A 72,089-nucleotide genomic window follows, 5' to 3' on the forward strand; every position below is an offset into this window, starting at 1 on the left:
ATACCAAATCCCCCTCCAAAGAACCTCGATTATTTCCTAAGATGCGCTTATTGTTCTGATGCTCCAGGGCATGACATAGAGAAATGATGGCATTTGAAAAGGGCAATCCAGGAGATCATTGATACAAACCAAATTATAGTCCGAAGCCCAGACACGCCGAATATCAACCAAAACCCTTTGCCAGCCCATGCAGAGACGCATATGATTGAAATAGTTCACAAGGATGGGGAGCCCAAGAAGTCTTCTAAGTCCATCATGATGATTCGGGCCAATGAAAGTAATTTGGTTAAAGCTCCAGACTCTACCAAAGCAAAGCCCTTGACAGTTGAAGGGGCGACAGAAAAGCCGAGCTCGCTCAATTTGAAGCCACCGGTGTTGGTCGTGAAAGGGCCTTCAAAAGATATTGGGGCAAGTCCGGAAAGCTCAAAAGTGGTAGTGCCAGGGATTCCAAGTAAGTCTGTCATAGTTGTGAAGGGGGCTCCTATTACCCTCATCATCATTAAACCAGTAACCCAGCTGCCAATGGTTGATGCCAAGGTTGTTCCGTGGAATTACAAACAAGTGATAGTGACATACAAAGGAAAAGAAATAGAGGAAGAAGTTAATGAAACTGGAAGATTAACTCGTTCTGGGAGATGTTTCACCCCAGAAGAATTAAGGAAAGCCAAGCCATTCAAAGATAGCCAAATGCCAGGAAAAAAAAATCGGTCACCAAGGAAGAAGCTGAGGAGTTCTTGAAAAAGATGAAAGTGTAGGATTATTCCATTGTAGAGAAGTTAAGGAAATCACAAGCTCAGATTTCTCTTTTGTCTTTGCTGATACATTTAGAAGAACATCGCAGGGTCTTGATGAAAATTTTGAATGAGGCATATGTTCCTGATAAGATCACAGTGAATCACTTAGAAAAGATAGCTAGCAATATCTTCGGAATAAACAAGATCACTTTCTCAGATGATGAACTCCCTATGGAGGGTACAGAACACAACCAAGCTCTTTATCTCACAGTGAAGTGCGAAGATTCTGTTGTCTCAAGGGTTTTGGTTGACAATGGTTCTAGTGCAAATATTTGTCCCCTGTCTACTCTGCAAAAATTGAAGATTGGCACCGAAAGAATCCACTTGAATAGTGTGTGTGTTCGATAGGGCCGGTTGAGTTCACCATGGAATTCCAAGTATTAGATGTGGCTGTCTCCTACAATTTGTTATTGGTCAGGCCCTGGATACATGCTGCTAAGGGGGTCCCATCTTCTCTCCTCAAAATGGTGAAGTTCGAATGGGACAGGCAGGAAAAAGTCGTGCACGGTGATGAGGACCTGTCAGCTTATAATGACACAATTGTTCCGTTTATCGAAGCTGAAGATGATAAGGGACCTTGGGTCTATCAAACTTTCGAAATAGTATCTGTTGAGAAGATTCCTAAAGGAAAATGAATTCCGGGTCCTAAGCTATCCTCTGCGCCTATCATGGTAGCGAATGAAATGTTGAAGAATGGTTTTGTATCGGGCAAGGGCCTGGGCTCATCTTTGCAGGGTATTGTGCATCCGGTGCACCCCAGTGGGAATTCGGGTACATTTAGTCTAGGATTCATGCCCATAGAGAAGGACGCGAAAAGAGATAAAAATCTAAAACAGAAGGTATGGTCACTCCCCAAGCCTGTCCCGCACATCTCTAAGGCTTTTGTCAAGCCAGGGGCCAAAAAATCTCCAAACTCCTCAATCCCAAAACCTGTGGTCGATGTTGATGAAGAGCTGATCAAGAGGTTCCAAAGTCTGTTCGATGAGGTCAATATGGTAAAAGTTGGTGAAGGCTATAGTAAAGCAGATGTGCAGCTTGTTGGCCCAAACGTGAAGTTTAGCAATTGAGAAACTACTCCTCACCCCACCAGGAAGGAGTTTTGGTAGTTTGCTTTGTTTTCCTTTCTGTTATCTGGGTTATTCTAGGGTTGTAATCTAGATTTTTAGTGTTTGCTTGTTTTGATGTTCAAACCCTTCTATCTTTTTATTTTCAATGAAATGCAATTTCCCGTTTTCCGTTATTCTTAATAGTGTTTTGTTTTGTTCTTTTCTTTTGTACAGTTCTTTTTATGCTGGTTGCAATGACATGACATGCATGAAGAATTTTCAGTCGAGTCTTAAAAGCCAATCTAATTCGAAATAATAATCCAAGAAGTAGAATATGATGAAGAAGCAGTATTTGAGGAAATCAGTAAAGAGCTAAAACAATTTGAAGAAAAACCAAAGCCTAATCTGAGTGAAACTAAAGCAATCAATTTAGGGGACCAGGATAATGTTAGGAAAACCAAGATAAGTGTGCATTTAGAGCCGCAAGTTAAGGAGTAAATAATCAAGACATTGTTTGAGTACAAAGATGTATTTGCATGGTCATATGACGATATGCCGAGCCTAAGCTCTGATCTGGTAGTTCTTAAATTGCCAACTGATCCAGCATTCCCTCCTGTCAAGCAAAAGTTGCGGAAGTTCAAGACTGATATGAGTGTGAAGATCAAAGAAGAAATCACAAAGCAGCTTACTGCAAAGGTCATTCGGGTCACGCGATTTCCCACTTGGTTAGCTAATGTTGTGCCAGTACCAAAGAAGGATGGTAAGACCAGAGTATGTGTTGATTATTGTGATCTTAACAAAGCGAGCCCAAAGGATGATTTCCATTGTCGAACATTCACATTCTGATCAATAATTGTGCCAAACATGAGATTGGGTCTTTTGTGGATTGTTATGCGGGATATCACCAGATCTTGATGGATGAGGAAGATGCAGAAAAGACAGCGTTCATCACGCCATAGGGAACATATTGCTACTAGTTAATGACATTTGGTCTGAAGAATGCTGGGGAAACTTACATGAGGGCAATGACCACCATATTTCATGACATGATACACAAGGAGATTGAGGTTTATGTAGATGTTATGATCATAAAGTCAAAGAAGCAGTCTGACCATGTCAAGGATTTGAGGAAGTTCTTCCAAAGGCTCCGTAGGTACAACCTAAAGCTCAATCCAGCGAAATGTACATTTGGTGTCCCCTCTAGGAAACGCATGGGATTCATGGTCAGTCGAAGCGGTATTGAGTTAGATCCGTTGAAGATCAAAGCCATCCAAGAGTTACCACCACCAAAGAACAAAACAAAGGTGATGAGCCTGCTTGGAAGGTTAAATTACATCAGCAGGTTCATTGCTCAGCTCACGACAACCTCTGAGACCATCTTTAAGCTGCTGAAGAAGAATGTTGCGGTCAAGTGGACTGACGAGTGTCAAGAAGCATTTGATAAGATTAAGAGGTACTTGTCAAACCCACTTGTTCTGGTCCCACCAAAGCCTGAGAGACCTTTAATTCTCTATTTGACAGTCTTGGATAATTCTTTTGGCTGTGTATTGGGTCAACATGACATCACGGGAAAGAAAGAGCAAGCAATCTATTATCTAAGTAAGAAGTTCACTCCCTATGAGGTTAAGTACACTCTGCTTGAGAGGACATGTTGTGCCCTAATTTGAGTGGCACAAAAGTTGAAGCATTATCTTTCGTCCTACACTACTTACCTCATTTCTCGCATGGATCCTCTAAAGTATATCTTTCAGAAGCCTATGCCCATAGAAAGACTTGCAAAGTGGCAAATTTTACTTACAGAGTTTGACATCATCTATGTGACTCGGACCACGATGAAAGCCCAATCCTTGGCCGACCAGTTGGTCGAGAATCCGGTGGATGAAGAATATGAGCCACTAAAGACTTATTTTCCTGATGAAGAGGTCATGTGTGTCGACGAGGTGGACCATGAAGAAATTCCAGGTTGGAAACTCTTCTTTGATGGAACTGCTAACATGAAAAGTGTTGGAATATGGGTTGTACTCATCTCTGAAATAGGGAAACACTCCCCTGTAATAGCCCAGCTTCGATTTTATTGCACCAACAACATGGCCGAGTACAAAGCATGCATTCTGGGTTTGAGGTTAGCTATAGACATGGGAGTACCAGAAATACTCATTCTGGGAGATTCATATCTGTTAGTTCACCAGATTCAAGGAGAATGGGAGACTCGAAATTTGAAGCTCATACCGTATCGACAGTGTCTGCACGATCTTTGTCAATGGTTTAGGTCGGTAGAATTCAGACATAATCCCAGGATTCATAATGAGATTGCTGATGCCTTGGCTACTCTGGCGTCAATGTTATATCATCCGGACAAGGCTTATATCGACCCTGTGCATATCTAAGCACGTGATCAACATGCTTATTGTAATGTGGTGGAAGAGGAAATCGATGGCGAACCTTGGTTCCATAATATCAAGGAATACATCAGGTCGGGGTATATCTAGTACATGCCACATGTGACCAAAAGAGAACCATTTGACATTTGGCTAGTGGATTTTTCTAAAGTGGGGGAATCTTGTACAAGAAGACTCCAGATTTGGGACTGCTGAGGTGCATAAATGCTAAAGAAGCTTCAACTATCATGGCCGAAGTGCATTCTGGAGTTTGCGGGCCGCATATGAATGGGTATGTCTTGGCAAAGAAGATACTTCGAGCAGGTTATTATTGGCTCACCATGGAACGAGATTGCATCAGCTTTGTTCACAAATGTCATCAATGCCAGGTACAAGGTGATTTGATTCATTCTCCCCCCTCTGAGTTACATACAATGTCTGCACCTTGGCCTTTTGTTCATTCAAATATTATTTGTTGGTTCGGAATTCCCAAGGTGATCATCACTGATAATGCTGTTAATCTCAGCAGTCATTTGATGAAATAGATATGCCAGCAGTTCAAGATCATGCATCGGAACTCCACTCCGTATCGCCCTAAGGCAAATGGAGCTGTTGAGGCTGCTAACAAGAACATAAAGAAGATACTTCGTAAGATGGTTCAAGGTTCTAGGCAGTTAGGGCTGTACATTTGGATCGGATATTCAAAATCTGATCCGATCCATTCTATTTCGGATTTTTGGATTTCAAATTTCAGATTTTCGGATTGGATACGGATTGTGTTTTATGAAATTTCGGATTTTCGGATTGGATTCGGATTGGTATGATTTTAATCCGATCTGATCCGATATCCGAAATTATATGTACCTATATAAATACACACTAAAATTTTAGGGTTATGCTTATTCATTTTTCATACACCCCCTCACTCACTTAGATTTTTCCGCCTCTCTTGCACCTCTCTTCTCTTCAGTGAATACTAAAAGAGTCTCAATGACTCAAACTTCCAATTTTACTTTGATTTTATGTCTCTTTCTTCCGCCTCTCTTCTCTTCTCTTCTGTCTTTTATGTCTATTTCATGTTCTATTCTTCAACTTTTGATTTTATTTTGATTTTTTGTTTGTTTTGGTAGATGGAAGATGAGATAGAGACACCGAATGAACTTTAAATTATTGAAAATTTTTGTGACAATCCGATCCGACAATCCGAAAAATTATCCGATCCAAAGTTTAAAATCCGATCCAATCCAATGTTAATTCGGATCGGATTCGGATTGCCCATTTCAGAATCCGAAATCCGAAATCCGAATCCGAAATATGCTAAATTCGATCCAATCCGATCCGTGCACAGCCCTATAGGCAGTGGCATGAAAAGTTACCTTTTGCGTTACTGGGTTATCGCACTACTGTTCACACTTCAGTAGGTGCAACTCCTTATTTGCTGGTATATGGAACTGAGGCAGTTATACCTGCAGAAGTTGAGATTCCATCCCTTCGGATCGTTGCAGAAGATGAAATTGATGATGATGAGTGGGTCAAAATCCGGCTCGAGCGGTTGAGTTTGATTGATGAGAAAAGATTAGCTGCAGTATGTCATGGTCAATTGTATCAGAAGAGAATGGCAAGAGCATACAACAAAAAGGTGCGTCTTCGAAAATTCAAAGTGGGTCAGATGGTATTGAAACACATCCTTCCTCATCAGGTGGAAGCTAAAGGCAAGTTCACCCCAAACTAGCAGGGGCCATTCGTTGTGACAAGAGTGTTTCCCCATGGTGCTTTGTATTTAACAGACATAGAAGGCAAATGTGTAGATATGACTATCAATTTTGATGCAGTTAAGATGTACTATGTATGATTTCTTTGTTTACTTTCAGTTGTATTTTGTACTTGACATGTTCAAAGTTGAAATGACGAAGGCATTTTGTTCCGCTACCTAAACACTTTCATCCTTTGCTATCCCTTTTGAGCCTTGTTTATTGTCTTTCACACCCCTCTTTTGGAATCAGTAACAGAAGTGGAGAATGAAAAAAGATGATGATGAATGAATGAAAATAAGAAAAATGGAAAAAGAAGGAAAAAAAAAGAAAAAAGAAGAAAAGAAAAGAAAAGCAACAAAAACAAACAACTTTCTTTTGAACTACGTTCGACCTGATTCCTTTTAAGGATACGTAGGCAGCCTTACTGTTCGGTCCTATCAAAATAAAAATAAAAATTCCCTAGACCCAAAGAAACTGGGGTAGAAGTTTGGTTTTGAAAAGATCTGATTCCAAAAGTTGTAATTTTGACCCCTTTTCATCTTAAATTATTTTGCGCCTTCATGCCACCCTTTCATTCTAACCCCGTCCAAAAGCCTACATTACGATCCACAGGACTTTCCGATCAATCTTTGAGGATGCCAAGTCAAGCAAAATAGAGGTATGATTTACATCATGGGTAACACTTTGTTCATGGGCACAAGAGAGAAAATTTAAAATAAGAGAGTCTTATTGGTGAAAACCCTCACGGGCACCGTAAGGCGACGGTGAGCTGAGAGAAAATTTAAAATGAGAGAGTCTTATTGGTGAAAACTCCCGCGGGCGCCGTAAGGCGATGGTGAGTTGAGAGATAAACAAATGAGAGAGGCTTGTTGGTAAAAACCCTTCGGGGCACTACAAGTCGAATGAGACTCATGACTTTATAGAGAAATTGGATCAATGAAAGCCCGTATTTTGAAGTATGACGATATGAAATAAACTGAAAATATGATTGGTTGGACGGATTAGGTTGATCAATCCGAAATGCATGTCATGATCATTAGAGCTGGCCGCTTCCCTCAGATAAGTCTTCTTTTTCCCATTCTTCTTCACATAGTCATCTGTGTTCAAAATTTTCCTTTGTTCCTTCTGCCAAAAATCATTTCATTGTGCTCTTCGAGTCTATCTTTATGAGTCTTTTTCGAGTTAGCCCTCGTTGAACAAGCGGGAAGGGATTCCAAAGCCTACTACCAGCTTCTAAATTGCACAAAGCAGAGTTCGGCCAGGTACATCACAATTGACATGATTTAGAATAAGCAGTATGGTGATAACCGAGGTTCAGACAATCAAGTGAATCTTGAATTATGAGAAAATACAAGGATGCGGCAACCTTCAGAATGAAAACACAATGCAACAAGTGAGCGTGAGAGATTCAGGTCATTCAGAGATTTGGTGGTCCAGTTTCGATCAAAAGGTCAAACAATTCCTTGTTGGCCCGAAGCAGCTTATCAGAATGAAGCATGTCAGTGGCGGAAGTAGACACTCAGCAATGATGCGACAAGCTAACCACCACATTTTTAAACTAACAAATTTTATTTGTCTGAAACAGCGACAAGAAAATTTCTTAGTCCACACGGACCCTTCCACGAAGAAGGCACGGTTTAGGGGCAAGAAATTCTGTTCAAAATCCTCCAAGAAGAGAGCATGGCTCAGGTAAGTTCATTCTAGACTTTTCAGGACCCTCCTGGATAATGAGATTTAATTTAAAGTTCTCAGGACCCTCTTGGATAATGAGATTTAATTTTAAATTTTTAGGACCCTCCTAGATAATATTTAATTTTAAATTTTTAGGACCCTCTTGGATAATATTTAATTTTAAATTTTCAGGACCCTCCTGGATAATGAGATTTAATTTTAAAAGTTCTCAAGACCCTCCTGAACAATGGGATTTAGTTTTAAAATTTTCAGGATCCTTCTGGATAATGAGATTTAGTTTTAAGTTTTAGTGTAAGTTCTCCCTTTAGAAAATATAATTTAGCTTTAAAGTTATCACTCTTAAGATGAAATTTAATTTGAAGTTTTCAGAGCCCTCCTGGATAATGGGATTTAGCTTTTAAATTCTTAGAGCTCTGTAGGTAACATGATCCGATTAACACTTACAAATATGCCCAGATCCCAAACTGGGGCAGAAAAATTACTTTTATTTTATCTGTTTTGTTGAAATGGCAGGTGCCCACCTAGATAACAAGGGAATACAGTTCAAGTTTTGGCAGTCAGGCGCCTACCTGGATAAAGGGAATACATTTCAAGTTTTGGCAATCAGGCACCCACCTGGATAACAAGGGAATTCAATTCAAGTTTTGGAAATCAGGCGCCCACCTGGATAACAAGGGAATACAATTCAAGTTTCTGGTAATCAGGCGCCCACTTGGATAACAAGGGAATATAATTCAAGTTTCTGGCAATCAGGCACCCACCTAGATAACGAGGGAATACAATTCAAGTTTTTGGTAATCAGGCACCCACCTGGATATATTCAAGTTTTTGGTAATCAGGCGCCCACCTAAATAACGAGGGAATACAATTCAAGTTTTTGGTAATCAGGCACCCACCTGGATAACGAGGGAATACAGTTCAAGTTTTGGTAATCAGGCACCCACCTGGATAACGAGGGAATACAATTCAAGTTTTTGGTAATTAGGTGCCCACCTGGATAACGAGGAATACAATTCATGTTTTGGAAATCAGGCACCCACCTGGATAATGAGGGAATACAGTTCAAGTTTTTGGCAATCAGGCACCCACATGGATAACAAGGGAATATAGTTCAAGTTTTGGTAATCAGGCACCCACCTAGATAATGAGGGAATAGAATTCAAGTTTTGGAAATCAGGCGCCCACCTGGATAACGAGGGAATACAATTCAAGTTTTTGGCAATCATGTACCCACATGGATAACGAGGGGATATAGTTCAAGTTTTGATAATCAAGCACCCACCTGGATAACGAGGGAATACAATTCAAGTTTCTGGTAATGAGGCACCCACCTGGATAACGAGGGAATAAAATTTAAGTTTCTAGCAATCAGGCGCCCACCTAGATAACGAGGGAATATAATTCAAGTTTTTGGTACCCACCTGGATAACAAGGGAATACAGTTCAAGTTTTGGTAATCAGGCGCCCACCTAGATAACGATGGAATACATTCCAGTTTTTGGTAATCAGGCACCCACCAGGATAACGAGGGAATATAGTTCAAGTTTTGGTAATCAGGCACCCACTTGGATAATGAGGGAATACAATTCAAGTTTTTGGTAATCAGGCGCCCACCTGTATAATGAGAGAATACAATTCAAGTTTTAGAAATCAGGTTCCCACCTGGATAACGAGGGAATACAGTTCAAGTTTTTGGCAATCAGGCACCTACCTGGATAATGAGGAAATACAGTTCAAGTTTTGGTAATCAGGCACCCACCTAGATAACGAGGGAATAAAATAGGCACCCACTTGGATAACGAGGGAATACAGTTCAAGTTTTTGGCAATCAGACGCCCACCTGGATAACGAGGGAATACAATTTAAGTTTTTGGTAATCAGGCACTCACCTGGATAACGAGGGAATATAGTTCAAGTTTTGGTAATCAGGCACCCACCTGGATAATGAGGGAATACAATTCAAGTTTTTAGTAATCAGGCGCCCACCTGGATAACGAGGGAATACAATTAAAGTTTTGGAAATTAGGCACCCACATGGATAACGAGGGAATACAATTCAAGTTTTTGGTAATCAGGCGTCCACCTGGATAACGATGGAATACAATTCAAGTTTTGGAAATCAGGCGCCCACCTGGATAACAAGGGAATATAGTTCAAGTTTTTGGCAATCAGGCACCCGCCTAGATAACGATGGAATACTGTTCAAGTTTTTGGCAACCAGGCGCCCACATGGAGAACGAGGGAATGCAATTGATGTTTTTGGCAATCACCCACCTGGATAATGAGGGAATACATTTCAAGTTAAGTCATTGTCAGACGCCCACCTGGAGAATGAGGGAATTTATTTCGAGTTCAAGTCGTCGGCAGACACCCACCTAGAGAATGAGGGAATTCATTTCAAGTTTTAAGTCACTGGCAGTCGCCTACCCGGAGAACGAGGGAATTCATTTCAAGTTAAGTCATTAGTAGGCACCCACCTGGAGAATGAGGGAAATTATTTCGAGTTCAATTTGTCGGCAGGCACCCACCTGGAGAATGAGGGGATTCATTTCAAGTTTCAAGTTGTCCGCAGGCGCCCACCTGGAGAACGAGGGAATTCATTTCAAGTTAAGTCATTGGCAGGCACCCACCTGGAGAATGACGGAATTTATTTCGAGTTCAAGTCGTTGGCAGGCACCCACCTGGAGAATGAGGGGATTCATTTCAAGTTTCAAGTTGTCCGCAGGCGCCCACCTGGAGAACGAGGGAATTCATTTGAAGTTAAGTCATTGGTAGGCTCCCACTTGGAGAAAAAGGGACTGTATTTTGAGTTCAAGTCGTTGGTAGGCACCCACCTGGAGAATGCGGGAATTTATTTCAAGTTTCAAGTTGGTCGCAAGTGCCCACCTGGAGAATGAGGGAATTCATTTTAGAATCTATATCAAAGTCAAGCTATTGACAGGCACCCACCGGGAGAACGAGGGAATTCATTTCAGAGTTACTTCAATTCACAAATTTAAGAAGCATCAGGAACCCTCCTGAAGAACAGGGTCCATTTTTCAGTTTCATATTGAAGATCAAGTAGAGATTCAAGGAAGATTCAAGACAAGAAGTAGATAGGATTTTGTATTTTTCTTTTACTTATGCTGTAATTTTTCCTTTTATTTTCGATGCAATGGCAAGAACCACGGACCGGAACCTCGATGGCACCTAGACCGGCTCTCCACTTCAGTATACTTCATCACCTTATTCAGTTCTGAACTACACGTGGCCTGATTCCTTTATAGCCAAGGATATGTAGGCATCTCAAATACCAGGGCTCGGTCACACTCTCTTCCTTGCTCTAAATTTATGATTTATCTAAATAAGGGTCGGGTCAAAAAACATGTCTAGTCGTTCTTTATCTGAAAATACTTCGTATTTCCAGTCAAAGAGGGGTAGCTATAGACATGTGATTTTTGACCCTCCCTAAAATTGTACTCATTTTAGCTTTTAGATATTTAGTTTAGGCCTAATATCGCTATTTTACCTAGTTTTAACTATTTTACTTTATTTTAAGAACAAAAAAATAAAAATTACAAAAATAGTTCCATATTTCTCTACTTAATTCACGTACTAGATATTTTTAGAAGAATATTCTACTTTTAACCTATTTTTATTTTAGTATAATCTTGAAAATACCAAAAATTGCTTCATGCCATAGTATAGTCGGTTTTAATTAATTAAGAATGATTTTAAAATTTTATAGTACATTATTGTACAAAAGAAATAAATATTTTTAGCCTTGTAGAATTAAAGGCCACTTTAAAGGCAATTTTACCCCAAATTGAGGCCCAAAATCGGATGTCTTTTGAGCCCAACCCTTAAGACCCCAACAAAACCAGCAGGCCCAAGAGCTTCTTCTTCACTCTTAAGACCTAAAGACCAGCTTAAGCAACGAGCTTGGCCAAGAGAAGAAGCAGCGGTCGTCGCCCTTCAACCAAGAACCATCGTTCCTCATCTCTGTCCTGCCGTCTCTCACCACCCAGAACTCATCAACGAACAATAACCATCTCCAACCAAAGACACTCTTAAGCCGCAATTCCTCCAGCGACCCCTTTCTTTTAACCCCCGTTTCTTCACCCCTACACCACAAACCAATCGCTCATCATCACTCACATGCACACACACGGACAGAAACAGTGGAGGAGAACATAAATTTGGAGAGGTCTTTGGTCCGAAATCGGAAAAGAAACGGAAAAATAAATGAAGTTCGATTGAGCCGAAATCAAGTTTGTCGTTCGAGCTTTGCTGCTGGTTCGGGTTCATTTGTTGCTGTTTATTTCAATTTTCCAGTGTTGGATTCATTTGTATTTGATTCCAAGCAAGATTAATCAAAAGTTTCACGCGTTAAGGTCTATCTAAACTTCTCTCTTTTATTTGTTTGATCTTTCTATTTGCATACGTTGTTTTATGTAATACTGGTTCATCTTTCTACGCTGCTTCTCTGTTGATGTCGTTAAAATCATGGATCACGATTTCGTTGAAATTGGGTAGCTGACAGAGTCATTTGATGGAGTTGCTTTCTTAATGATTTAAGTTTAACTATATAATATAATTTAACAATATAATATAATTTGCAGCATTTTAGTGAGGTCTTGCTAATATGTTTAAAAGTGTTCCCTTTCATTGATTAAGAGTCTAGAAAATATTTATCACTAGCTAGTTTGTCTTTGTCTTTTAAAGTCAATTGAGCTTATAATTCATTTCCATAGCACTCTGTTAGGAAGTTTGCATTTCCTTAGGTTTATTTGCGTTCCAATGAGCTAATTTGATGCTTGAATTTGTTTGTTTCCTTTATTTGAGCCTAACTCCCTTTTCGATACCTCCTCGTATTTATTTTCTAATCGTGCGAATGATTATCGCCAGTAATATGCTTAGGTCCGCTAACACGTGGGTAGGCAAACCTTAGGATTTTTGTTAGTTTTGAGGCGAGAGGTCGTTTCAGTAGTTAAATTTATCCAGTGAATGTCCCGAAGGATTTGTATATATTTTATTCGGGGGAATGCCCCGTAGTACTTTATAACGGGATGTCAGAACTTGTAGTGTTTTATTTTTCTTTATTATGTGGGGACGACCTCGAGCCTCATGTGTGTTTATTTTGCTTTTCCGTGATTTTACCTCAAAAAGTCTACTAGATCAAGTATGCAATAGTACTAGTTACGGGACTTGGGGAGTGCCTAACACCTTCTCCCCGAGTCAAATGAACCCCCTTACCCGAATCTCTGGCGCAGACTTAATTTGGAGTCCAAAGTGTTTTAAAAGGAAAATCATTTTTAAAAAAAAAATGGTGACCTGGCACACCGAAACAAATGTCAGGTGGCGACTCTGAGTTACTTCCTTTTGAACACAATTTTGTCATTTTTTAATTAAAAACTCTTCTTTTGAACTTTACAAAATTCTTTTATTTATATTAAGAGGGTTTAGTGAAGTTGGTTAAAAAAGGAGTGTGACACTGGGGGAGGGTCAGATAAACATAATCCTTTCGGGCAGTGGTTGCTTAGTTCATGGTCCATTGGATGGCCGGTGCAAGGGCAGAAATAGGAACACATTGATTTCTCTTGTTCCCATCTTTCGCTTCAGGACTTATTCTTCGGCGTGGTCAGTACTCCATACTGTTGGGCAGCGAAGCTTACACTTGTTCACTAATTATGACGGACCTACACGAATGGTGTAACGACTGCCCCGCTGTCTCCGACATGGACCCGATGAAGCCTTTTCTTTACTATTTTCGTTATTCATTTTTATGGGATAATTTCTTGCGTTTTGTCCTATATATAGTTGTAGTTTTATGAAAACTTCTTTGACTTATTTTTTTAATTTGTAATCTTTATACTCTCTTAATTATTCAATTTCCGCACAACTTATTATGTTACAACAATAACAATTAATAATAACAATAACTCAGTAAAATCTCACAAGTGAGGACTGTGGAGGATAAAGTGTACGCAAACCTTACCCTTAACCCGGAGGGTAAAGAGGTTATTTCCGAAAGCCTCTCGGCACAACTTATTATGTTAAGAGAGGTAATATTCACCCATTATTTAATTAGTTTAGCTATAAGATATTAATTGAGCTGCAAATTTGACTTTTCAATATTTTTTCACATGACAGGTAGACCACTGATTAGTATTAGAAGAACGTAACCTATGCTATATTTGCCTAATTGAAGTGGATACATTATATAAAGAGGCTATTGTGTGAAATAGGTACAAATGGCAGCTCAAAGGTGACAAAAATATTGATTATTAATGAATGCATCGTACTATCAAATTAAACTCATGTTCATAACAATTAAAGAATTGAATTTCTAAAGTTTGAAAAAAGAATAAGAGGTCATTCATAAATTACAGATTAAAATAATGAGAGATTATGGTATAAGCAGATAAAAATTACTAGGTATTTTTTTTTAATCTATCTAATCCTTGGTAGATAGATACAGTAGGTACCGATAGATGTTACTTATATATATATATATATATATATATATATATATATATATATATAGATTGTTCAAAGATATTACTTTCCCTTGTCTTACAAACCTATTTTTTATTATTTTTTAATCATTTTTCTTTTTTAGGACAATTTTTGGGTTTACTTGCATGGGATTCTACATAGGTTCATTAAAAAAAGGGTTTGAAAATAGAAAAGATACAAATGCGGTATATTTTATAATAAAGATACATTCACATTTAAAGTTGTAAGATTATGCCAACTTCTTTTGACTTATTTTTCTTATTTGCAACTTTTACAGTCTTTTTTAAGGAATTATTCAATTCCAATACAACAAAACATTTGTTGTCATTGTAATGTTGCATTTGAATACCTAGTATGCCACTTTAACAATCATATGTATTTTAGGTACGACAATATCTTTTCACCGTCCAAAGCTCTTATAACCTAATTTACGAAAACATTCTTATATTATTTTCATCTTCTAGCAACTAATGAATGGTTGAAAGTTGAACCCAGTAATAAATGATCTATATATATAAGTTAAATTTTGGTAATGACAAGAAGACTAAGTTTTTTTTTCAAAAATTTCCAAGTTTTCCGGTCAATAAAATACAAATAATTGAACAAAGTCCTAATTTAGAATGGTCTGTGTGCAAGGCCCCAACTCAAAATTGTATTGAAGTAGGCAGAAATTATGAGTTCGACTATTACCGCCATGCTTTATCAAAAGAATTTATATACGCTACGCGCATCAAAATATATAAATCAAGCAAGCACATTCTGGGACATGTTGAAGAAATATAAATAATAATGTGCTCCCTTTAATTATTTAAACTTTTAGATAATATGATCGATACAATTCAACATTACTTTACCAAACGACAATGAATATCCCTATTGGAAAACAACCACAAATTTTAAACTATCTTTTACATCAATCAAACCAATGACAAGATACGGCAATTTAGTAGTAGTATTTCTTTTTCTTCTCCAAAGCTAAAGAGAAACAAAATGTGAAACGCATTGTAGTTTGTGTTGGAGCCTGACAGCCTAGCCACTAAATTTCCTTTATAGGTTTAGACGACGATGCACTAACAAGTGAACTTCATTTTTTAATTCTTTTCGGAGCTAGCATATGAGTTACGAGTTTGATTAAATCCGATCTAATAATTTTAGTTTATATCTTTGCAATTTTTTTTTAAAAGAAATTATTAAACATACAAATTATTAAGCTTAAATTTAACAATTTAAAAGAATAAATATTTCGAACTAATAAATTTAACAACGCTTTTTGTTGTGGAAGAGAAAGATGTGTTGCTTTCATGAAATTCTAGGGCTAACTTTTTGGTTTTTCCATGCACGTCGAATTTGGCATACTGTTGAAAAAAATGTAAACGACAGAAGAGAAGAGATGGGGTCCAAAAGTAGGCACCGCCTTTTTTTGACATGAGAATATTGAGAGGTTTAGGTTATACTCTTAAAAGGAAGAAAAAGCAAAAAATACCTTTTCTTGGTTCAAACGTTTGACTTTGCATAATTTTTAATCTAATATTATATATTGAAAATATAAAAAAAAATACACTATCAATATAATTTAACTTGTTATAACTAACATATTACATGACTTATACTTTTAAGAAATTTAAATTATATACACCGTTAATATAATAAATTTTCACACCATGAAGTCACATTTACATGATGCAGCACATTATTAAGTTGTCTTATTTACTACGTACTTCGATTACAAACTCATATTTTAAGGAGACTTGTATATCGATATACTTTGGATTAAATTTTTTTATACTTATAGTATATAACTTAAACTCTTTTTCAAGTAAATAATTCACTTATTAAAATTTATTATAGCAAATTAAACAGGTTTTACTTTTCAAGTAATTAGCTTACTTACTATGAACAATTCTCGTATAAGTATTTATAGTTTAAAAATATTTTTCTTATTTTACCAATTAATGGCTCGTATATAGACCAGTAGAAGTATAGAAAATTAGGTGACACTAATTGTTCCTAGGTTCTCAAAAGCAATGCTCTATATGTAATCATTTATTAATCATCGTGCTTTATAAGGTATCAAACGTATATTAACTATAGTTTCACTCCTTTAAGTTTTCACCAATATATAAATTTTTACACTAATTGGACTAAAAGCAATATCCTTGAATACACCTTATACAATTCTTTATGACAGCAAGAGAATTATGCCACGTTATAATTTTACTTTCTTTGCACGATAAAAAAGTAATTAATTTATATACACCGATAGTTAAAAACCCCAATTTTGCACTGTTAGTGCAATTTAACCAAGTATAGCAGGTTGTTGCTCTAATTTTGAAGTTACCATATCAGACTTGATATAAAAACAATGTGTTGTTGTATGTCAACTTAATCTAATAGTGTAAAAAATTCATACCCCGTCAACAGAGACAGAGTTAGTCTATTAGGTGCAGGTTCGGCCGAACTCAATCACTTTTGTTTGAACATTGTATATGTCCCAGAAAATCCATTAAATATGTATAAAAAGTTAATTGCGAAACCAATAACTAAACAAGCTATGGGTTTCGTGACAAATTCAGAACTAATAAACTTCAAATCTTGACTCCGCCTCTACCCCTCAATGCATATAACTTCAATTAAAAAGGGGAAAAAAGGTAAAATAGGGCCGGTTTGAATGGGTTGCATTTAAAAGTCTTAAACATCGTTAATGACCATTAATTGCCAAAGTCACTATTTCAAGAAAATTTCTTTCCAGTCTAGGGCTTTAAGATTTTACTCTATTTTTTTTCTTTTTTTTTTGTTCCATTTGGAAATAATAAGGAGGAAATGCCGAGGAATTAGAGTATGTTTCCTAAAGTCCAAACAGACCAAGAAAAGTCCATAATCTCAGACTCTTATCTGTACTTTTGTTCTTTCTTTTTATAGTTTGGAACCACTGCATACATATATACTCAAGTAAGGCAAATTCTTTAGCTTTATGCAAATATTCTTAATGTTTATCTCTAAAAAAATGAGGGATATCAGACAATACAAGAAATCTTTAGCTCCACGTTTAAGATGGACTCCACAACTTCATGAGCTCTTCATTCAATCTGTTGAAAGCCTTGGTGGAAGAAACAGTAAGTTTCTGATTCATTCTTGTGTTTTCGAAAACCCGATAAAAGATCAGGATTTGAATTTGATGAGTTAAATCTTTATGTTTAAACTCATTACACTTTTGATGTTACGGGTTCATGCTAAGTATGTTTTTTGAAATTTTAGTGACTTTTCACACACATATATATACATACACTCTCTGTCAAAATTACTAGGTTCAGTTGAACTCGTTGATTATGGGTTCGGGGCTAATTAAATAGAGGTGAAATCAAGATATAGAGTGATGGTTTTGTATACATCTTGAATTTGTTATATGTGTAAGCATAGTTCGAGATGAAAGTAATGAACTAAAATTGAACACCTAGAATTCGCTCTAGATTCGCATCTAGGGTTGAGACTATATAAGTTAAGGCTTATGTAAACTCTTGGTTAATTAATTATCTTGCTCAAGTTAATATGATCTATTAGGAATATTTGAACTTTGATAAGAGGATGAAGGAATAATTATTAAGTATTTCATTGTATTTTGGCAGAAGCAACTCCAAAGAGAATTCTGCAGAAGATGGACATAAAGGGATTGAAGATTTCTCATGTTAAGAGCCATCTCCAGGTATTATTTTACTGCACATACTATCTAAATTATTAATTAACCTAGCTAGTTAATGTTCATCATCAATTCATCATATCCATATATAGAAAGTTTCCAGAAAAATTTTAACTTGGAAATTGAACTTCACCAGAAAAACGAAAAAGGAAAAAAAGAAAGAATATATTGAGTTAAAAGCTGTGTTTATTATAGCAAAATCATTTTCCCTTCAAAATTATCAGTATGATCTTTAAACATTCCTTTTTTTTTTTTTTGAGAATAGATGATTTTTCTTTTTTCAAAATAAATAAATAAATAGAATAGGTGAGTTCTATGAAAGACTGGACTTGTGCTAAATCTAGGAAGTTTTCCCCTTAATTTCATCAGCTTTCTCTGATTATAGTGTAGTAAACAATTTAAATCCTGTTTTAATAGAAGTTCTAATTTAATTTCTTAATATTTGGAAATGATAACTTAATTATTACTCCATCCATTTCAGTTGATATAGTATTGTAGTTATGTTTTACCAGACATGGAATTAATATTTTTAAAATATATTGTTTTAAACATATCAAAATATACGTGCGACTTTAAAAGTGTATCTTAAAGCTACATGGGACGTTTAAGTTTTAAATTTAGAAAGCTATTTCCTTTATTCCCATTTACAACAAGTGGGGTCTAGGGAGGATAGTGTATACGCAGATCTTACCCTTACCCTGGGGTAGAGAGGCTGTTTCCAAATAAACTCCTGACATCCTTCCCTTCAAGAACTTCCCACCTTGCTCTTAGGGAGACTAAAACTCACAACCTCTTGATTGGAAGTGGAGGTTGCTTACCATCAGAGCAACCTCTCTTGTCTCTTTATTCCCATTTAGTTGTCATATTTACCAAACATAGTTATTCCAAAATATTTATAAATTTAAATAATAAAAAAGAATTAATTATTTTTTTCAACTTCATTCTTATCATTAGTTTTCTAGAAAGTAAAAAGAAAAAAAGAAAGTTGATTACTTATCATTAAGTATGCATTTTCCAAAATTCTTCGCCAAATTTAAATGGATAGATAAAGAGACACCTAAACAAAGTTTCCTTATTTATTAAAAAGATTAATACGGTCAAAGATTAAATAATTAATAAGTATAAATCAGTCAAATTATTCTTAAAAAGTATCCACATAATCTAGAATGGAAGGAGTTCTATTTAGTAAGTAACTCAATTACAGGCACAACAAACTCAAAAAAATATCGTGCCTATTGGAGCTAGGTCTCGGGAGAAATTCAAAAATAGTCAGATTTACAAGTAGTCATTCAAAAATAGTCACGATTTTAAAAATAATAGAAATTTAGCCACTTTTCATGTAAAGATAAATCTGAACGAAAACACAGTTCAAAATCAGGAAAAATACTCCAGTATAATATACTAGAGTTCCAGTATAATATACCGGTCCAGTATAATATACTGGAGATTGGAGCACTGGTGCTTTTTTTCGATGACTTTGCAAAAGCTGGCTATTTTTGAATGACTAGTCCGAAAACTGGCTAGCCCGTGCTATTTTTACCTAGGTCTCTATAGATTGGTCCAAATATTCGCGACTGGACCTATGGGCGGCTCAACATTATCGGTGGCTTAAAGCCAAATATTGATGAGAGGCCTTAATTTTTTTTTACTAAAATATTTTCTTTATATTTTTCATTTGAAGTCTATTTTCCTAACTTCTTGAAATGCAAAATTACTAATAATTTTATTAGTAACTTATTCTATTCGTTCTTTTTCAACTGATCATACCACTAATTCTTTTAATCTCTACTAAGACGTTAATCCTAGGTAAAATTTTATCAATTTTAATTTAAATAAACGTTTTTCCGTAGATACATATAAATATTATTCTATGAGTAATATAGGTGTTTGGGAAAAAATTAGGTCTTGTTTTCTGATCGAGTATATTGATTAGAGTATTGTCTTCTACTTGTAGTATTTTATTTAACACTTTTAATTGAAAAATTAAGTTTAAACTATCAATATCAGCGTGACTATTATATTTTTATCGAGGTTGAGGCATTTTTCAGATTATTATCTTCTAGTGATCTCAAATTTTTCTCACAAAATAGAAAATCAAAAATATTTTCACATGTTTCGGCTTATTCAAATTTTAATGGTTAACTTTAATAACAAATCAATTTTTTTTTAATTATAAATTATACGTTTTACTTTAAGCTATTCAAATTTTATTTTTTTTTTAAAAATAGTGGTTACTTATAAAACTACTACTATTAGTAAAAAAAAAGAAGGGGAGGAGGGGGTCCAAAATTTTTGGGGCCTAAAGCTATTGCTTTGACGGCCTCACCCTTCAGCCGACACTAACTAACTAACTAACTAACTAACTAACTAATTAAATAGTTAGTTAGTTAGTTAGTTAGTGTCGGCTGAAGGGTGAGGCCGTCAAAGCAATAGCTTTAGGCCCCAAAAATTTTGGACCCCCTCCTCCCCTTCTTTTTTTTTACTAATAGTAGTAGTTTTATAAGTAACCACTATTTTTAAATGGTAAATTCAATTATTATTGTGTACTAACTTGAGGTTATGGTAGAAATCCATAAACTTTAAATCTAAATTTGTGGGAAATTTGCACATGATGTTTAAATAAAATAAATGACTAGCTAGGTTAGGCATGCTGCTAGATGCTAACCCTAGAGTTATAAAATTGTTGAATAATAGTTGATGAACAATTTGAAATCCAAATTCTTGTAAACTGTTCCGTCTGAATATCCACATATACCTCTTTTTTTTTTTTTTTTTTAATTAGCTTTATTTTTCTTTTCTATCTTTTATCATTCACAATATTAATTCATCTAAAAAGGGCAACTGACTAATAAATATAATATACATATTTTTTTGTATATTTGGCTAACATCTTCATCCATTTGAATTTCCTGAAAATCAGATGCATAGAAACATGAAGGAGCAACCCAGCCTCCATATTGTAATGCCAGATTTCAATTTGTCTTCGACACTGTAAGTCTTACATATACTTCTTTTAGTTTCAAATAATTTTATTAATATTACTTATGCATCATATTATATAACGAAACTTTTCTGCACGTTTTAATTAGTTCCATTCAAGTCTAATATACATAATAGGTCGTCTGACCGGTGGCGGATTCAGAATTTTAAAGATATGGGTGCTTGCTAATAAAAATTTTGAAAGAAGAGGAAAAAAGAATTTAGTCGTGGGTGCTCACTCAATATACTTAATATTTATTTAAGTATTTTTATAATTGGCCATGCAAATCTACTAAATCTGGTCAAAGATAATGGGTGCTTGAGCACCCATAGAAGATCATGTAGATTCGCCACCTGATAACAACACTTGCTTTGATTAATTCAACTTTAGTCAGATCTCTCTAAAATAACCATTTTTTATAATAACACTTCATTATAGCGACCGTATTTCTTTTTAAAACTATTTTTTCAGGTTATGTTATAATATATGTTTGTTAACAACACTTCGCTATAACATCCAAATATATTCCGAACAAACGAGGTTGTTATAGAGAGGTTTGATTGTATCTCGAACATCTATGACTAGTCATCGTTACTTATATTACAGGCATTTAACTTTTTCCATACATCCTTCAGGCTTGTGTCTAAAAGATTGAGCAGTAAGCAGAAAGAATGTGGAAGCCAATTCTCTCTCAAAGAAAGAAATTCATCTGACCAAATTGGTGAAAATATTCATTACAATGACTACCAGGTAAAATGGCCTTCTTAATTTGTACTTTATTTTTGAAGTTAAGTCATATACACTACACTATTAGTGAAGTTGAACCTATAATAATTAACAGATTAGTTATTATTTTTATCAGGTTACCTATTAATATTTATTATAGAACTTACTTGCAATTTAAGTATTAGTACGTAACCCGGTTTTGTAATATTTTTTACGCCATTAATATATAGAACTTATAAATTGAACTCTTTACTTTAGCCTTATCGAGAAAAGTGAATGTTGTACATATTTAAAATTCCTTTTTTTCTTTTGGTGATTTACAGGAAGAAGAAGGAAGTATAAGTAGTGGAATGACAAAGGAGGAGGAACAATACTGTGAAAAGGAGAGAAATTTTTGGCCTGTGGATAATCATAATTTTTTTGACTCTGCTATGGAAAACACTCACATTAACCTAGATTTATCTCTCTCTTAATTTCTTTTTATTATTGTTAATTATGTGAGTATAGAATAGACCCCTAGCTAGTATGACATTCTTCTTATGTTTATTTATGTACATTTTGATAAGAATAATAGAACTATATATGCATGTTCAGGCACCAATTAACTAGTTCTTGTCCAAGTGAACAAAGAGATTCTAGTGGATATTACTTAGATTCTTGTTCTTTTTAGTTTCTCATTTAGTTTCCTATCACTTAATATTCTAATGCCTTCTACCTGGCTAAACAATATAGTTTGTGTTTGACTAATTAATTTGAAAAGCACTTCTGAGCAGCAATTATTGTTTGGCCAAACTTTTAAAAGCTGCTACATTTTTTTCTCAAAAGTACTTTTCAAAAAATTATTTTTTGGAGAGAAACTACCTTTTTCTGCTTCTCCAAATTAAAACTGCTTCCGCTACTCCTCAAAAACACTTTTTTTTTTCTTCCAAAAGCTTTACCAAACACTTCAACTTTGAAAGAAAAAACCACTTTGCTTCTACAATTGGAAAAGCTTGACCAAACAAGCTATTCAACTGCACAAAAGTTGTGCGAAGAATTAATAAGAATTGTTGCCATCCAATTCTATCAACAAATTTTGTATTGGAATTTGAACATATAGATGTGCACGACTTGACAGGAAAATGTGTAACTTCACCAAGGTTAATTGGTATCCCCTGATCCACTTTAATTTATATTTTGGCCTTTTTGTGGTCCATAATATTTAATTTTTTTAAATATGAGAAAAGAATTAACTTTTTTTAAAGTTGGCTAAAGAGCGTAGGAGTATTTGTTGTATTTCTAATAAACAAATTAAGGTTAGTATGATCAATTTTATTATTAATTAATGTTAAAAGGTAAATTTCTTAATATGAGTAAAAATAATAAAAAAATCAATTAAAGTAGACCGGAAGGAGTATACTTTACCGTTTATGAAACTTAGCAAGTAATGTAAATTGATATAATTCTTTGACAAAATTGCTAAGTTGGGTATCTCTATTTTTGGTTTTCCTTCTCAAGACTGAATTTGCAAATCAATCCTTCTTTAGTTGTGTTGGGCAGCTGTATATATGCAGGGGCGGAGCTAGCCTATTAGCTACGTGTTCGGCCGAATCCAGTAACTTTGGTTCAAACTTTGTATTTGACTTATGAAATTTATCAAATATATACTAATTTTTAATTTAGAACCCAATAACTTTAAAAGGTTAGAGCTTCGAACCTATAACTTTCAAATCCTAACTCCACCTCTTCATATATGATAGTCTTACTCCTATTTACAGCATAGAAATAAATGACATTTAAACAAAAGATTTAAAACCCATTTGACAGAGATGTATCTAGGCTTAATTCTTATATCCACTCTCTAGGGTCTCTTTGGGAGTTGACTGCATTCAAAACTATGCGTATTCTGTGTCGGAGATAGGATTTTCATCGAAAGGGTTCATCATATACTCTATTATATATACATATATTAAAAAAAAAGGAAAAGGGAAAAAAATTCCCCTTTACTATATGATTGAAAAGGATTAGTTATATTCTCCGTTATACTTTCGGGCCATTATAACTTTCGACGTTATAAAACTGGTGCAAAAAATACCCCTCTTCCATTACGGCTTTCCCCGTGGCAACGCCATCCTACTTGGCATGCATGACATTTTGGTGAGATTGCATCTCAGCACTCCTAACCTATTTTATTTCCTCACCTCCTTCACCACACAAATATTTTTCCACCATCATCTGATCACCATTCTTGACCTTCAAACCACGATTCTTTCATTTTCTCCTCCTATGTTTTCCACTCACCACCTCCATTAACAATATAATCACCTTCAGCACAATCCTTTTTATCCCCCATTTCACCACTATTAACAAAATTATTTTTCTTCCTTTCATCACAGTAGCCCAACTCTTCTTTAACAGATAGCACCAAAATCATCTTCATCCCAATTTTTATCCTTCCCATCCGTGACCCAAAATCGAGAATGTGATTTAAAAGCGCTAGAATTCATTAATGAATTTGCACTTTGGGAGAGATTAAGCTTTCATATGTCAGTTCTAAATATTTTTCAAGCACACCCAATTTCAAAGCAGTGGTTCTAAAGGATTCCTTTTTTCTTTTTAAATATAACTAACGAGAATTTTATAAAAGAAAATCCCATAACGAGAATTTTATAAAAAAGGCCCTTATACTTATGTTAAGAACGTTACCAATTTCTCTGTTTTGTCCAATAATTACTAAGGTAAATGTGGATAATGAATTTTTACCTTGGATTGTTAGAGTTCTTGATTATGGGTTTAATGGAGTAGTACTGTTGCAGCTTCAGTTATCTACAATTTGGAATACAACAAAAAAAACTCAAAAAAAATTGGGTGAAGATGGCAGGGTGGGTTTGGGTTGGGGTGGGAGGAATAGTGGGTGATGGTGGAAGAAGAAATCAGAGGCGGGGCAAAAATGGGTAATGCGGTGGTATGTCACGTGGCATCCACTTCACCAAAATGTCAGGCCACGGACTGCCATGGTGGAAGGCCATGATGGAGGAGGGGTATTTTTGCACTAATTTTATAACGTCGGGGCTATAATGGACCGAAAGTATAGCGGAGGTTATATATGATCCTTTTCATATAGTAAAGGGATATTTTTTACCTTTGCCGTAAAAAAAAATCTTAACCCTGTATGCACGATGTATTTTGCTGGCGATGAACTCCTTTCCCTCTTCTAGCTCTCATGTGTGTATTAATGAAAAAGGATGAAGCTTTTTCCAAAGCATATGACTTCTGGATGTTGACGATGATATCTATACACTGGTTTCTATTCCATATAATCTCGTTGCCTCATCTTGTGCAGACATGTTTTCCAGAGGAAGAGAAGGCAACAAGGGAGAAAAAGAAAGAGAAAAAAAGGATAATTTCATAGATGGTTACTTGACTTTCACTTTATTATACCAGAATAATTAAATTTTTTTAATTGAAAAAGTCACTCGACTTACCTAAGTAATGATTAATTTTTGTAATTAAAAAAAAGTCACTCAACTATGCCCGAAATATCAAAGAAAGTCACTGGGAAGAAACGAAGGAGACATCGACATTGCATATAATATTATTCCTATAATACTTAGACAAATGTGTGACTTTTTGGTTACAATACACACATGCAGGTTCTTACCATTTAAACTTTCTGCAGAAACTCAATTTATTTTCAAATGCCAATATCAATCAAGTACATGCAACATTTACATAAGGTGAGCAAAGGTCCAATACACTTCTTTCTTTTGATCTACTAAAGTTGTCACCTCGATTAATCCTAAGCATAAATACAGTAATTTGTTGCCTAAGCACGAATAATAAGTTTCATATTCTCAGCATACAAGCTGGCATTCAACTAGATCGATCGTTTACATTTTTACTAGCGTTATGATCTAGTCGAGCTTCTTTCCCCTGAAGTTGCCTCTTGGTATTTTGCTGAGGACACCAGAATCCAGCTTCTTGTAATGGCCTCGAAGCTGTTCGAGGGCATTATAGACAAAACCATCAACTTCATCTTCATATCTTTCATATAGCACTGGAAGCGTGTGGGCAGCAATGAAACCTTATACACAAGTCAAAATTCAAAAGTATAGTCAAGATAACAACGTCCTTCTTTCATATTTGCAACAAATTAAACATATAGAACGCGACTAATATACAATCACAGGAATAGACCAAAACCATTTCCTTCTCTTTTGACTGAAAGTAGATTAAACACATCCAATATTTTGGGAATGGATTTTCAACTGTACAAGGCGATACAAACTAGTTGGGATTAGGTTATAATCATGTTAGTACGATCATTTTAGGTCCTAAGTTTTCTACGAGTCTTTTAATCCTATCATAGATTTATATGGAAGTAGAAAGAATTTAAAACTTCTAGTACTATTTCTTTTTTATTTTGTTGGACTGAGATGAGCTTAAAATGGAGTAATATGGTCAGCTTGGATTCTAAACCCAACTTGCTTGGAATTGAGTCTTGCAATAGTTGTCATAATTTCAACCGTGCGAGTACGATTATACGGCTAATCACTACAAATAGAACTACTTTAAAACATATGATCCTGTTTGTGTTAGACTAACAACTCAGACATTCAAAAGTCAGCCAATAAAGTTAGTCATCAACAACAAAGCCAGTGAAATCCCACATGTGGGGTCTAGGGAGCGTAGTGTGTACGTAGTCCTTATCCCTACATAGAGAAAACAGAGAGGATATTTCCGATATACAAATAAAGTTAGTCAAAGGACTCATTTCTACTTTTTGGAATCTTATATGTGCTAGATAATAACTATAAGGTGATATCATAGGACACAGCTAAATGCATCTAGAAGTGATTCTGTTGATACTCATACATTAGACAGCCTTATATCGGCGGAAAATGAAAAAAATCTCATGTTTGATACCCAAGGCATAAGTAATACTACATGACTATTAAAATTGCTATCAATGAAAATAAGAGATCTCTTACCAATATATAAAACAGTCAAGAAGTTGCACCAGCTTCCTATGATACCAGCAGCCCACAAGCTCACTACAACCTAGGACAAATCCGAAGACATTAGTTTTGAAGTCAGCAACAGTATTTTTACAGTATTAGAAATTTTCAGACATAAGATTCAGTGATTAATTAAATTGTTAGCATAAATTTTGTTTAGGTTTGCATGTTTGACACCATAGGGAGGGAGAAGATGTCAATATAGAAGAATCTGGTAACCGAACACAAGGAAAAAAGATAGGACATGACAAGAAAGAAAATGAAGACCGAAAAGATAGGGCGGGTTAGGTAATGGCCTTTTGGGAGGGGGAGATGTTGGGTTGAATGTCAAAAAGCTGCAACAAAATTTAGCGACCAGAGCAACTTCAACAATTTACATGCAGCAAGTTTAATAGACATTCCATATTAGTTAATCTGTTTTTCCTTTTCGGTTAATTCTCTTTCCCAAAGTTGCAATCAGAGCTTATGATTTTCTCATCACATATGGATCTTATTCAACAATGTCAGAAGAGGTCGTGAAAATAAGTTAGCAAAGACAGAAGCCTTGGCATCTCAAAATTGTGTTGAAAAGGGAAAAATTATTCAAATAAACCAATAATAGATAGAGCACCTTGCACTGCATTAAATAAACAACATATGTACAGTACAATTATTTTGGAAGGCGGTTGATCAGATGGACAAGGCGACATGAAAAGTGCTTGACTAGAAGCAAAACTAGCAGGGTAGGTGGAGGAATCATTACCTTTGTAAGAAACTTTTATCATCCTTGTTGAAAAAAGAAACATGTGCAAAGAAACTATGAAACAGAGTTTTGCTAATTGGTTCTGCTTTGAGGTTGTTTAGAGGGGTCAAAATGGATGTTATAAATATTATGCAGCATTTGGGAGTTGAGAAAAGTAAAAGGCCTTCTTGCCCGTAGGGTTTTGGTCTAGTGGTACAATCGTAGCGCGTGATATGTGGCTAGGCACATGTCACGGGTTCAAGTCCTATTATTCAAGTGGTGAAGGGTAGAGGGGCAATGCCCATTATCCAACGGGAATTTCTCAGTTATTAAAAAAAGAAGTAATAGTACTACTTCTGAAACTTTCATCAATATTTTTAACCTTCATAATTAATAATGAAATGCCAGTCTCACCTCCACTGACACAGGGAGCTCCACCACACCATAATATAACTATAAGAATAAAAAGGGAAGCCCGGTGTACTAAGCTCCCGCTATGCGCAGGGTCCGGGGAAGGGCCGGACCACAAGGGTCTATTGTACGCAGCCTTACCATGCATTTCTGCAAGAGGCTGTTTCCACGGCTTGAACCCGTGACCTCCTGGTCATATGGCACCAACTTTACCAGTTACGTCAAGGCTCCCCTTAAGAGTCTTTACTCATAATTCTTACTTGTAAAAATTTTGCCTTCATTCTACAATATTTTCTAATTGTACCACAGACCTATGAAGCAAAACCTAACTCAGTCACCCTTCTAATGCCTTGTGGTCCATGATTTGATACAGTTAAATTAAACAAAATATTTATACAAAAAAAAAAATCAACTTAAAAGAGGCCTCATAATTCAAATCAAGCACTTGATACTTTGTTATGGAAATTCTTGAAATTGAAACAAGGAAGTATCATCTTATTATAAGCTTATCCGTTTCAAACTAATTGAGCATGGAGATTAATGACTAGTGATATCTAACATACCAGTAAGAATTGTTTCAAATCACCCCCACATGCAACATCTTGAAGGAAGACCAAACCATGGTTTATTTCAGTCCCTATTGCTGTGGCAATATTGATGAAGAGGTCATTAGGTAAGACGAGACGAGGAGCCTTAGATTGAGACCTGTTGCCATAGAAGTTAACTTCCATTAACTTGATTCAAGAATGTCATACCAAATGACAAATGAGAACAATGACGTTGCTTCAGAACGCAATGATAGGTTATATCACTACCTGTTTATTACCCCAGAAGCATTTTTCCAAAGAAACTGAGCAACCATACCAATGCTCAGAGCAAAGCATAAAAGTGAGAGAAAATTGTAGTTAAGCCACTCAAATAGCACCCAGATGGCTGTGGCGCTGACTAAAACACCGGCCGAGATTTTCTTGTTTCTCCACAACAGCACATCAGCAGCTACAAATTCATCGACGCGTATTGAGTATTGCTATAGCAGACAGCCAGTATGAGATAAAAAAGGCAAGAATGTATAAAAGTACCGTACATTTGCCTCCACCCAAACAATGGTGTATTGGTTTCTGACGTCCAAATAGCCTATTGAATTGAGTACTAACAGAGCTTGCCCCTTCCTCTTGAAAGAATGATGCAGATTTATGTTTCGGCCCACCATCAGAAAGAGATTCCACGATGTTGTTCAAAAGATTCTCAGCTGTTATTCCCTCCGGCATTTTTCCTTTTTTGGCACACATAAGAAGCCAACTCGGTCATCAAAAGAATAACATAAGGCACAAAGTCATTATGGATAGCTGAAATATTTATGTCGACCAAATACTGGTAAAACATAAAAAACCAAAGAAAATAAGAGCTTTTCATAAGTAATATCTCACAGTAGGAGAATGTTGGACGAGGACACAAATCATAAATTAGCCTACCAATAAAAAGGGATCTCAGACGAAATAATGAAGCAGGGGGAAACTCTAATTAAATTAAAATATATAATCGATAACCTTGACTCCTGTCAACATGACTTCCAATATTAAAGAACAGCGCAACCTGGGAAGGTGACCAAGAAGTTTGCACATAACACAAACAAACAAACGCACAGAGAGCAAGAAGAGGCCTAAAAGTCACCAGAAAAACACAAGTCTTCCAATGATGCAACGAGTCACACAAGATTAATCACAAAGCATGACACAAGTAAATATATTGATTGTACAAAATCACACAACTAATCACATTCCTAAAGCATTCAACAATCACTATTTATTGCTAAGCTTAAATAGCAGGAATTCTTATTTTCTATGGTAAATTTTATACCTCCATCTCAAGTAAGAACGGGGAAATTCTGAAATGCTACTAATATAGATAACAATAGAACCAAAGACCCCATATGTACACTTATAAGTTTTCAACAGATACCAAGATAAGAATACAAGAAAAGCTAGGAATTAGTCACAAACCAATTTGATAAGGAGTTAATTACAAACCATAAGGAACAAGCGATTCTTATTTCAGAAACAAACTTTGATCAAAGAACCAAAATCCATAAGACCCAAAAAATGTAAAAATAGTGTAAAGAGGAAAATATTGCTGACCAAGTTTATGCATTACCAACAACAACAACAACAATCCCGGTGTAATCCCACAAGTGGGACTAGGAGGGTAGTGTGTACGCAGAACTTACCACTACTTTGTGAAGGTAAAGAGGTTGTTTCAAGGAGACCCTCGATTCAGAAAGTTTATGCATTACCAACAAGCTCAAATCTTCCTAGGAGAGAACCCGATAATTGTACACAAAACATGAACTTGAACTAGAAGATTTTTTAGCAAAAGGGTTCATCATTTAAGTTCAAATAATACTTCTGAAGAGTATACAAATACAAAATAATCAAAGAATCATTAAATTAACCCTTAATCCAAATTTAGTTATAGTCAACAGGGGTGGAGCTAGAGTGTCCCGAGCAAGTTCGGTAGAATCCTGAAAACTTGAAATACTCTCTCCGCCTCTGATAGTCGAGTATATGGATCTACAAAATAGTTGTATCCAGCTCTTTATAGTTCAACTACTATTAAATATGGAATAATAATATTCTTTAAAACTTAACTTCTCTTACATAATTCTCTAACAAGTCCTTGTTTTCTATATAAAGTTTCTTCCTTTCGAGTTTTAAACATAATTAATAATAATTATCTACAGGAAAATTAAAGATATTTTCAAATAAATTTGATGATATCATGATACCCTTTCTTTTCTTTGTATCTCTACGCACAAAAGTGTTACAGTACTAACTAATCATAGCAATGAAACTCCAAAATAAAAACAAAGGGAAATGAAGAGTAAGAGAATTGAGGTGATAGAAGGGACTAACCAGATTGAAGAATGAACCCAACAACTCAAAACTAGAGAAACTCAACAGAAAAAGACTTATTTGCTTTTGATCAAGAAGATAATTCTGTTTTTTGGTTTGCCCCACCCCACCATGTGTTTTATTCTATCCTGTCAGTCCCAATTTAAATGAAAATTTTCATTTTAGTCTGACCCAAAAAAAAAATCTTCATATATATTCGAAAAAATTAATTTTAAAATTGAAGGTAGCTTTGGAGTAACCGTAAAGTTATTTTTGTGTGACCTACAAGTTATGAATTCGAGCCGTAGAAGCAACTATTAATGTTTACATTAGGTTAGACTATCCATATTACACTACTTGAAGTGCGGCTTTCCCCCAAATTCGTGAACGCAGAATACCTTGTGCATTGCGCTGCCACTTCTTTTCTTAATAAAATAATTTTGTTGCAGTAGTACTCCCTCCGGTCCACAATAAGTGACATTTACTTTTTTATTTTGGTCCAAAATAAATGTTCATTTATATAATCAAGAAAATATTCAATTTGTTTTTCCAAAATTATCCTTATGTACGTATTCCTAAAAAATCTTTTATTCATCACATTAAATTATGCTGCAACATTTAATTAAGGATAGTTTAGTCACACTAACTATTTTTATCTAATTTAGTATTTCTTTAATGGGCGTGCCCAAAATAAATTGGTCACTTATTATGGATCGAGGGAAGTAATATTTAAATATTATTTTCGGCTTTAAATTTAAAAAAATATATATATTTTATATTAAACATTAAATATTATCACATAAATCAGGACGAAAAAAAAAATATGAGGCAGTTAGAAGTGGGGAGGGTTTTTTTTTTGGTTGGGAGGGGAAGGGGGGGTTTGATTGTTTGTTGGGGATTGGAGAATATTAACCTCTAATTCGGCTCTGCTCCAGCGAGCTTTGCTCAAGTAAATCTCAATGGTTGTTTTGATTAGGGACACGTGTCCTTCTTAATTCCAAAGGTTAATATTGTTTATAGTTAATCTATATTAATGGCAATAACTGAAAAGATATTTTTTTTTTAAATCTACTTCTAGTCATTAAGTCTTTTGAATGTCTTTATCAATGGTTAAACATACTAGAACACGATTGTTTTCTGTTTCTTTAAACAACAATCTTTTTTAGTTTTATTTTCCTTTTTGGTTTGACTTTTATAATTCGAGAATTTTAGCACAATAATAATGTATGACACGTAAATATTACATCAAAATTGAGTTCTAAGGTATATATAGAACCATTATTATTAGACAAAATTTAAATTATTCTTCTTACATATTTGCTATATAAGTCAGCTATACTTTTATCACTTTTTAAATTTAAATCCAAATTTAAGCTCAAAAACAAGAAATGATCATTAAAAGACCAAACAAACATATTTACCGGATGAATTTTAAATAAAACACAATTAATAGTCTTAATATTGTCTACAGAGTAATTAATACATAGAACATATACATAATTACTTAAATTATAATATCACATAAAAATATTATAAATGAAAAAGTTTTGGAAGTCAATGCTAAGCTTTTACGGTACTTCTTTCCTGAAAAAAGAGAAAATAATGTAATTATTGAAATTTTTATTATATCTTTTTTCAGTTATTGCCATTAATTTAAACAAATCTTAACAAAATGTCGATAAACTAAATAACCATTGACATTTACTGGAGTATATCTGGAGCAGAGCTTAACCCCTAATTGTGTGTTAGCGTTTGCATTGGAAACAGAACCAAATAAGAGAAACGTGAGAAAGGTAAACAAATATTAAAAGCTTGCGTACGTGGACTGAATCAGTGAATATACCGACAGAGTAGCAGTCAGAATTAAATTGCCATTTGTCTGTATTTAATAGCACTAACAACTAGAGGTGTCCATGCATATTCGAAAACAGATTAAATCGACCGAACTGTATTATATTGAACCCATTTTCAGATTTCTTCTAAAGAAACTGTAAATTTTTATATAAATTTATCATCGTACCAATAATTAGGGTAGGTTTTTTTTTCCTGAAAATAAATCAAAAAAAATACCGAACCATACCGAATAAATTTTACATATAAAAAATATATTTATATAGTAAGTTTAAAAATAATAGAATTTTTTTTGGGGCTTGAAATTATGAAAACTGTTACGAGCCAACAAGTAATGAAATGCAAAATACTAATTCGTAAAACCTATTATGCTACTTCTACTTAAACTTCATTAGCAAGATACAGTATTCTAGCGATTACGAGTAGCAAACTACAATGTATTGAATATGTTTCCTTTCATATAATTTGGATTTATAGCAAGCTACAATGTATTAAATATCGACTTTATTGTTGAGTTCCAGCTTGGTTAATATATTTTCACTCGTGTGATTTATATTTTTTGCCTTTTACGTTGTTGTAGAATAATTGATGGATCTATACTCTAGCCATCTTTTATTTTTTTTAATTCATCAGTTTAAACAGTAAAAATGTCTAGAGAGTTTTGCTAAGTTCTATAAAAAAACATATGTTATTGCATTCTACTTCTACCGGTGAATTTTACATGGTATTTAAAAAAATATAAAAAAAATTAACCGAACCGTACCGATACCGAAGAGAAACCGACATGATTGGGACGGTGTCGAAAATTCTAATTTTGGTTATACATAATAGAATAACCGAAAAATTAGTATGGTACAAATTTTATAAAATAATCGGCTGAACCGAACCATTGACACCCCACCCCTACTAACAACCCTTCCTTAATTCTCGTTTTTGGCACATTTAATTCTCATTAATATTTTAAAACCTTTTTTTGGGGAACTTATTGATTTGAAAATTTTGAGAATCTGACTTTAAATTCTTTTAAAGAAAATTGTAACTTTCTTTACAAAATATAGCTCAACGATAATTATTGCAATAACTCAAAAATTCCAATTGTCCAACCAATAACACCAAACTTTGCATTGTCCACTACTAGTATACTCTTTTCGTTCTCATTTAATTGCCATGTCTTGATTTTCGAGAGTCAAATTATATAAATTTTAATCAATATATAATAAAAACAAATAATAATGTTTTCGTATAGTTTTCAAATATTTATATTATAATTTTCAAATATTAAGATAATTTAATTTAATTTTAAAAATTAGTCAAATTAACTATCAAGTAGCAAAACGTGACAAATGGGAATAGAGGAAGTAGGACTAGAGTAGTAGAGTATTATGTTGGAATTTGGACTTATGCTAATTGGTTATAATTTGAAAGGATAGTGACGTGACTCAAGTGGTGAATAAATTAAAGGCCTAATATTAAATATTGTGTGTGTGGACAAGTGATGCCCAATAACTATTGGTCTGTGATGGGCATTTTTTATAAATAGAGGTCAACCCCCCATTCCCTTTCTATTTTAGAAAACTCTAACGTATTCTGCCAAGTTCTTCGGGCTGTGGGAGCAGGTAGCTAGTGAATTGTGAAAGTTGGTCTCAAGTTTAATTGTCGTTTGTTGTCGATGTTGAATTGATGGAATTGAACGGTACACTTTCTTAAACTCTAACTCAAAATTATGATTTTACATATGTATGATTGTGGCTTTTTCTTTTATATATATATATATATAAAGCGAATCACCCAAGTTTTCATCTCCTGTGGTGTTGGGGGGTTTGGCAAGACCCCTTCCTTGTCTATTATATAAACAAAAAGTGCACACCAAGGGGGGCGTAAACCTTACCTTATGAATACCTTTTTACATGAAGAGATGAAGAGACTATGGGCAAAAATGCATATTAGACCATTTCCTCTCACTATACACCGAATTAACTTACAAAAAATTGGATTTTTCATATCTAATTCTAAGCGATGGAACTTGCCACATATCCATGAAGAAGGGTCCTTTAACCGCTTTTGGAAACTGACTGAAGTTCGTATAGATGATGCAATCGTTTGATGTGGTGGCCTCTTTAGCGAACCAATCTTCCACTTGATTTGCTTCACGAAGGTAGTGGTTGGTCGTTGCGCTGCATCTTTCCAGATTATCCATTAAGTCTTCTGCCTCTTTTTTCAGTTTGTTATTGTCCAGATTCTTGGCTTGGTCCTAGAGTCTATTTCCACAATGAAGTTTGAGAGACCTTTGTTTTTGCACCAGTCACACCCAAATTTGATAGCTTTCAGTTCTGCCTCACTGCTGCTATTACAAAGGATAGGCATCGAGAATGCCATGACAAATCCTCCCTTTTCATCTCTAAGAATCCCTCCAATCCCTGCTTTTCCATTATAATTGTTAAAACTTCCATCTATGTTCAACTTCAATTTACCATGGGGAGGCATCCCCCATAACATACTCTTCCATATAGGGATAGGTTTCAGGTGCTCTATCATGTCGCAATTTTTGTGCCAGTGAGTATGGATTTTAATTGAAGGATATTTCCTGTTGATCGCAACATTAGTGTTCCAAATAATTTGTGACTTCATCTTGTACTGGACAAATTTCTTTCCTTCTCCGAACTTGCAAGAGGTATAGCTTTTCCATAATTCCCAGCAGATAGTAATAGGTAGAATGTGAAGGGCCATCTTATGGACCATATTCTTTGGTTTCCTCTGCCACTATTGAGTAAGGACACTACTAATGGAACCGGCTTGATGGCGGATTTCCAGAGGATTTTCAAAGAATTCCCATAAATATGTAGCGGCCTCACTATCAATGAAGACATGAAGCAATGAAGGATGTTACAACAGTTGCACCTTGATGCATGTTGATTGCCAAACTTCCTAATGGTGTCATCAAAAGGGAGTTTTTTCTGAATCATTCTCCAAACAAGGAATGATATTTTGAAGGAAATACAATCATGCCACACTTTGCCCACAAGGGGGCTCCTTTGCTTAATATCTCTAACCATGTGCAATGCCGATAAATTAGAGTAGTGCTTATTTTCAGTAAGAACCCAAATGGCCAGGTCGTTGTTATTCTGCTTCCCTCTAGAGATGCTGATGATATGGTGAACAATGTGATTGGGCAGAAGAAGCTATTCTAATTTGTGAATATTCCACTCATCATTCCTAAAAAAATAAGAAACTTGCACCTTACCTGATGTGTTAGTGTGATTGACCACTTTAGCAAGTGATCCTTTAACTGTCCAGTTATCCCACCAAAAACTGCAGTTTCCTGTGTTAATACTCCAAAAGGATATTCTTTTCTGCTTTGTCTCTGGCATAAAGGAGAGCTTTCTAGGAATGTGAGTTACCCGATGCAATAGCTTTATAGGTTGGGTGGGTTCTACTACAATACTTAGCTCGAAGGTCATCTGCCCATAAAGAAGGACAAGTTCTGAATCTCCACCATCTTTTGATGTTGCAAATTTCGTTGATGTATTCCATTCTTCTGATTCCAATACCACCTTCTTCCTTAAGGACACAAAGATTTTTCCAAGAGCTCCAGTGAAACTTATTCTTGTCGCCCGTGGACCCCCAAAGGAATCTTGATAAATGCTTTTCAATCAGATTAAGTGTAGATTTTGGAGGGCTCATGGCAGATAGGGTGTATAAGGGGAGGGATTGTAAAACATTCTTAATGGTGACCACTTTACCTCCATAGGATAATAATCTTCCTTGCCAACCACTGATCCTCTTAATAATCTTTGCAACCATCTCCTTAAAATAACAGATTTTCTTCCTCCCGACATATATAGGGCATCCCAGATAATTGAAAGGAATTGTTTGTCCATGAATCTAGTGGCATTTCTGATTCTATTTATCACACCTCCTTTTTCCGCACCCGCGGGGCGCAGGGGAGTTTTTTTCAATTAAAGGACAATCGAAACGGGATTGGTTTATTTATTTCAGAGTCGCCACTTGGGAGATTTAGGGTGTCCCAAGTCACCAATTTAATCCCGAATCGAGGAAAAGAATGACCCTGTATTACAGTCTGCGAACCAGAAATCCGGATAAGGAATTCTGTTAACCCGGGAGAAGGTGTTAGGCATTCCCGAGTTCCGTGGTTCTAGCACGGTCGCTCAACTATTATATTCGGCTTGATTATCTGATTTTATACAAATATGAACTTATGTGCAAATTTTATCTTTTTACCGCTTTCATAATTGTTATTATTATTTTTACAAGAATGTGAACATCGTTTAAAAACATGTCTTTGAATTGCGTCACATAAAATGCACCCGCGATCCGGAACGTATTTTTATTCAATGTTTTAGGATTTGGATTTGGGTCGCATAAATGCGCACCCATGTTTAAGAATGTATTATTATTAAATCGTGCCTAAAGCGATTAGCGTATTATTATTTATGGATAAGACTGTGGAATTCACTAAACAGTCCATCCCGAATTCTAAATACTCAATTAAATATTTATTGAGGGCCCCGCAATTAGTGCATTTTATTGGGCGAGGCTCATCTCATTTTATTATTAAAAGGACAGTCCTAAAATGCCTACATTTTTTATTGAAATTTGTCTCTACAAAATAAAAGAGAAATATCTTAATTTATTTACATGTTATTACCTAGTTACATTATACTAGGCATGTTCTCAGTTTGTCAAATTAAAAAAAACATAGCAATTCTAATTTTAATCCTAAACCATTTACATGCTGAAATTAACCAATATTATTTAACTAAATAAATTTCTACCAACTTCCTACTAGATGGCCTATTCGTTTGATTTTTGATTCGACGGAATTACTACACCATTTATTTATTTTTAGGCAATAGATGTAGATAGTTCATTTGTTAAGCTATCGTCGAATGTTCCACTATATGTATTAAATATCTACATGATTCTGATTTTTTGCAAACTACATAATTTATACATACAAGTAAAATTCAGAATATAATTAAATATAATTCAGAATTTCAACTCTTCATTTTTCGTATTCATGCTTCATATTTCAGATTACAATAACCAGCGTGTCAGTTGTGTACGTGATATTGGAAGCAAAAGAAAATGAAGATGAGAAGCAGCAGCAGTAAAATCAGTACAACACAGCAACAATAGCCCAACAACAGTAACAACCCAGTAACAGACCGGTGGAGTAGTAATCCAAAAAAAACAAAAGCTTCAGCTTTTATGAAACAACAATCAATTCTGATTTCAAACAACAAAAGAAAGCAGAATATTTTTTTTTAGTTTTTTTTTATTTGAAAGCTTAAATATTTTTCGGAATTTTCTATCTCTTAAATGTTCAGCCCTTTTCTCTCTTATTTTCAGATTTATTTCTCTCTCCCGTTTTTTCTGTCTGTGTATCTTTTTTTCTCCTTTTTATTCTGATTTCAAGACTTCTTATAACCCCTCTCATAAAATCTTTCCATTAATTAAAATCAACCCATTTTCTCTACCAAACCCATAATCTTCCCACTCATTCCCATTACATTAAATAACATATCACACCACCCCATTTCATTTTGTCCCCCATGCTTTATTTAAAATAATGCAAGATTCCCCTTTAAATTAAATCTTGTCCCCCCTTTATATTAAATAATCATTTCACAACCCACCCCATTTCATTTTGTCCCCCATGCTTCAAATAAATAATTACAAAATGTATAATTCCTAAACTACCCCTTCCGACCTTACTGAAATTACCAAACTACCCCTGAACGTATTACAAATTTACCAAACTACCCATCAGCTATAACACATCAATTAATCAAACTTAACCAAAATATAGACAATATGATCAATTTCTAACAATGTTCAAACAACAATATGAACACGGATGAACATCATAACAACAATATCACATGAACATGATTTTAACAACATTTCACATGAACACAAATTGAACAACCAAGAACAACTAAAATTTGATTGAACAATATTTTAGCAACAAACAATCCTATTTTCGGATTCAACAACAACAACAAACAAAGTATGAAGATTTCTAAATTCAATCATATTGAACTTAAAATCAACTCTAACAACATTACAACAAACAATTCTTATATTAAACTTTAAACAAGATTATGAGAACAATTCAAGTAATAATCATAAATGGTAAACAAGAAATCAAACTATACAAAATTCGGATTCAAGATCATCCAAACAAAGTATGAACATGAATGAATCTATTTTAAGACAACAAACATGACGGATTAAACGATTAAAACAATATATTCCTTTAATACAACTAAATTCTTTAAACAAATAACAAGATCGACGAAGAAACAATTATGAACTTAAACTTGAACTTAACAATATTAACAATTTCTAACAATACATAAACACATGAAACAAATTGAAGAAATAGTTGATTAAATTTCAATTTGAATCTAACAAACATCAAACTAACAAATACTTACTTAAACAATAATACAAACATGAAATAAACATGAAAACAACTAATTAAACTTCTATTTTGAAATCTGAAAATTAATTTTAACAAAGCACATGAACATGAACAAACTAGAAAAATAATTTCAACGATGAACAACGAACAAAACAAGAATTGAATTCTTTAACGATTTTGGATCCGGAAAATATCAAACAAAAATATGGACAAAAATAAAACTCAAAAACAACTAACCGGAGATGAATCAATGACGAACTTTGATTGTAAACAAATCTGTCCGAGAACGAATCTCGCACCAAGATAACTTGACGTCGAAGACGACTACGAACGGACGACCAAAGAAGGTGGTCGTTTGGCATCGTTTAAAACGAAGAATGGCAGCCCGCCACAAGCAGAAGGCAGCAGCAACAACATTGCTGGAGCAGCAGCACGAAACAGTAGCAGCAGCGGTGTCGGAGAAGATGCAACGGCAGCCATGGGAGCTCGAGTTCGAGCTCGATGAAGCTCGTCCATGGCTGGACGCGGCGGGCAGCAGTTGTGGTGGTTTGTTTGGACGACACAGCAGCAACATGAAGGATGAAAAACGCAGCAGCAGCAGTGTTGGAGAAGAAGAAAATGCAACAGCAGGAGGAGAAGCAACTACGGGCAACAATGGTGGCGTAGAAGTTGCTCGACGAACTTGAAAAACGCAGCCATGGCAGCGAGGGGATGTCGTGGGGGTGAGAGTGGTTGTGTTGTGTGTGTGTTGACGTGAGGGGGGCAGGGGTGTGAGGGGGGAAGGTCTGCCATGGGAGGAAGGGATGTGAGCTTGAGGAAGAAGAAGAAGATAGGAGAGGGGGGGGATGGTTTAGATTTTTAGGGTTTTCTTCTCTTATTTTTTTTTGTTTTGTTTTTGTTTTGTAAAAATGAAAGACAAATGGGGTTTGAGTCTTTTGGGTTATGGACTGGGTCGACCCAGTTCGAAATGGACTGGGTCGTAGGGAAGATTGGGCCAATTTTTGGGCCTGTGGCTTGAAATTGAAGAAGAGGCCTAATTCCGACTTTCTTTATATTTTTGCTTTCTTTTCTTATTTTATTTCTCTAAAACTAAATTATAAAAATACTTAAACTATTATTAAGAATTAAATTAAGTTATAAAAGCGCAAATTAACTCCCAATAACAATTAACGCACAAATAAGTATTAATTAAGCATAATTGTATATTTGGACATTAAATGCTAAAAATGCAAACGATGCTTATTTTTGTAAGTTTTTAATTTTTGTAAAACAAATTTAATTACTAACAACTATAGAATTAAATCTTACATGCAAAATGCGACATATTTTTGTATTTTTTATTAATTTATCAAATAAACACGCACAGACAAATACAAATAATTATTCAAAATATCACAAAATATCACAAAATTGCACACCAAAGAAAAATCATTTTATTTTTGGATTTTTTGGGAGTAATTCTCATATAGGGCAAAAATCACGTGCTTACAGCTGCCCCTCTTTGCCCGGATACACGAAGGGTTTTCGTGCAAAGATAAAGCGAGCGATTTTTGTCCATCCGAGTACTCCGTGTGAAGCATTTTTTGAAAAAGATTTGACCGAACCTTTGCTTCAAAGGTTTCCTACATATCCTGGGCTAAACAGGAATCAGGTCAATGTAGTTCGGGAAGTTTTTGGTAGCTGGGACTACCGTGGGACTGCGATGTTACTGCTGTTGCATGCTGTTATCACTGCTTACCGATCTCCTTGTTACACCGTGCTTAAAAGAAAACAAGAAGCTAGGCTAGACTAAAATTTGTTCTTGTTGCCTTGCTTTCTTGTCGGCTTGTGTTTCCTCCGGTGCTTTTCTTCCGATGCTTTTCTTCCTTTTGACACATGGACTTGAGTTTATGTTGGGACCTCTTGTTGCAACCTTCTGCTTCTCGGTGCTGGGGATTTTATTATTTACTGCTGGGGATTCCTGTTGTAACCTTCCGCCTTCTGGTGGGGTTACTGATTCCAAACTCTGTAATACAAGACTAAAAAGTTGCTTCAATGCAAAATTATGAAATGTATGCCCGCATTATACTGGTGGGCGACCTAGAGCTGAAAGTATTCCCGCATTTTACTGGTGGGTGACCTAGAACATGAATGTATTCCCGCATTTTACTGGTGGGCGACCTAGAACTGAAATGTATTCCCACATTTTACTGGTGGGCGACCTAGAACTTAAAAAGTATTCCCGCATTCTACTGGTGGGCGACCTAGAACTGAAATGTATTCCCGCATTTTACTGGTGGGCGACCTAGAACAGAAAGTATTCCCGCATTTTACTGGTGGGCGACCTAGAACTGAAATGTATTCCCGCATTTTACTGGTGGGCGACCTAGAACAGAAAGTATTCCCGCATTTTACTGGTGGGCGACCTAGAACTGAAATGTATTCCCGCATTCTACTGGTGGGCGACCTAGAACTGAAATGTATTCCCGCATTTTACTGGTGGGCGACCTAGAACTGAAATGTATTCCCGCATTCTACTGGTGGGCGACCTAGAACTGAAATGTATTCCCGCATTTTACTGGTGGGCGACCTAGAACTGAAATGTATTCCCGCATTCTACTGGTGGGCGACCTAGAACTGAAATGTATTCCCGCATTTTACTGGTGGGCGACCTAGAACAGAAAGTATTCCCGCATTTTACTGGTGGGTGACCTAGAACTGAAATGTATTCCCGCATTTTACTGGTGGGCGACCTAGAACAGAAAGTATTCCCGCATTTTACTGGTGGGCGACCTAGAACTGAAATGTATTCCCGCATTCTACTGGTGGGCGACCTAGAACTGAAATGTATTCCCGCATTTTACTGGTGGGCGACCTAGAACAGAAAGTATTCCCGCATTTTACTGGTGGGCGACGTAGAACTGAAATGTATTCCCGCATTTTACTGGTGGGCGACCTAGAACAGAAAGTATTCCCGCATTTTACTGGTGGGCGACCTAGAACTAAAATGTATTCCCGCATTCTACTGGTGGGCGACCTAGAACTGAAATGTATTCCCGCATTTTACTGGTGGGCGACCTAGAATAGAAAGTATTCCCGCATTTTACTGGTGGGCGACCTAGAACTGAAATGTATTCCCGCATTTTACTGGTGGGCGACCTAGAACTGAAATGTATTCCCGCATTCTACTGGTGGGCGACCTAGAACTGAAATGTATTCCCGCATTTTACTGGTGGGCGACCTAGAACTGAAATGTATTCCCGCATTCTACTGGTGGGCGACCTAGAACTGAAATGTATTCCCGCATTTTACTGGTGGGCGACCTAGAACTGAAATGTATTCCCGCATTTTACTGGTGGGCGACCTAGAACTGAAATGTATTCCCGCATTCTACTGGTGGGCGACCTAGAACTGAAATGTATTCCCGCATTTTACTGGTGGGCGACCTAGAACTGAAATGTATTCCCGCATTTTACTGGTGGGCGACCTAGAACTGAAATGTATTCCCGCATTCTACTGGTGGGCGACCTAGAACTGAAATGTATTCCCGCATTCTACTGGTGGGCGACCTAGAACTGAAATGTATTCCCGCATTTTACTGGTGGGCGACCTAGAACTGAAATGTATTCCCGCATTTTACTGGTGGGCGACCTAGAACTGAAATGTATTCCCGCATTCTACTGGTGGGCGACCTAGAACTGAAATGTATTCCCGCATTTTACTGGTGGGCGACCTAGAACTGAAAGTAAAAGGACAGAAATGTATGCCTCTATTATATGGGCGGGCTCCCAACTTCAATGCTAACTTAGGAGGAAATGCGTCTCCTATGGGTAAACTAAACTTAGGAGGAAATGCGTCTCCTATGGGTAAAAGTAAATTTAGGAGGAAATACGTCTCCTATGGGTAAACTAAACTTAGGAGGAAATGCGTCTCCTATGGGTAAACTAAACTTAGGAGGAAATGCGTCTCCTATGGGTAAAACTAAACTTAGGAGGAAATGCGTCTCCTATGGGTAAAACTAAACTTAGGAGGAAATGCGTCTCCTGTGGGTAAAACTAAACTTAGGAGGAAATGCGTCTCCTGTGGGTAAAAGTAAATTTAGGAGGAAATGCGTCTCCTATGGGTAAACTAAACTTAGGAGGAAATGCGTCTCCTATGGGTAAAAGTAAATTTAGGAGGAAATGCGTCTCCTATGGGTAAACTAAACTTAGGAGGAAATGCGTCTCCTATGGGTAAACTAAACTTAGGAGGAAATGCGTCTCCTATGGGTAAACTAAACTTAGGAGGAAATGCGTCTCCTATGGGTAAAACTAAACTTAGGAGGAAATGCGTCTCCTATATGTAAACTAAACTTAGGAGGAAATGCGTCTCCTATGGGTAAACTAAACTTAGGAGGAAATGCGTCTCCTATGGGTAAACTAAACTTAGGAGGAAATGCGTCTCCTATGGGTAAAACTAAACTTTGGAGGAAATGCGTCTCCTATGGGTGAAACTAACTTAGGAAGTGCGTCTCCTATTGGCAAAGGCGTGGAATGTATTCCCTTGTTATACAGGTGGGCGCCTAAAATATGCAATGGACAGACAAGAAAAGTATTCCTTTCGTTATTCAGGTGGGCGCCTGGCTTCTACAACAACTTTGAAAATAAAATCCTATTCGAGGGCGGATGAACCCAAAATATCCTATTCGAGGGCGGATGAACCCAAAATATCCTATTCGAGGGCGGATGAACCCAAAATATCCTATTCGAGGGCGGATGAACCCAAAATATCCTATTTGAGGGCGGATGAACCCAAAATATCCTATTCGAGGGCGGATGAACCCAAAATATCCTATTCGAGGGCGGATGAACCCAAAATATCCTATTTGAGGGCGGATGAACCCAAAATATCCTATTTGAGGGCGGATGAACCCAAAATATCCTTAAGACTTGAAAATGTCTTACCTCGAATACTTGCTGGGGATAACACTGTTGGGGAATTATTTACTTACCTGTTGGGGGGGTAAAATGTTATCAGCTGGGGATAACGCTGTCGAGGCTAACACTGTTGGGGGATTCTGATTCTTTCAGAACTAGTGCTTCACTGAGCTCAAGTTTCATCCCTTTGCTGGGGAACAACTTCCTCCATAGAACTTATTATGTTGGGGGAAACACTGGTTCTAAGACCACTTCCCTTGAGACTGGCGTTATCTTTATTCTTTCCCGCATGGGTACCTGACTTCCAGAAAATTTTCTAAGAGGAAGGAAAATTTTCTGCCCCAGTTTGATAATATCCCTTGCGGCATGCATTTCTGGCATCAATGCCATTTCCTTTACCTGTTTCAAATCAAACAAAATTTGTTAGTTTAAAACATGGTGGTTGGTTGTGATACCCCTACTGGGATGGCTTTTCCCTTTCTCCTTCCTTGCTCTGCGTTCCACAGCTTGTTGGGGATGATATTATGTGCTGGGGATAATCCCTTCCTGCTGGGGATATCCGTCTTCTTTTGTGACATAACTCGGAAGCTGGCATTTCCCCGACCTTTTAGTCCTAGTATGAATTTCCCAAATCATGCTCATTGCTCTCCTTGATTTGCCCACTGGCTTTGGCCTTGAGGTTTATAACTTTGGTTTTGGCAAGGATATCCCTTTTGACACTCGTCAATCCTTTTGTCAATTCCCTTTTGCTGGGGATATTTTCTTGACACTGGCCTCGCACTTGTTCCTCGCTGACTACACCATTTGGATGCACTAGTCAGATCTCATTTTGTATAATTGGGAAGCTGATGACATATTTTGAAGTCATTTCATACTTGTTCTGACCGGACAGACTCTATTGGGGAAATTTTTTTATGAAAGGAGAAAGATAAAAGATACAAAACAAAAGACAAAGGAAATGATGACTCTTTTACAAAAGAAACTATAAATAAAAACCTATCAAACGCAGATACCGACTCTAATGGCCATGACATGCGTATGTGGCCTATCCTCTACCGTCAATCATCTTTCAAGATCTTCAATTGGCGATTCCCCATTGGATTCTTAATCTTATTCGACTTGTAGTGCCCAAAGGGTTTTCACTATCAAGTCTCTCTCATTTTTTGTTCTTCTCTCAGCTTTCATCGCCTTATGGTGCCTGTGAAGGTTTTCACCGATATGACTCTCTCATTTGTATCACTTTCCAGCTGGGGATTTGGAGTGTTGCCGGTATGACTCTCTCTGCTGGAGATTAGAGTCCTTTCTGCTGTGGAACAGAATGTTATGTTCGCCGGTAAGACTCTCATTTGTCTGACTTGGCATCTTTTGAAGACTGGTCAGAAGGTCTTTCTTTGGACCGTAATGTGGGTTTTGGATAGGGCTAGAAAAAAAGGGTATTAAAGGCTCAAAAATGCATTAATTCTGGGTTATTAGTTACAACTTTCGGAACTAGATTTATTTACCACAAACGCAACTTTTGCCCCAGTTTCTTGCTTGGGGATATTTTACTTGATTGATTTATATTTTTTCAAAACTATGACCGAGCCGTGAAGCGCCTACGTATCCTCTTTGAGGAATCAGGTCAAACGTAGTTCCCAATTCCTCTTTTTTCATTTGACTTTCTTTTGTTTTTTTGTTATCATTTTTCTTTTCATATCTCCTTTCTTTTCGACGTTTTTTTTCTTTTCTTTCTCTCTCTTTTTTTTCTTTTATTCTTCTTTTTTTTCGTTTTGTTGTTTTTTTTTCTTTTTATCTTCCATGTTTTGTGTTTCTAATCTGTTGTTACCGATTCTGAATGAGGGGTATGAAAGGAAAATAAATAAGGCTCAAAAGGGGTTAACGAAGGATAAAGTGTTTAGGTAGCAGAACAAAATGCCTTCGTCATTCCAGTCTTCAAAACATGCCAAATGCAAACAACACAATTTAAACAAGGATTTGTAGCCTCTTTCGATGGTGCTGGACTTGACAATTATATTCAACATTTGCTTTTTCATTGGTCCTTTCTAAAGCACCGTTGGGCGACACTCTCATTATCATGAACGACCCTCATGCCAATTTGGCGAATCTTGCTTTTAACGGTTTTCTTCATATTTTACTTGCCCCAGTTCCATATGACTCGAGCTCTGAATAATCTCAACCGTCCTTATTTCCTTTAAATGGTCTGATCACATTTTCGGGGTTTTATGATTAACTTTTAAGATTAGGCCCAAACTGTGTGCGCATGTCATGTCACTAGAATCGGCGCTGAATAAAAATGATAAAAGGAAATAATAAAAGACCGGATTTTGCATTAGACTACCGGTGAAATGGTTTGAATAACAAAACAAAACAAACCAGAACAAAACCAAAAAAAAAACGGGACAAAACTTAAACAAACCGCTATGACAAAATGGATAGATAAGAAGGTTTGACACAAGACAATATCCGGATTACAACCCTAAGAATAATCCGGACAACAGAAATGACAACAAAATAAGCCACCAACAGCTTCTCTCTTGCTAACCAAGGAACAGAGCGGCCTCCCACTTTATCAAAAACTGGCATCTTAGCCACTGAACTTTGCATCAATACTGTCAAGACCATTACCAGCTTCAATATCATTAACCTCCGTCAACAAGTTCCCAATAGGATTCTGCGCGATGTTCTGGGTGTCATTGTCCGGCTTACCATAAACCAACCACCTTAACTTTCTTTGTGATTCAAAGCGAAACAAGTTAGAATGGACTCCGTCGGTCCCCATTATTAATAACATCTTTTTTCATTTTTTCTTCATTTTTTTTTTCGATTTGTTTTCTCATTTTTTTTTCTTTTCCCTTTTTTTTCATTTCTTTTTTTTGCTTTTCTTTTTGTTGTGGTCGAATCTTATGGAGATTGCCTACGTATTATGACCCCGCATGAATCAGACCGAGCGTAGTTCGTGCCAATAAGAGATAAACAATACTAAACATTTTTTTTTCAATTTTCATATTAAAATAAACTGGGTTTAAAAGGTTTGAAGATGACCTACAAACTCGAAAATCAAACAACCCACATATTCTGATCAAAAGATTTACAAACTCAAAAACAAAACGCCAGCTCCCTTTCTCCGTTTAACAAATGCATCCAAACGGTTATTTTTGCAAATGTGGCCACTTCCAAATTTCACATGAATTTTGAGGCCGGGGAGGATTATTTTATGACACTTTACAAACTTGTCCGTTCTTTTACGAAAATAGCCTTTCGACAACTGAAAGATACTCTAAGGCTATTTCGGCAAGAACGGTTTAAGACACGGCCGAAGCTGGCTCGGCTTATTTTGACTAAAAAAATCCAAACGGTATTCACGTGACTGCTGACTCTTTTTTCTTTTCAAATTATAATAAAAACCTGGTATTGCAAACATGTCCCTTCAGCGCCTCGGGGACGAAAATTTTTAAGGCTGTGTGGGTCAACTGGACCAAATTTTAAAAAAAATGACCCAAAAGTGGTTGTTCATGCAAAGTCAGCCTTCCGGCGTCCCTTTCGGGAACATTCGGCTATTTATGACAAAACAGCATCACCCGACCTCTTTATGACAGAGTTGAAATTTTGACATGTTTTTTTTTTTTTAAATTTGTTTTTGGCTATTTTAGCAAAAGGTGGGGTTAGACCCGATGAGGGTTGCCTACGTATCTCACATCCGGTGAGAATCAAACCCGCGTAGTTCGAGTCTCGCGAATAAGTAAATGAACTAATATTTTTTTTTAATTGGAACTGTGAAAGAACTGCTTCAAAAGAAGAAAGGAAGTATATATATTATTTTTTTGATTGATTTCTTTTTGAAAGAAAGACTTGTAAAAATTCCTTTTCTTTTGATTTGAACTTTGAGAATTTCAAAAGTAAAAGGAAGTTTTTTTTTTGAATTTCCATTTGTTTTTTTTTCTTATTCTAAAGAAAAAAAGAAAATATTTTTTGGAATTTTACTTTTGATAAAAGAAATGCTTCTAAAAAATACTTTTTTGAATTTTGAATTTTCTTTTCAATTTTGAAAGAAGTATCAAAATATTTTCGGATTTTTTTTATTTTTTTTTTAAAAAAAGAAAACATTTTTATTATTTTTGTTTTATCAACAATGGAAAATAAATATATTTATATTATTTTTTGCAAGACATATCTTTTTTGGAATTTTACTTTGAATTTTCTTGGCAAGACAAATACTCTTTGCAACAAATAAAGATATATATATTTTTTGGAAATAAAAAAAACTTTTCGGATTTATATATATTTGCGACAAATAATGAAAGACCTTTTTTTTTTTTGCATTTTCATAAACAAATAAAATAAAAAAAACCATTTTTTTTTATTTTTTTTTTATTTTTTGCATTTTCATAAGCAAATAAATAATAAAAAAAACCAGATTAAAAATAAGACTCTTTTTCATTTTCATTTTCATGGCAAGACAAACTATATATTTTTTCTATTTTTATTTTTGAAAAACAAAACAGAACAACGACTCTTTTTTTTCTTTTCTTAGCTTTTAATAAAACAAACTAATAAGACATTTTTTTCATTTTCTCAAAATTTCGGCTGAGTTTTGACAGTATTTGGGCATTTGTTTTCTTTTCAAAAATAAACAATCAATTCCCTAACCGCTATTTCTTTTTTTTTTTTCAATTTCAAAATATTATTCCTGATATTCACAAGTCAGTCAACACACAAGTCCGAATCAAATTAATGCGCAAGTAGTAACAAGTAAGATGCATCAGGATGGTCATTTTCATTTTTGGTGCACCTGTCCTAGACAGACCCAACCCCTGTGTTGAGCCTCCAAAGTCAGATGCACGTGATGCAAACAAACGTTCCTACTAGGGATCCGACATGTGGCTTTGTTATACTAGGTTTAGAACCTGGGTGTTTGTTCTAGACCTGGCTTACCCGAGCGGACAGCTCGAGCCGAGGAGGGGTAGCGTACCGGGAATACAGAAGCTTCACCGGCTTAGCAACTTGTCCGAACCTCGTTCTAAATTAGGATTTGACACTATACAGAAAAGAAGTCGTACGAAGTACACCCTTCTTCATGATTTAGAAGACTCAGAGAGGAGATGGGTTTTGGTATAGTTTATACACAGTTCACGTAATATCAAAGCGGTAAAAGCAGCATTTAGCACATTAGGCTCAAACATGTAAAAATCAGATAAAACCAAATATAACAATTTATATGAGCTCGAATTTCTAATCCTGAACCAGTGGTTCTGGGTTTTTATCCCCAGCGGAGTCGCCAGAGCTGTCACACCTCCTTTTTCCGCACCCGCGGGGCGCAGGGGAGTTTTTTCCAATTAAAGGACAATCGAAACGGGATTGGTTTATTTATTTCAGAGTCGCCACTTGGGAGATTTAGGGTGTCCCAAGTCACCAATTTAATCCCGAATCGAGAAAAAGAATGACCCTGTATTACAGTCTGCGAACCAGAAATCCGGATAAGGAATTCTGTTAACCCGGGAGAAGGTGTTAGGCATTCCCGAGTTCCGTGGTTCTAGCACGGTCGCTCAACTATTATATTCGGCTTGATTATCTGATTTTATACAAATATGAACTTATGTGCAAATTTTATCTTTTTACCGCTTTCATAATTGTTATTATTATTTTTACAAGAATGTGAACATCGTTTAAAAACATGTCTTTGAATTGCGTCACATAAAATGCACCCGCGATCCGGAACGTATTTTTATTCAATGTTTTAGGATTTGGATTTGGGTCGCATAAATGCGCACCCATGTTTAAGAATGTATTATTATTAAATCGTGCCTAAAGCGATTAGCGTATATTATTTATGGATAAGACTGTGGAATTCACTAAACAGTCCATCCCGAATTCTAAATACTCAATTAAATATTTATTGAGGGCCCCACAATTAGTGCATTTTATTGGGCGAGGCTCATCTCATTTTATTATTAAAAGGACAGTCCTAAAATGCCTACATTTTTTATTGAAATTTGTCTCTACAAAATAAAAGAGAAATAACTTAATTTATTTACATGTTATTACCTAGTTACATTATACTAGGCATGTTCTCAGTTTGTCAAATTAAAAAAAACATAGCAATTCTAATTTTAATCCTAAACCATTTACATGCTGAAATTAACCAATATTATTTAACTAAATAAATTTCTACCAACTTCCTACTAGATGGCCTATTCGTTTGATTTTTGATTCGACGGAATTACTACACCATTTATTTATTTTTAGGCAATAGATGTAGATAGTTCATTTGTTAAGCTATCGTCGAATGTTCCACTATATGTATTAAATATCTACATGATTCTGATTTTTTGCAAACTACATAATTTATACATACAAGTAAAATTCAGAATATAATTAAATATAATTCAGAATTTCAACTCTTCATTTTTCGTATTCATGCTTCATATTTCGGATTACAATAACCAGCGTGTCAGTTGTGTACCTGATATTGGAAGCAAAAGAAAATGAAGATGAGAATCAGCAGCAGTAAAATCAGTACAACACAGCAACAATAGCCCAGCAACAGTAACAACCCAGTAACAGACCGGTGGAGTAGTAATCCAAAAAAAACAAAAGCTTCAGCTTTTATGAAACAACAATCAATTCTGATTTCAAACAACAAAAGAAAGCAGAATATTTTTTTTAGTTTTTTTTATTTGAAAGCTTAAATATTTTTCGGAATTTTCTATCTCTTAATTGTTCAGCCCTTTTCTCTCTTATTTTCAGATTTATTTCTCTCTCCCGTTTTTTCTGTCTGTGTATCTTTTTTTCTCCTTTTTATTCTGATTTCAAGACTTCTTATAACCCCTCTCATAAAATCTTTCCATTAATTAAAATCAACCCATTTTCTCTACCAAACCCATTATCTTCCCACTCATTCCCATTACATTAAATAACATATCACACCACCCCATTTCATTTTGTCCCCCATGCTTTATTTAAAATAATGCAAGATTCCCCTTTAAATTAAATCTTGTCCCCCCTTTATATTAAATAATCATATCACAACCCACCCCATTTCATTTTGTCCCCCATGCTTCAAATAAATAATTACAAAATATACAATTCCTAAACTACCCCTTCCGACCTTACTGAAATTACCAAACTACCCCTGAACGTATTACAAATTTACCAAACTACCCATCAGCTATAACACATCAATTAATCAAACTTAACCAAAATATAGACAATATGATCAATTTCTAACAATGTTCAAACAACAATATGAACACGGATGAACATCATAACAACAATATCACATGAACATGATTTTAACAACATTTCACATGAACACAAATTGAACAACCAAGAACAACTAAAATTTGATTGAACAATATTTTAGCAACAAACAATCCTATTTTCGGATTCAACAACAACAACAACAAACAAAGTATGAAGATTTCTAAATTCAATCATATTGAACTTAAAATCAACTCTAACAACATTACAACAAACAATTCTTATATTAAACTTTAAACAAGATTATGAGAACAATTCAAGCAATAATCATAAATGGTAAACAAGAAATCAAACTATACAAAATTCGGATTCAAGATCATCCAAACAAAGTATGAACATGAATGAATCTATTTTAAGACAACAAACATGACGGATTAAACGATTAAAACAATATATTCCTTTAATACAACTAAATTCTTTAAACAAATAACAAGATCGACGAAGAAACAATTATGAACTTAAACTTGAACTTAACAATATTAACAATTTCTAACAATACATAAACACATGAAACAAATTGAAGAAATAGTTGATTAAATTTCAATTTGAATCTAACAAACATCAAACTAACAAATACTTACTTAAACAATAATACAAACATGAAATAAACATGAAAACAACTAATTAAACTTCTATTTTGAAATCTGAAAATTAATTTTAACAAAGCACATGAACATGAACAAACTAGAAAAATAATTTCAACGATGAACAACGAACAAAACAAGAATTGAATTCTTTAACGATTTTGGATCCGGAAAATATCAAACAAAAATATGGACAAAAATAAAACTCAAAAACAACTAACCGGAGATGAATCAACGACGAACTTTGATTGTAAACAAATCTGTCCGAGAACGAATCTCGCACCAAGATAACTTGACGTCGAAGACGACTACGAACGGACGACCAAAGAAGGTGGTCGTTTGGCATCGTTTAAAACGAAGAATGGCAGCCCGCCACAAGCAGAAGGCAGCATCAGCAACACTGCTGGAGCAGCAGCACGAAACAGTAGCAGCAGCGGTGTCGGAGAAGATGCAACGGCAGCCATGGGAGCTCGAGTTCGAGCTCGATGAAGCTCGTCCATGGCTGGACGCGGCGGGCAGCAGTTGTGGTGGTTTGTTTGGACGACACAGCAGCAACATGAAGGATGAAAAACGCAGCAGCAGCAGTGTTGGAGAAGAAGAAAACGCAACAGCAGGAGGAGAAGCAACTACGGGCAACAATGGTGGCGTAGAAGTTGCTCGACGAACTTGAAAAACGCAGCCATGGCAGCGAGGGGATGTCGTGGGGGTGAGAGTGGTTGTGTTGTGTGTGTGTTGACGTGAGGGGGGCAGGGGTGTGAGGGGGGAAGGTCTGCCATGGGAGGAAGGGATGTGAGCTTGAGGAAGAAGAAGAAGATAGGAGAGGGGGGGGGGGGGGGGCGGATGGTTTAGATTTTTAGGGTTTTCTTCTCTTATTTTTTTTTGTTTTGTAAAAATGAAAGACAAATGGGGTTTGAGTCTTTTGGGTTATGGACTGGGTCGACCCAGTTCGAAATGGACTGGGTCGTAGGGAAGATTGGGCTAATTTTTGGGTCTGTGGCTTGAAATTGAAGAAGAGGCCTAATTCCGACTTTCTTTATATTTTTGCTTTCTTTTCTTCTTTTATTTCTCTAAAACTAAATTATAAAAATACTTAAACTATTATTAAGAATTAAATTAAGTTATAAAAGCGCAAATTAACTCCCAATAACAATTAACGCACAATTAAGTATTAATTAAGCATAAAATTGTATATTTGGACATTAAATGCTAAAAATGCAAACGATGCTTATTTTTGTAATTTTTTAATTTTTTTAAAACAAATTTAATTACTAACAACTATAGAATTAAATCCTACATGCAAAATGCGACATATTTTTGTATTTTTTATTAATTTATCAAATAAACACGCACAGACAAATACAAATAATTATTCAAAATATCACAAAATATCACAAAATTGCACACCAAAGAAAAATCATTTTATTTTTGGATTTTTTGGGAGTAATTCTCATATAGGGCAAAAATCACGTGCTTACACTATTGTTTCTCTCGGCTTTAGTATTCGGAGCAGCGATGAAAAAACTTTTGTTTGCATTAAGCTTCTGGCCCGATGCCCTTTCATATTTATGAATTTGCTCCATTATCAACCTGATCGTCTTGTTGTTCCCAACTGAGAAAATAATAATGTCATCTACATAAGTCAGGTGATTAATTTGAGGTTCTTTTGCTGGCAAGGTGAACATAGTGAAATTTTCATTCTCGTGAAGTTTGTTGAGCAACCTAGTCAATACTTCTGATCCTAGGATGAATAAAGATGGAGATAGAGGGTCTCATTGTTTTAACCCTTGAGAGGAAGTAAAGAATCAGTTCCTGGTACTATTTATGTTTATGAAATATCACACATTGGATAGAATATTTCCAGTCATGTTGATCCATTTCTCGGAGAATCCAAATTTCCTCATCACCGCATTAATGAACTCCCATGACATCCTATCGTAAGCTTTTTCCATATCTAGTTTAATAACAATATTTCCCCCCTTTTTGTAGTTGCTGATACTTTGGATAATTTTCTGAGCTAGACGGATATTTTCCGTGATCAATCTATCTTTGATGAAACCACTTTGATTATTAGAAATCAGCTTAGGCTGAAGCGGATTCAATCTCCTGGAAAGGATTTTAGATATGATTTTGTAAGAGACATTGCTAAGACTGATAGGTCTTAGATCAGAGAAAGTCTACGGAGCATCAACTTTGGGAATAAGGACTAGACAAGTGTGAGAGTAATACTTAGTGAGTTGAGCACCTGAGAAGAAAGCTTGCACAAATTGAACGATATCATCTTTAATTATATGCTAGCAACTCTGATAAAAAGCCCCATTGAAACCGTCCGAGCCAGCAGCACTATCACTGAAAATATTGAATATTGCCTCCCTTATCTCCTCCTCTGTAGGCATATTTGCCAGGAGTTCATTTTCTTCATCAGTAATAATATTAAGGATGCATTCTATAATATCTATCTTGCCACCCTTTTTTGGAAGATTAAAGAGCTCCTCATAATGTTTAATAGCAATTTTCATAATCTTTGCTTCGCTTCTAATCCACTTCCCTCTATGGTTTTTGATTATGTGGATCCGAGTCTTCCTCCTCCTTTTTCTAATAACACTGTGAAAGTATTTTGTATTACAATCACCTTCTTCAAATCATTGAATCTGAGCTTTTTGTTTTAATAGAGACTCCTACATAGCTTGCCATTTAATGTACTCTACTTGGCCTTTGTTGAGGTTTTCTCTGCTCGTCCCTGAATTACACACTTGATCAAGCTTTTCTAAAGTTGCCACTTCCTTTTCCCACTTGATCACCTTATTATAAACATTACCAACGTTTTCCCTGGACCATTTTGATAACTTGTTACTAAGAATTTTCAATTTTTGATGCAGTCTCCACATTGGATTACCTTGAACAGGTGTATCCCAAACTTCTCTAACCAAGTCGTGGAAGCTGGGCTACTTAGTCCAGAAGTTAAGGAACCTGAAATAACTGATCTTCATCGTTTGGTTGTCCTTACTTTTGAATAGCAGAGGTTTATGCTCGGAGCCCAACCTGTTGAGATGTTTGACAGTGTAGTTCTAAAAATTGTGAGCCCATGTGTCATTGATGAAGATTCTATACAGTTTCTTCCAGACTCTTTTTCTTAGTCTCCAATTATTACACCACATATATTTAGGACCAACAAATCCTATGGCTACTACCTCACAGTGATCCATACAATTAGAGAATTCGAAGCTTCTAGACATTCTATGAGGGTTGCCTCCCAATTTCTCCTCTAGATCCATAATAACATTGAAATTACCCCAATATACTATGGACCGTTGATGATTGAATGTGTATCTTCAAGACTATTCCAAAGATCTTTTCTTTCCTTAGCAGTACATTTGGCATAGACCACTGTTATGTTGATCTCCTTATTATGTACATCATTAGTGTGATTCATAGTGAGTTGTTGTTCTTCATTGGCCAAGATAACAGAATTATAATCATGTTTCCAAAAACACCAAATCTACCCGTTCGTGTTAGCTTGGCAGTGTTGAAATCCCAAGTATTTCATCTAACCTTCAATCTTTTTCTTGTCGACGAAAGGCTCCATGATGGCTACAAAGTCTATGTTGTTGATGTGACACAAAATTTTCAATCTAGGTAAGGCTTTCTTAGTCCTTACTCCCCTTATATTCCATATAATTGCACTAATCATGGAAAAAGATGGGGGTGGATCAACTTTGGCTTCTTCCCCCGGAGGAAAGGTTCATTTTTTCATTGTTTTTTCCATTTTTCCTATTTCTGCTTCTGCCTCTTTTAACAGGTGATATTCCCTGTCTGTTGGAAGCCTCTTTTAAATTAGCTTCAACCGGATCATCAGGTTGTTTGTTGAGAGTTTCATCACTATTGTCTGATATAGACATGTTAGAATTCCCAGTTCCTTCCTCAATCATCTTGCCATGATTTTGTATCCTCTTCTCCTCAATGTTGTATCCACCAAGGTCTACCACAACTTGAATTCCCGGATATTTTTTGATTTCTGATGGTAAGGAATCTGACTTTGTATTAGAGCTTTTTTGGTTACTGTTTGATTCTCTCATATTGACACTCTCCGAGTCATGACATTGCTTCGTTGAATTGTTTCCATTTCTGCCTATTTCAATTTATTGGTTTCCCTATTCTTTGTTGTCATTGCTATTCTCACCTTCACTAGGATTGCTTTCATCCACTTTTTCAATAGTATCTGACTTGGCATTGGAGGTCACTTTCTAAGTGTTTACTATATTCATCGACTTGTTGTTCTCCATCACTCCTAGCTCCTTGAGGCTATCTTCAATGACAGCATTTCTAGCTATTGTATTACCCCCATTAGCAATCTTAGAAGTATTTTTCCTATTCTTTTTCACTACAGGTTTGAACATTATAGAACTTCTCTTTTTGGGTATTGTTTTCTTCTTCTTCTTTCTGCCCTCTTTCTTATTCCGGACATAGGCAATGCTAGGTTCTTCCTTCTGGACCTCGATAGGGGACTGTGATACATTGTTGTTCTGCGCTTCATTTGCTCTTACCACGTACTTTTGGGCAGTGTCTTTCTTGCAGTTTTGTTGGCTTTCTTGTTCCTATTGCTCTTAGTGTTAGGAACTTGCTAATTCCCTCTTGTTTGCCTTCATCTATTTTCAATTCCTGGCAGTCATTGCTTTCCTCATTTTTGTTTCCCTTTACTTGATTCCCTTGTTTCTGCCATCTTTTTTTCATTTTCCTCTCGTTTCTTTTTTTTTTTCAAATACCCAAGAATTAATCAAGAAATGTCATATCTTCCTGCAATGTTTGCAATACTTAGGGACATTCTCTCATTCAATTTTTTGAGCATAACCATTTAGAGGGATATTCTCATCTTCACAGAGGTATGTAGGGGTTTAAGTAAATCAACCTCCACTCTCACCTTGGCCATACTTAGTCTTATTTTGGATCGTGTAGCAATGCCTAGCTCTAGCGGAGTTCCTACTGGACCTATGACTTGCTTGGCATATTGCCAAGTATGCATATGGAAAGGCAGTTTCGGCAGCAATGCCCAAACAGTAGTGATTAGCAAATCTTCATCCGATTTAAAATTCGGAGTCCATTTTTGTATCCACATTTGAGTGCCTCCGATTTTCACCACCCTTTTGAATCTTATCACATCAAAATCTTCATCATTTGTAAAGTCCAAGAACACATTAAAATGATCATAGACCCCAATTTTGACTGTGCCTTTCAAAGTAGTTTTCTCAGAGAATTGAGCCCTAATGTTATCAATTTGGGGCCTTATCTTCAGAAATCTTCCAACCAGTGTCCTTTTGCATTCCTCCGCCATCACACCATAGTAGTCTTTAGCTTTGAATATAACTGCTGGCATTCCATTGTGGGTGGTTCTTCTTGCAATTACTGCTTCTTATTCTTGCCCGTTTGGGGTCGGTGCAGAGCTATTCGCTGTAACCACAACGGATGCATATAGTTTCTTTCCTTGAATTGCTCCATGGGGGAGCTTCGCCGCATTAGGGGGTTGTTTAAGTGTTCCAGACGCGCCGCTTGGCCACCGCCTGGGGCCTTCATGGGCGGCGCGTGATGTTCACAGAGTTAACAGAATATAGCCGTTGAGGGGTTTAGTTTTAGAGAGAGAGTTTTTCTAAAATAAAATTTCTATTAAGATACTATATGCATGATTGTGTCTTAATCTCTGCTATAGTTGTGATTTAATAATCTTATAGTTGGTATCAGAGCCACCATAGTTAGAAATTAAGATAAAAAATTAATCTTGAGTTTCAATAAAAAAGAATTTAGAAAAGTCATCGAACCTTTCCCTTATGGACGGCGGTGGAGAAAAATTTTGAACTTGCCCGATTGATCTGATTTTTAGATTCCAAGCGATAGCGTTTACTTGTTAGAAATTGAAACAAACAAATAAAAGAGCAAAGAATGATGTTGATGAAATTTTGTTGCCTCTGTGAAATGATGAAATCCTAATCAAAACAGGGTTTGATATATGTTGTCAGCTGCGGTATAATGGTGTGACATAACGGGGATTAATAGTAACTTATTTTTTGTAAATTATGGTAAGGAGAAAATATGTAATAAATAAATAATTAAATTAAAAAGGGTTTTGGTTTCACGTGATAACTGGCAATGGTGACTAATGAAGACTTTTGTATTTAAGAGATGATTCCAACATTCTGTGGTTAGTTTAGATATTGTTTTGCTGTTAAGTGAAGGGCCAGGCACACAATTGATCATATTTATTTGGTTGAATAGCTTTTATCCATGATTTTGCGCTTCAGGCAGTGAATGGAATTAATAAATAAAATACAGGATAAGTTATGAGGTTTATTTTATCATATGTTAAATAAGAATTTATGATTAATAAATAGTTTTTACCAAAATGGTATATTTATTTGGAGTCACTAAAAATTCTTAGAACTTTATATATGTGAAATAATATTATGCATGGGTTGAGAATTATGATTAATGAGTAGTTTCCACCAAAGTGGTCTATTTATTTGAGTCTTTAAAATATTCTCAATGAACCATGTCTAAATTGTCCTTAAAAAGTGTACATTAGTATTGAATGTTATTTACCTTTTGATACTAGTGACGGTAAATTAATTAATAAGAATAGATACTGTATTTTTCACTTAAAGAAGGAACATAATATCTTGAATTCCCATGTCTATAAAAGAGGATAGTTTTTTTTATAGAGAAGGTTTTGTGTCTCTTACCTAAAGGAAGGATACAATGTAGGTCTTGTACTCTTGAATGATATTGGGAGGAGGTTTTGTATCTCTTGCCTAAAGGTGGGGATGTAATGAATGTCTTGAACTCCTTGATTTTTTTTAAAAAGGGGAGACAGTTGCATCTTCCACCCAAATGAGGGATGTAATGGATATCTTTAACTCTTTTGGATTATATACGCCTGCCCATAATTTTATCTACCTTTTGTGTTGTTTGCTTATACAGTTGTTAACAATATGACTACTTAGTTGAATTCCAATAAAACTCTGACTAATAGCAATTACAAGAAGTGAAAATATGATGTTGAAATAGTGTTAGGTCTGATGGACTTGGACTTTGCATTGACTGAACAGAAACCTGATAAACCTACAACTACTAGCATTGCTGATGAAAAGACTAAGTATAAGAAATGGATGAAGGAAAACAAAATGAGCCTTATGATCATGAAAAGATCCATTTGTGATCACATAAAGGGTGAAATTAAGGATAATGAAAATGCAAAGATTTCTTGAGTGCTATTGAACAGAAATTCCTAGAATTTGATAAAGTTGAGATAGGTAGCCTGATTGATTCCCTGTCTACCATAAAATATGACCTTGTAGGTAGTGTCCGTGATCATATTATGAAATTGGTTAACATTGCTACCAAACTGAATAACTTAGGTGTAACCATTACCGATTATTTTCTTGTTCACCAACCTCTAAGGCCCCTTCATGATCAGTTAACCAGCTTAAAAAAAACCTATAATGCACAAAAAAATAAGTGGAGTGTTGATGAGCTTATTACTGTTAGTGTGATAGAGGAAGGAGGATCCAAAAGGAAAAAGTTGAGGGTGTAGTGAACTTTCTTAGTTCATCTAGATCAACTGGTTATCCCTCTTATAAAAGAAAAGGTGGACCCAAAATTCATAAAAATAAACATGGCCAGTCTCATCATCCAGGTGGTATAGTGGTCATACTTATAAGACTGGTGTTAGTCAAGGTCAGTATCATAATCTTCTTGGTCCTCAAGCTGTAATTAAGAAAGAAATCAAGTTTTGGGATTGCAAACAAGTAGGTCATAAGAAAGCTGGTTGTCCTATGAAAAAGAAACTATGTAATCTTTTGGCTTTTGTCTGCTTTGCAACTAGTCTTGTTCATATTCCTTTATATTTCTGGTGGTTGGATAGTGGTGCACTGTTCATGTAACCATTGACTTGCAGGATCTAGTAAGCAGACGGAAGCCAAAAGAGGATGAAGTCAGTGTTTTTGTGGGCAATGGACTCAAAGCAAAAGTAGTTTTTTTACTGGGACATCTATTTTATCTTTTAAAAATAATTCTAGTATTCGTTTAGAAAATACTGATTTTGTATCGTCTGTGAGACGGAAATTAGTTTTGGTTTCCTTTTTGGATAAAACTGGTTATTCATTTCAACAAAATAATGATATTATTAAAATTTCTTATGATTCACATGTTGTTGTTGATGCTTTTTTTAAGTGATGATCTATATCGCTTGAATGTGTTGAGTGAAATTTTTTTTACAATACAAATTTGAAAAATTTCCCACAAAAGGTCTACTATGAGTAAAACGTCTTACCTATTATGGCATAGGCGTCTTGGTCATATTTCTAAAGAAAGAATTGAACGATTGGTAAAGGAAAATATATTACCTGTCTTGATCAAAAGATTTTGAAACTTGTATGGATTGTGTTAAGGGTAAAATGACCAAGGTTAAGAGAAAGGATTCCACTAGGAGCTCTGAACTCTTAGAAATTATTCATACTGATATTAGTGGACCTTATGTACCTACTTTTACCAATTATAAGTATTTTATTACTTTTATTGATGAATTTTCAAGATACTGTTATATATATCTTTTAAAAGAAAAATCTGAAGCACTTGATAAGTTTAAAATTTACAAGACCGAAGTTGAAAAATAACTTGGGAAGTCCATTAAGATAGTAAGGTCTAACCGTGGTGGTGAGTACTATGGAAAATATAATGAGTATGGTAAATGTATGTGGCCTTTTGTTTTGTTTTTGCAAGAATGTAGGATAGTAACACAATATACCATGCCAGGTACTCCTGAGCAGAATGGTGTGACTAAAAGACGAAATCGTATACTCATGGAAATGGTGAGAAGTATGATGTCAAGGACTAGCCTACCTGAGTCTCTTTGAGGTGAAGCCTTAAAAACAGCTAGCTATATCCTGAATAGAGTTCCTACAATATCTGTCTTGAAAACTCCCTTTGAACTATGGACAACTCGAAAACCTAGCTTGAACCATTTTCATATTTGGGGATGTCCAGCTGAAGTTTGTATTTATTCACCCACAGAAAAGAAAACTGATCCTTAAACTACCAGTTGTTTCTTTATAGGCTATCCTGATCACTCTAAAGGTTTTAGGTTTTTCTGTCCTGGACGTGGCACTAGAATCGTTGAGTTTATTAATGCAAAATTTCTCTTGAGCATGATGTTTGTGATTGTGATTGTTCATGTGGTAAGAAAATTGTATTAAAAGAGAAGGAAGTCATTATCCATGTACCTGTTGTACATGAAAAGGTGGTAAACCAACATATTCATGAGGGGGAGAATCAAGTGAACAACGATGCAGATCCCATAGTTCCCGAGCAAAATGTACACAATGAATCACTCCGTAGGTCACAAAGAGAAAGAAGGTCTGCCATTTCTAATGATTTTATCGTGTATGTGACTGAAAATCTTAGTGATACTGGAGAGCTGACTAATCATTTATCATATGCTCAAGATATTTCCTCTCCATTTGTTGATAAATGGCGTGAGGCAATGGATAATGAAATGCGCTCCATGGAACACAATAAAGTGTGGGAGTTAGTTGAATTGCCTGTAGGTTTTAGACCTATTGATTGCAAATGGGTGTTTAAAACTAAAAGAAACTCTAAGGAAAACATAGACCGTTATAAATCAAGGTTGGTTGATAAGGTTATACTCAAAAAGAAGGTATTGATTATAAAGAAACATTTTCTCCTATTTCATCTAAGGATGCATTTAGAGTTGTGATGGTTCTTGTGGCTCATTGTAATTTAGAGTTACACCAGATGGATGTTAAAACTGCTTTCCTGAATGAGAGTCTTCTTGAATAAGTTTACATGGTTCAACCTGAAGGATTTAAAGAAGCTGGTAAAGAACATCTAGTGTGCAAGCTCAACAAATCCATATATGGGCTTAAACAAGCCTCCAGATAGTGGTACTTGAAATTCGATGAAATTATTACAAAACTTGAATTTGTGAAAAATAAGCTTGATGAATGTGTTTATCTCAAAATAGCTAATGGTAATTTCATTATTATGGTTATCTATGTTGATGACATTCTGCTTGCCACAAATGATTTGGGCTTGATGAATAAGATCAAATAATTTTTTTTCTAGGTCATTTGATATGAAAGATCTTGGCGAAGCCTCTTTTGTTCTTGGGGTAGAAATTAAAAGAGATAGGTCACGTGGTTTATTGGGTTTATCACAACGTTTCTACATTGAGAGTGTTCTTAAAACTTTTAATATGCAAGACTATAGACCTGGTGTTGCACCTGTTGTAAAGGAGACAAACTTAGCAAGGATCAATGTCCGAAAAATGTTGTTGAAAAGAGAACAATGAGAGATGTGCCATATGCAAATGTTGTTGGCTGTTTGATGTACATACAAGTTTGTACAAGGCTTGATATATTATTTGCTATTAATATGTTGGGAAGATTTTCTTCTAATCCTGGGTGGGCACATTGGGTGGCTGCAAAGAAAGGATGAGATATCTACAACGCACCAAAGACTCCATGCTTGTGTACAAAAAAGTTGATAATCTGGACGTGCTGGTATATTCAGATTTCGATTTTGCAGGTTTTCAAGATACTATGAAATCAACTTCTGGGTATATTTTTATGTTGGGTGGAGGTGCTATTTCTGGGAAAAGTGAGAAACAGAGCATCACTGCTACATCTATAATAGAAGTTGAGTTTATTGCTTGTTTTGAGACTGCTTCACATGCTGTCTGGATGAAGAATTTTCTTACTAAATTGCAAATTGTGAATTTTATATCTAAGCCGGTGACTATTTTCTGTGACAACAGTGCAGTTGTATTATTCTTTAAGAATAACAAGAGGCTCTAAGCATGTTAGCCTTAAGTTTCTTAACGTTAGAGACATGGTAAAAGAAGGTGATATATGTATTGAGCATATTAGCCTAGAATCTATGTTGGCTGATCCTTTGACTAAAGGTCTTAGGCCTGTAGTGTTTAATGAACATGCTAAAAATATGAGTATTTTAGAGTCTTTTGATGTGTTTTAGTCAGTGGGAGTTATTTTATAGATGCTGACTGAGATATTGCTTTTAATAAATTCTAATTTTATGCAAGCTTGTGTTATTTTATATTTGTTATGCTTATTGACTAACATGATAATTTTTTTATTTTTTATTTTCAATTGGATATTGTATAAACTCATGATATCCTTGAGTTTTGCTGCTTGTTGCCTTGATTATTCTGGGTAAGGCACAAGGGAAACCTTATGAGGCGATATAGTTATTTTATCACTTGGAGGATTATTTCTTTCTAAGAGATGTGGCTCTGTTCACCTTGATTAGAAAGATAATATGCTTAGCACACATATTTGATCTATGTTGATGGAAATTCTAGCATATGTGATCATAGATAGAATTCATACCTTCAAATGGTGTGATGCTTGCTACGATTCATTGTTAGTATTCTCCATTGAGACTGGATGGATTGTTATATGGGTCGTTCTATTCTTAGCTATGTGAGTAGTGTGTCCACTATAGAGTCTAAAATCGTTTTTTAAAAAGATTTTCTTAAAACTCAAAAGTTTTAAAATTGTTTTCTTGTCCTCAATTAACGTTGGTGTCCAAGTGGGAGAATGTTGGAATTTGGACTTACGTTAATTGGTTATAGCCTGAAGGATAGTGACGTGGCCCAAGTGGTGGATAAATAAATGCCTAATATTAAATATTTTTTGTGTGGATAAGTGAGGCTTAATAACTATTGGCCTGTGATGGGTAGACACTCTTTATAAATAGAGGCCAACTCCCATTTCCCTAGCTATTTTAGAAAATCCGAGCCTATTCTGCCTCTTGAATACATGGTAACAGTAGATGTCCCATCAGTCAAGTTCTCCGGATTATGAGAGCGGGTAGCTAGTGGATTGTGGAAGTTGGTCTCAGGCTTAATCGTCGTTTGTTGTCGCTGTTGAACCGATGGAGTTGAACGGCTTAATCGGCGTTTGCTGTCGTTGTTGAATTAATGGAGTTGAACGGTACGTTTTCTTAAACTCTTACTCAAAATTATGATTTTATATATGTATGATTGTATCTTAATCTCTGTTATAGTTGCGATTTAATAATCTTACATATTATTCTTGTGAAGTTGGAAAAAAAAGGATATTCTTTTATCGGGTGTCCTAGCCATGATTTCACTTTTTTTAGTTTCTAAAAACTAAAGAACTTTTTTTTCTATAACATATATTGTGAATAAAAAAAGGTTTCCGAAATTTTTTTCAGTCTGAAAAAATTAAAAGATTTTCAAAAAACATATATCCCTTACTTATGAAACAAACGAATATAAAACATACGTTTGATAACTTATAAATATAAAGATCTTAATCAACGAATAAATTTTCTTCACAATATATGTTGACTATATATTGTCATAGTTTAGCTAATAAACGTAAATTCAGCAAAATCAATCACCATCTTCTTCCTTTTATTTTGTCTAATAATTTATCACATTCTGAAAATCACGAATATTTCACAAAAGGACAGAAAGTTCTTATCATATTGTTCAGGTGAGAATCATGTGGATATTATAGATAGACTTTGAAAGAAATATCAAGTCTAATGTTGCCACGATTTTATCTTTTTCTTTTTCCTTTAAAAGATGTGGATGTAAGAGATTGTTAAATTTTTTTACCCTTAATTAGAGTTCTCGACTTTAAATTATAAGAATGAAAAGTTTTTAATTAGGAAACAAATTTCTCCTAGTAGCTTATCTCAAGTCATATTAGCCGGGGGCCTTTGGATACCATAAGATTAACTCCTATTTAGCCATAACTTTTTTTTTATAAATATTTTTAGTATTATTTGGTAAGTAAAATGCATGTCCAAATATAATTTTAACTTAAAAAAATTATTTTTCATCTCATTTTTCTGTTTACCGTGAAAATGGTAATAACAATTAAATTTGATTTAGTGGTTCTAAAAATACGTGATCTATTTTTATGCTAGTTGTTAGGTAGTTGATGCTATGTAAAAGACTTAGAAACGAGATAAGAGCTTAAAAACGAGATGTTAACTAAACCGAATCACTAACAATCAGGGCCTCGAGCTTGCCTATTCGAGGGCCTCGAGGTCGAGTCTGAAGCTCGGCTGGGAGCTATCAAAGATGGTCGATGGTGATTAACAGTTATAAATAAATCAAAGATGACTCTTTATGGCCAATAATAAGCAATGAATGTTGAACTTTTAGTAGAACACAATAAATACGAGCAATAAATGAAGTAATAAAATCAAGAGAATATGTTAGAGAGTAGAGAGAATGTTCTTGTATATTTAGTATGGAGCAACAGGTATTTACAAAATGACAAGGATCCCTTTTATATATGAGGGAGAATCCCAATATAGTACAAGCGCATTTATTATAAAGAAATGGAGATGGGACACCTAGTTAATGCCACGATATGGGCTCAGACTAGCCTGACAGATTTTATCGGCTCTAGCTTCACGCCTTGGGAACTCCCCACTTTCTTTCCATAACCATCGGTTTCACACTGTCCCGTGGTCGAGCGTCGATGGGCCTCGAGGGCTGAAACTCGACCGTGATTTTGTGCCTTCGAGACGTTATAATGATGGAAAATTGGACTCTCCGATTTTACCGTATACAGATAGTCCATGCGTTTCTTAGAGTATAACGATAAGAAACGATCTTGATAACCATCTTTCCGAATTTCCTGTGATGAGGTTATACTGATGATGTCATACTCATGACATAGGCTTTTGTGGCAACCGAGACATCCCGCTGACTTGTCTTTTCAGCGTCTTTCAATGCACAGTCGATCCTCGTCCTTCTAAGCGATAATATCACCGCCGATTCATTTCCCAAAATGCATTAATTAGGCCTGCCGATACGTCTTTCAAGGACATTGATGGCGCCATTGGTTGCCTTTTTCAAAAGAGCAGTGATTGTGCCCGCCGGTTACTCTGCCCTTTCTCTATAAATGGGGCTCTCTAGAACCAATTCCTTATTCAAGTGTTCTTCAATCAACCTTTCTACCATTTCTTGTCTCCATCCTCATCCACTGTCGTTTCCCATGTCTAAGGCCCGTGGCCTCAAAGTTGCCTGGTGGCGTTCTCATTAGTTATACCATGGCCTTTTCCCGGGGCCCCTCCTTATCGAGCGAGATTACACCAACTTGTTATTGTTGTTGTTGTTGTTGTTGTTATTGTTGTTACTACTGTCACTGTTGGCTCGAGCCGAGGAGATAGGGAGGACGATCTCTTCCGTCTTGGGAAGGTATTTGGACTATACATCACTGCTCACGAGGATGTTCAGACTATACACCGCTACTCACCTTCCTACCCCGGCCTGGTGTGGCATTTCACCCCTTTTGCTTTTCGTAGGGTGAAGTGGTACCTCTGGCCGGTAGCTTGCACGACGCAATGTCGCAAGAAGTGGACTCAAAGTAGTCATTCAAGTGAGGCCGGCCAAAGAGCAATGTCGCCAAGTCTTCTACCGGGCCATGATCTTCCTATCCTGGTGAAAGCCTTTGCTCTTTGGCGGGCTATGACGTTTTTTCATCCCTTTTTGCCTCTTCACTTTCCTCTTCTTCATCTTCCCACTTTCCTCTTTTTCATCTTCTCCCTTGGAGATACCATTTTGGAGGGCCGAGATGAGACCCCCGAGGAGATGGCAGTCGAAGACACTGCCGCCGAGGAAGTATACCTGAGGAGATGGTGCTCGAAGACATTGCCGACGAGGATGAACCCTCGAGTAGAGATTAGACTCTAGGATTTTCTTGCATATGTACCTTTTTTGCTTCTTTGTTTCTGTGTAAGGACCCCTCGTGGGCAATTCCGCACCTATTGTTATAATATAAAGCTTGTTGATACCCAATTTTTCCTCATATATTTTTAATACATATACATACTTTCAAAATAGCAAATATGCAGTTATAAGCATGCATAAGCATTTTTTTTATAATTTTTCTATAATTTTTAAAAACTCCAAATCAATTTATTTATTCTCTTTTTTATTTATAAAACATCCAATAATTATCCTTTATATCCTTTGTGGTGATTTAGCCATTTAAATTTATTATTTATGCCAACATAGTGTTTAAATATTTTTAGTGTATTTTTTATAATTGCATTTACGTTTTAGGCTAAATTGCACATCTTTGCAATAATAGCCCATATTAATGCATAATTATATTATTGATGCATAAAATGGTCTTTTATATTTTTAAAATGTTAAAAACTATTTTAAAATCATTTTACTACACGAAATATTTTTTTGAACACATTTATTATTTTTTATAAATTGTGTAGTTATTAAAAGTGGCTATTTAAAATCTGGCATATTTTTATTTCAATTTTGGTCCTAATTCAACCCAAAACCAGCCCAATTTCAATTTAAACTTAGCCAGCCCAAACCCTAATACCCGATCCGATCCCAAACCCTTTTAATATTGGTTGTTGATCATAGAGATCAACGACCACAATTAATCCCTTCCCTTTTTAGTCCCAAACGACCCCCCAAACCCTTTCATTTCCCACCGTCCGCCTCCCTGAAATCCCTCTCCTCTCTCAAACGTTCTCAAACCTAACCCTAATCGGACCTCACCGTCACTCATCTATGGCTATCTATGGTGGTTTGATGATTTTTGAGTATTTGATCTTCTACTTCTTATGTGTTTTGACTGATTTCGTAAGTTTGCTACAACATTAACTCGTTTAAACTAAAAGCCCTAATTTTTGACATTCTTTGTTTGGTTTCTGAGTACTGGTGTATTGACTGTGTTCTTGCTTTGGTTCTTGTGATTTCTCTTTAGCCATTTGAATGTCTCGTGGTTTTCTTATCCTAATATGCATATACTGAGTTTCTTAGTTCAACTCTTTTACTGATTCTACATGTTTGTATTCATTCTGACTGTTCATGTTAAGACCTATATCTTTCTCCTTAAATCAGTGTCGTTTTCTTGATTTACCAATTTGTTTCGTGTCGAATCCTGACTATTCATTTCTTACCTTGTTTTGTCTGTGAAACTTGCTGACTCTTTACGTGATTTTCTCCTTGACTATTCTAAAGTTCTTATTTCCTGATTTGATTTGAACCCTTTTCCTTAACAAACTTTGATTCTTATTTTCGATTGAACTCTTTGCCTTAGTTAGTTTTTTCCTTGCCTTATTTGTTATTTGTTGATTCTTATTCATTGTTTCCTTAATTGAAACTTCTATTCATTTACCCCTAATTACCTACTCTATACCCAAACCTTACTTGATTCTTTTCCTTAAATATCTGTCATGCTCTTACCGTTGATTTATTATCCCTTGATTAAAGGGAAGACTTACTGATTTTACATGTGATTGATTTCATGAATTTCTTTAATTGCTACTTAATTGATCCCTTACCTTATTTTGTTAAGCTTTTGATTACTATATAAACTCCCTCTTATTTTAACTTCTGAATAACGAACAATAGTTCAAAACTACTACTTTTTACACTCTAAAAGGCTCTCTTTCTGCTCTCTTTGCTACTTGTGATCTTTGTCATTCCAGCCGGCTGCAAGTTGCACACTACCTTTCTTACATCTTGTGTGTTTTCATTCTTTAACTAAGTATGCTTCTGATTAATTTTTAAGAATCAAACCTATGTGTTTACTTACTGCTTTAGTTCATGTGGCCTGATGTCCATTCTTTCTTTTGTTTACTGCTTAACTAGCATGACAAATCCTGCCTACTCAAATTTGTGATCAGCATGTTTCCACTATGCTTGCTTGTTTGCTGTCTTGTTTAACATATTTACATATGTGACTTAAGCCCATTTGGACTAACTATTGTCTTTCCTAAACTCTGCTTCTATATAATTGGTATGCCTTCATTGTTAACACTTGCGTAGCATTTAAGTCCTTGCCTGTTCTGTTTCACTCCTACTAAGTTAGTCAATCTCCTTAAAGTGATTCTAGTTGTGTAGTTTAGATGTCTTCAACATGTTTCTGTGTTGATCTTTGCTGCATGACCTGCATTTTACCTACTAGTTCTATATAACCCCCTCAAAACTATATGTATCCTGTTGTCTATACTCTCTATGTTCCCAACCCCTATCCCCTCGTGTGAAAGTTGTGCCTAAAACTTGTTCTATGACTTGGGTTCTGATTGCAAATTATTTTCCTCACACTTTCCCTCAAACTATTTTAGCACTAATAGTTTTCAGAAGTTCTTTTCAGTCCTAAGACCTTTCTATTAAACTCTTTCAAACTGTTATGCACTTCCACTTACTCTTAGAATACTAGGTTCTGCCTCTGATATGTGTACTGCCTTGAGACTCTTGAGATCTCTCTGAACTCTGGCATGTCAGAGCTAGCATTTCCACACTGCACCTAAATTAGTTGTTATTTGAGAAAGGTCTAGGTGTGAGCACTGTCCGGGATCCTTAAGGTCCTTAGGAAACTCTAACACACCTAGACATAAAATTGGTTATGGAATTGTGGGCATTTGAGACTACTGGAGGCTTGGAATCATTTGGGCCTACTTTAGGATCCCTATAGATTAATTTCTTTTATATTTATGTGTGTCGCGCCCCCTTTTTCTTTCGCGAAATCGGGTTCATGACATTTGGGAGGACAACTCGTTCCCTTTCGGGAATTGGGTTTGAATTGAAGAGTCACCACCTAATGATTTTAGTGCATTAGGACACTATGGAAGGTTTGATTTGAACAACCAAAGATTGGGTAAGGGACCGCAATTATCTCAAGGGGAAGGTGTTAGGCACCCCTCAAGATCCACTAATGTGGTTCCCGGCCAAGCTATTATTATTGTGACTTAAGTGCAAATAACAAATAGGCAAATAAAGACTTCAAATAAGAGGATATTTTCACGTAATGATTTACAAATAAATAAAAGTAAAAAAAGGAACTAAAAGGAATTGATTAAAGAAAAGATTTTAAGAGAAACAAAGAAAACGAAAAGGGAGGGGGTCCTAGGTTTATTAATAATACGGATCACCCCACACAACATCTGATAATCACTCCTCAATGAGGGGCTACACGAGATGTTACCGCATGGTCATCATATCCATTTCTACCCTTTCCTACCCCGTTGAGGTATTAAAGCGCGAAATGGTCTCGTTTACTTATTGCATGCTATTACCCGCCCCAATTCTATTAGTCCCGGAGGTATCTAGGACTACTAATCCTAAAGGGGAGGTATGTTGGGATTATTTATGGTTTCAAAGGTAAAAATACTAAAGCGACAAGCAAAAACATATATATAGCAAGTATGGGGAAGCACATAAACAAATAAGGCTCAAATAGGCCTCCTTAAATCAAAGAAAAACGTATAGTTTAGCATGTCTTACACGTACTGATTGGGGTCTGATTAGACTTAACAGTTGGGTCAGACTGATTTATTGCATATTTCAGATAAGAAGCCCGAGTCAGGCCTGCCTGATGGTTGTAGCATACAAAACTCTAATTCATTTTATAAACTATCCTATGGTTTGCCCACGTGTTAGGCGAAGATCTATAGGCATGATGTTTACTGATTTCAGAAAAAGATGGAGTAAACTGATTTTAGAAAAAGGCTGTCAATTATTCAGGAAAGACGAGTTTTGACAAAAGATCATGCGTCATTGCTACTGGTTTTAGACTTATAAGCAAGTGAAACGATTCAGGTTTGGTTGATAGTTCCTATAGGCATGCTTTCTAGGCGTTGTTGATTTTAAATGTTTTTTAACAAACGTAGCAAGAGTGAAGAAAATCCTATAGCCATGACATCTAAATGTTGTACTTCATTAAACCTATGAACACATTTGCCTAGTCATCTACATGTATATGCAAAATTCAGAATGGCCTATAGACATGTTTTCTAGATGCATATGGTAACATATGAAAGTGCAGAATTCTATAGACATGGCATCTACATGAAGGTGTAGAGGTTATTATAATCATGATATCTATATGTGAAGGTGCAGAACTCCTTATAGGCGTGGTATCTACATATGAAAGTGCAGAACTCCTATAGGCATGATGTCTAATGCAGAATCATGTAAACTTATAAACAGGATATCTACAGATGAGAGTGCAAAAATATGTAAACCTATAGGCAGGATATCTACCCTTTACATACAGTTACCCCTCCTCTTTTCACTAGCCATCCCCAATAGTTTATTACAAAGTTATTACAGCCCAGAAAAATAAATTAAAGAAAAATACATCAGAAGTTTGAAAATTACAACCAAGGAGAGCCTGATTCAGACTTCCTATATGAAATATGAAGTAAACCAACTCCAAAGATCATGATCCAAAGCCTTTCTCTCATTTGGATGTGTCAGAGTTCCCTAAGAGCCTCAAATGGACTCCGGGCAGTGCTCACACCCAAATGCATCGCAGGATTAAGTCATAGTGCAGTGTGGAAGGGCCAGCCCTCAAGTGTCCAAGTTCAGAGGGAACTAAAGGTCCCAAGGCAAGGCTCACAGGAGGGGGAGGGGGCAGAACTTAGAAGCTAAGAGTGAGTGCAAGTGCAGAAGGGGAATTTTGAAAGGGGAAAGGAGAAGGAAGTAACTTAAAACCAGTGCACATAGGGGTATAGGGGAGTGGGAAATTTGCAGGAAGATCAAGCAAAGGGGCATATCTAGCAATGAGACATACTGGCACACCCTCCAGCCTACTTAGAGGTTAAGACCTCAGGGGCTCAAAACTCAGTTCATGGACAACAATTCTTGTTGCCATGCCCTAAGTCTCGGCTTTTAAACACATAGGGGTAATGGGATAGGGAGCAAGTGTTCACAAAAAGAAGAAGCAGAAGCACATAGGCATATTAAGTTAGATGCTAAACTTTACGGAAAACAATATGGATACAAAGACTGTAAGTAAACACATTGGGTGATGCTGAAAATTAAGTTAGGACATACCAGTTTCAAAGGGACAAGTAAAGAAGAAAATAGTAGTCTTGTAAAAGCCAAAGTGCAGGCAAGAAGCAAGAACATTCTAAGTATGAATTCAGAAGAGGTTGTGAGCTTGTGAAGTATGAAGTGTGTAGTGGTGAAAAGGGGTCGTGCCTTTTATAGTGTAGAAAGCAAGCAGAAATAAGGTAAGGAAATAGTTTGAAGACTGATTGTCAATCAATTACACAAGGCTTCCCTTAATTAAGGGATTCAGATTCAAACGGGTAAAACTAATTAAGGAAAGAAAGTAGTCAAACACTTTGTGCAAAGTAGTAAATTAGAGGCAAATACATAAAGGTTATTTAAGGACAGGGTCTTGACAGTACATGGTTTGTGCCAATAAGGCAAGGGAATTAATTTACAGCCAGGAAATCAAAGATCAAAGATTTGGTATGAATGAACCAAGTCAGAAAGGTGGAAAAGGTTTTAACTTAAAAAAAATCCGTAACAATCAATTAGACCTATTAAAAAGGAATTCTGAATTAATCACTAGTTTGAAAACCCTTTTGAAGAGAGATTCATCATATATAAAAAGCATACAGACACGTTAAACATGAAAG

The 72,089-nt window shown here is 35.7% G+C and overlaps 3 protein-coding genes across 4 annotated transcripts; 2 read left to right on the plus strand and 1 right to left on the minus strand.

Annotated features, from left to right (window-relative positions):
- The first annotated feature begins 17,068 nt into the window (after positions 1 to 17,068).
- LOC107764377 (uncharacterized) lies at positions 17,069 to 22,163 on the plus strand. The gene is made up of 5 exons (XM_016582932.2): positions 17,069 to 17,275; positions 17,786 to 17,862; positions 20,777 to 20,847; positions 21,472 to 21,586; positions 21,886 to 22,163. The coding sequence occupies exons 1-5, from the start codon at positions 17,134 to 17,136 to the stop codon at positions 22,033 to 22,035; spliced, it is 555 nt and encodes a 184-aa protein (XP_016438418.1). The 5' UTR covers positions 17,069 to 17,133; the 3' UTR covers positions 22,036 to 22,163.
- A 3,048-nt stretch (positions 22,164 to 25,211) lies between these two features.
- LOC107764376 (reticulon-like protein B8) lies at positions 25,212 to 30,739 on the minus strand. 2 transcript variants are annotated; one of them, XM_016582930.2, is made up of 6 exons: positions 30,601 to 30,739; positions 28,776 to 28,964; positions 28,507 to 28,687; positions 28,255 to 28,396; positions 26,533 to 26,602; positions 25,212 to 25,625 (listed from the first exon to the last, which is right to left on the minus strand). In XM_016582930.2, exons 2-6 carry the CDS (start codon positions 28,957 to 28,959, stop codon positions 25,456 to 25,458), a joined length of 747 nt encoding a protein of 248 aa, XP_016438416.1. In that variant the 5' UTR covers positions 28,960 to 28,964; positions 30,601 to 30,739; the 3' UTR covers positions 25,212 to 25,455. The 2 variants fall into 2 exon arrangements, with proteins under 2 accessions (XP_016438416.1, XP_075076121.1); XM_075220020.1 differs by lacking the exon at positions 30,601 to 30,739 and adding an exon at positions 29,916 to 29,940.
- Positions 30,740 to 62,107: 31,368 nt separating this feature from the next.
- On the plus strand, positions 62,108 to 62,470 carry LOC142163478 (secreted RxLR effector protein 161-like). Its single transcript, XM_075220768.1, has one exon. It carries the CDS (start codon positions 62,108 to 62,110, stop codon positions 62,468 to 62,470), a length of 363 nt encoding a protein of 120 aa, XP_075076869.1.
- The last annotated feature ends 9,619 nt before the right edge of the window (positions 62,471 to 72,089 follow it).

The sequence above is a fragment of the Nicotiana tabacum genome, chromosome 8 (genome assembly GCF_000715075.1).
Source record: "Nicotiana tabacum cultivar K326 chromosome 8, ASM71507v2, whole genome shotgun sequence".
Classification (NCBI taxonomy): domain Eukaryota; kingdom Viridiplantae; phylum Streptophyta; class Magnoliopsida; order Solanales; family Solanaceae; genus Nicotiana; species Nicotiana tabacum.

Excerpts from the sequence above, each read along its gene's own strand:
- LOC107764377 (XM_016582932.2), top strand. The coding sequence starts at position 17,134 with ATGCAAATATTCTTAATGTTTATCTCTAAAAAAATGAGGGATATCAGA. Across the intron at positions 20,848-21,471 it reads TTCAATTTGTCTTCGACACT|GCTTGTGTCTAAAAGATTGA; the intron begins GTAAGTCTTACA and ends TACATCCTTCAG. Across the intron at positions 21,587-21,885 it reads TTCATTACAATGACTACCAG|GAAGAAGAAGGAAGTATAAG; the intron begins GTAAAATGGCCT and ends GGTGATTTACAG.
- LOC107764376 (XM_016582930.2), bottom strand. The coding sequence starts at position 28,959 with ATGCCGGAGGGAATAACAGCTGAGAATCTTTTGAACAACATCGTGGAA. Across the intron at positions 28,688-28,775 it reads TTGTTTGGGTGGAGGCAAAT|CTGCTGATGTGCTGTTGTGG; the intron begins GTACGGTACTTT and ends ATGAATTTGTAG. Across the intron at positions 28,397-28,506 it reads GCTTCTGGGGTAATAAACAG|GTCTCAATCTAAGGCTCCTC; the intron begins GTAGTGATATAA and ends CTATGGCAACAG.
- LOC142163478 (XM_075220768.1), top strand. The coding sequence starts at position 62,108 with ATGAGATATCTACAACGCACCAAAGACTCCATGCTTGTGTACAAAAAA.